Source organism: Podarcis bocagei (assembly GCF_964188305.1).
Source record: "Podarcis bocagei genome assembly, chromosome: 8".
NCBI classification, from domain to species: Eukaryota; Metazoa; Chordata; class Lepidosauria; order Squamata; family Lacertidae; genus Podarcis; species Podarcis bocagei.
In genome coordinates, this window is record NC_138133.1 from 56,111,695 (window position 1) to 56,183,783 (window position 72,089).

The 72,089-nt window shown below is 40.5% G+C and overlaps 1 protein-coding gene across 5 annotated transcripts; it reads right to left on the reverse strand.

Moving 5' to 3' along the window:
- Positions 1-650: 650 nt before the first annotated feature.
- Positions 651-32,868, reverse strand: ASPH (aspartate beta-hydroxylase). 5 transcript variants are annotated; one of them, XM_081205200.1, is made up of 6 exons: positions 32,693-32,850; positions 16,898-17,047; positions 16,386-16,430; positions 14,031-14,099; positions 5,478-5,522; positions 651-1,969 (listed from the first exon to the last, which is right to left on the reverse strand). In XM_081205200.1, exons 1-6 carry the CDS (start codon positions 32,745-32,747, stop codon positions 1,623-1,625), a joined length of 711 nt encoding a protein of 236 aa, XP_081061326.1. In that variant the 5' UTR covers positions 32,748-32,850; the 3' UTR covers positions 651-1,622. The 5 variants fall into 5 exon arrangements, with proteins under 5 accessions (XP_081061326.1, XP_081061327.1, XP_081061329.1 ...); XM_081205203.1 differs by lacking the exon at positions 651-1,969 and adding an exon at positions 10,373-10,546 and having other exon boundaries at positions 5,478-7,909; positions 32,693-32,859; XM_081205201.1 differs by lacking the exon at positions 16,386-16,430.
- Between the last annotated feature and the right edge of the window lie 39,221 nt (positions 32,869-72,089).

A 72,089-nucleotide genomic window follows, 5' to 3' on the forward strand; every position in this document is an offset into this window, starting at 1 on the left:
TCATAAACATCATTCAAAGCTTGGAAACATCTAAAAGCTCCCCAATCACCAGCTCATTTGCCAGTCTCTTCTCTTTCCTAAAAGCTTTCCCAAAATGTAAGCTGGAGGTGGAAGGGAAAACAGCAGCACCTGAAATTTGCAAAACCCAAGGGCTCTACCTAAATTTGATTACTCATGCAGAGCATTATAAGCTAAGGGGTGAGAAGCGACAGAATAGGGTTGGGTTGGCTCACAACAAAAGGATAGAAGCCATTTACATTGGGAGATTAATTTCCAACTTCCACCACCCTTTAAAAAAAAAATCTAGCTATAAACTGATCAACCCAAATATATAACCCTTGGTATTAGGGAAGTGCTGGTATTTTATTATTGTATTCTACGCTTTGTTCCCCACTCATCTCTCTGCCATTCAAGTATGTTACTATAGCGTGTATCCACTATTTCATGCAATAGTTCACACAAAAGTGAAAATTTGACAATGGGATGCAAATACATAATCCAATGTACATTTCAGAAAACATGGAAGAGATGGTCCCAGAAAGACCCACACAGATGTTTAAAATTTAAATTGCATAGGTTTTTTCACATGATCAAGTAAAGCATTATATCTCATGAGAATTCTAAATGTGTTGATTACTGAAAAACAAGGCTAAAATATGTTGCTTTTATTTTTGTGTCAAAATTGTACTTTGTCACCCATATATGAGTACTTCTTGTGGTAAGGCCAGAGACACAAAGAGCTACACAACCATATATTTTCAAACCTTGCACTGATCATAGCACATATACCAATGTCTGTTGAGACCTAGATTTCCTAGATTTCCCCCTCGCCCCAAATACTTTTTGACACAGTATTCTCCATGTCAAGATTAAAACAGCAAATGGACTTATTCCAAATATCATTTTGGAAAAGATTATATTCAAGGTTTATTTAAAAACATATATAATAGTATGTTCTACTTTCTACCCAACAGGAAACAAAACCAGTGCCGTCTGTAAAATGCAAACAGAGGGGGTAGCAATGAAGATATAATTTGTAGGAAATGTTCTTACTTATTTTACACCTGTTCTTCACTTTTTTTCATTGCTCCATTTGAGCTTTCATTCTTCCATGTATTTATTTTCTGAATAGTTGAAAAAGATGTGTTTTGTTGCACTTTCTAGAGTGATATGCATATTGATAAGATTTTCCATCGTTCCAAGTGTATAAATTGGATCATGTTCATTGAACAGACAAAAAATTGAAAACTTGTCTACCTTATTTCCCCTAATACTTCTACTTCCCAGTGTAAAACAACACTTACAAATATTTCAGTGTTTTATTTTTGTATTAGCCTTATGTGTGACATACTGAGTACCAAAAACATTCCATTATATAAATGATCTCAGTACAATAAGAATGTACAAGACATTATCAGACATACTATGTACAAATTGGAATTTCATAGCAGTCTATCTTATTTCATGCTTACAATTTCATACATATTCTAAGGCTGTTTGTGCAAATGATTCTGTCATCTTGTTTACTCTAACAAGCTAAAGACAAATTGCCTTAGTGGTGCTATATTACATTCTCGTGCTATCAGTTCTAACTGAAGCAACATTCCGATATGAAAATAGTATCATTTTACTTTTTTCCTCTTCTCTTCATCCTTTGCTGAGCTATCAGATGCTTTAGAAAGGGCTTTAGCTATTTTTTTAATTTCTTTCTCTTTGCCACTAGCTGATTCTTTTATCTCTTTATTTTTAAGATTCTTGTCTAACCCTGATCTCTCCTTTTCACCTCTCCTGTCTCGCTTAACCTTTTCAGATTCTTTTTTGGATTTATCATCAGCAACTTTCTTATCCTTTCTCTCCAAGTCATCAACTTTCTTCTTGGTTTTCTTCCTCTCTTCATCTTTGGTTTCCTTCTTTCCTTCTTGCTTCTCTTTCAATTTCTTGGCTGGTTCTTTGATCTCTTTTATTTTTTCTATTTTCCCATTTAAAAAAGGGGAAATGTTCATTAAGGAACACACATCAAGACACTGGATATTAGTAAACCAAACTCACATTCCAACTTCACATCACAAATTCATAGTTGCAATTCAAAAGAACTTGATCACACAGTATTAGTACTGTCAAAAGAATTGCAGGTAGCAAGCCTTACTTGGGATGTGCCAAGGGAAATAACTTCCTATTTTATAGGGCTTCCCCAAACTTATTCTTCAGCATCAGATGAAAACTGTTCTATTTCCCCAACTTTAACAGTATCTAAACTAGTTCTCCTATTTCAAGGGGTTTATGTATTGTAAGTGGCCTTAGAGAAACTGACGTATACATTTCTTAATTAAATATGTTAAAAGAATTTTCAATTGCCTGAAAAATGATTCGGCTGCCAGCTTTTTAAAAAACATCATGCTACCTGATGAGCTACTAAATAAAATTAGAAAAGAGACACACTGTTAAATAGAAATCAATGACTATAAAATGTATTCGCCTATTTTACAAGAGGTCTATAACTGGCATAACCTCCTTATAATGTATCTAAAATTTGCATATCCAACACTGCCATCTTGCTCACGCTACAGACTTTGGCTTGTACAGTGAAACTTCCCCTTCCTCTCCTGTAGCTCCCATAAAATCTGTTTGAGAGGATTGGGGGACCCTCCAAAGCACATTTTGGGCGTGCACAGGGAAAGGAGAGGCAAGTAAAAGTCCCACTGTGCAAGCAGAACTGTGTTCACTCAGCTTTTATACAGTCCATGGATTTTGAGGGGTTGGGGATATCGTAAAAGAGAGGAAGCAGTTCAAACATACGCTGAATTAAATTTGCATACTTTAAAGTCAGGGTTGGGGAAGCTGTGGCTGGAATGATGGAAGCTGTAGTTCAACAATTTCTGGAGGGCCACAGATTCCCCATCCCTACTTCAATCATTCTGCTACTGTACTTTTTACATCTGCTTGGTCTTTTCTCTTAAGATCTCCTTGACCTCTGCCCTTATGCAAAGGGCAGTGCTATCTGCTATCCTGTACTCATAGGGCTGGATCATTGAACTAACAGAAAACATGACTAATCTCAATTCACAAATGCTAAAACCAGTGCTTTTTTTCCTTTAAAAAAATGTTTAGGGGTATTCTCATTTTCCTACTCATATTGAAATACTGCCCCTCAATGAGGCCAAACTTAGATTCACAAAATGTTTAGGGGTATGCATACCCCTGCGTCCCCCCAGAAAAAAAACACTGGCTAAAACTATGCATGATGTTACATATATTTGAAAAAGATAAGTGAAAAACAAAGTTAGGCACCCTTAGGTGAGTACTGCAACTCATTTGAAGTTAAATGGCTGTGACCCCATAAAACAGGAATGAGGAATTTGTGCATGCCCACAACTCCCATCATCCCTGACCTTTGGGGCATGCTGGTTGGAGCTGATTGGAACTAAAATCCATCAACATTCGGAGGATGACAGCTTCCCCCACCCGTTTTATAGGCTAATTTTACAAATGTTAAACTGACTCCAGAGGTCATGATTTGTAAAGAAGACACTGCATGGAGTATTTCCATTGTGCTGTAAACACAAGATAAAAATAAGATCCTACTGAAAACACCTGATTTTAATGATAACCATCATGTAGACGATTTTTTATTAGAGGCCAAAAATACTATATCGTTATAAAATGGTTTTAAAATAGTTAGAAAGTTATATATGCAGACTTATGAAAATGATTGAGTCACACAAATGTGCATTCAGTTTGTGATTAAAACTGACAATATTATTTCAATAGATTAATACTGAAATAGATCTGAAGTATTGTAGCTGCCTTTAATTTTTTAAAAAATGCTGATACCATAATTAGTGTTTTAATTACATGACAAAAATGCCACTTCAGGTAAAACTCAAATCCAATCAAGTACTAGCTAATATGGAAAAGAAAACCACCAACACACATGCAGGCATTTCTGAATTAAATATTCAGGAAATTATGAGGAAACATGGGGAAGAGAGGATCTGCAGACTGGGGCAAGAATTAAGAACCTGCCAAAAATTTCCCCATTAGGTAATTACCTCTCCTCTTGCAGCCAAACTCTAATGTCAGAAGTAATTTCGGGGAAAGGGAGGATTCAGGAGGTTCAGGTGGGGTAAAAGCACCCTTCTAGCTGGCCTTTCCTTCCAATATGTTCTCCAGCTCACATTCTCCAGCAAGTGTGAGATAGAGAACAAACATTTGCTAAACGTTATTTAGTCCACTCTTCCCAACAAGGCCTTTTCTTCTACACCTTTTTTTTAAAAAAAAAAAAACTGCGAAAGGTGATTACAATAAAATATCAAGTGATCTGCAATCCCTCTACCGTGAATGGAAATAGGAGCAATGCATTTGGAATAAAAATCTTTTAAGATTAGCATTACTAACTTGTTGGGTTCAGAGCATGGTTAATGCTTCGTTGCATGAGGAAATGGTTTCTCCTGCCTTGAAAGAGGCAGTGGTACAACCGCTCCTAAAGAAACTGGCTCTGGGCCCCTTAGACTGGAACAACTACTGACCAATTGCAAATACCTCCTTTTTGAAGGAAGGTGGTGGAGAGGACTTTGGTGGATGTTTTTAGTTTATTGCTGATTTTGCTTTTTAAAAAAGTTCTCCTTAATAGTTGTTGTTAACTGGTTTAACCAATAATTTTATTCTTTTATTCTTTTTGTACACTGCTTTAAGATATTTCACAGTGTATAAAATTTAGAAATAAATAAATAAATAAATAAAGCCCTGAGAATAAAAAGACTATGATATTACAATGAAACATAAAAAGGGAACATTTCTCCTTCAACAGGAAGACACGAACTCTAATTAAGAAAGGCCCAGCATATTTTGAGCAGAATGCTTGGGGTAACAATATGTAAACCATATAGTATTTCATATGCCATGCACATTGTAGAAGCCTTATCTATCCAAATGATTGAATTCTTTGCCCAAAGGCCTTGATCCAAAGGTGTGCACTCAGTGATCAGAAATTCTCATGCATCACTGGTAAAATTCAGCTAGAATTCTGCTAGTTAGATATTTGATAAGAAAGACTGAATGTAGCATCCTATTTTTCCTTCCCAGACAGTTGACTAGTAGGAATCCAATCTTTATATTTGCCCCTGGTTGCACATGCCTTGTCCCAAATCCTACAGAATCGCATGCACTGCATCAATTTGCACACAGGATTCCTCATCCAGCAGGAGAAATATGCAGATCCACACACACACATAGCCTGCAGCTGGATTAGAAATTAAGTTTTTAAAGTACTGTAGATCTAATTATGTAGGATGCTGAAGAGCACCCAAAACTAATGCTTTTTTTTTGTTTTGTTCAGTACATTTTGAATGTGAAATCACACTGGTACGAACTGCATCCAGAATTAGTAGACACATTTAACAAGATGGTAAAACACATGCATTTCAGGCATTCATAATCAGTGTGCACAAGAGGTCACTAATGCTCCAGTAGCAAAGTACCTTTGACTTTAGCCTTTCTCTTGGCAACCCCTCCTGGTGGCTCCCCTGATTATCATAAGATGAAAACAAGTTACAAACATTGTTTTAAGTCTTTAAGATGCTATACACATGGGGGGGGGGGGGAGAGAGAGAGATGACCCAGTATAAAACAGCGCCAAAATTACATCAGACCTTAAAAAATACTTATACCTGACTGTTCTGTTTTCTGGAAGTGTTCCATTAAACAAAGCTTTCAAAATAAGCCATACACAGGTATAATAGGCCCAGTCTCTCTCATTTCATCAAATATGAAAGCTGTAATTGGTAAGGTCACAGGAAAGGACCTTTTCTATAGCAGTACCCCAGTAACGAAATTCCATTCTGATGAGAGGGTGGTAAATACATTTTATTCCATTAGACTTTTAGTGTATTGCAATCTTGTTATCTATGGTCTTATTTTATTTGCTTTTATTCTGGCTTTTAAAGCTCTCCAGTTTGGGGAGCTCTATTAGTCATCACCATCTCAATTGATCCGAGAACAGCATCTCTCTCTTTCTCTTTCTCTCTCTCTCTCTCTCTCTCTCTCTCTGTGTGTGTGTGTGTGTCTAATGGAAAAAAAATCAGTAATACTGTTATATGGGTTTTCTAACTGGTGGTTCTCAAAGAGAAAGTGAAAGATGTATCGCAAAAACAAAGAGAATTCCAAATAGGATTTTTTCATTGGTAATTGGCTCATAAGCTAAACTATCAATTATGAAAAAGTGCTGTTTGGATTATGTAACAAGTATGGGAAAGCATAAACTAAAAGGATGCTATCTTATGCTTTAATATTTTATCTGTTTCCAAACATATGGATTCATGTGAAAGAATCTTCCATACCTAAGAATGGCATACATTAGTTCAGTGGAACATTTTGTGGCCATGTTACTATAAGATTTAAATTAAGGAACACTTGAGTCACAAAACTTTTTAAATGACTTCACTTTGCAGAAAAAGAAACATGATGTTTAAAAAATTGATACATCACAAAAATGAAAGCTTGTTTTCCCCCAGTATGAATATCCTTTTCTCTTACTTATTTTATGAATGATATTCGTATTCAGCATATATTACTAGACTAAAGCGACCACAATTGATGCATTTGGAATATCATACCTCAGCTTAATAATCCAAAGTTGAACAAGGTTCACACACTTGCACAGAGCCACTTCACTCTTTCCTTTGTGCAAGTGGGGAAGCAAGCTAGGAAGATTTCTGTTATGTCCAAACTAAGAAACAACGGTTAATGGCTCCAAATGAAGACCTCATATTGAGCAAACTTTAAAACATGTATTTAAACTTTAAAACATGTATTTATATCCTGGCTTGGTAGGAAACTAAAGCTAGTTAAAACTTTCTAAACTCAGATGCAACAGAAAGCTATGTGTAACTGCTGCTGAGGTAGACAAAGTTCAAAATGCTATAGTGAAGTGGGTCATGAACAAATGCAGGTACTGACCATATAAAAGGAGATTTGGGTTGGGACTGGTTTTCCAAATGAACAAGAACTATTACTTCTGAATACTAACGTCTACTCCTAAACACGCCACCTGGCTGTCTTAGTTGCTAAAGTGAGGCAGCTTGGCTCCCTGCCTTAGCTGACTGGGAACTACCATTTGGCTCCTTCCTTCCCCAAAGTGCCTACTGCAATGACCATTCTACCTTGTCACCGCATAACTTCATTATTCAACCAGTTCTCAAATTACAGAGCGCAAGAGTGTGAATGGGTTGATATTTGAGTTTGCCTGTTTTCTTCTTCCTTTCTTTTGAAACATGCACCTGAGACTGAAGACATTATTTTAAACTGAAAACCATCTTGAGTGCTTTGGTAGGAAGGTGGAGCATAAAGATAAAATAAAATAATAAGCATGGTGATTGAAAGAAGATTTCAAAATACTGTACTAGATATAAACTGTAGATCTAAACTGAAAAGATCCAGTGATATGCTATTAAGTTACTGATTTCTTTTGACTATCATGCTCTCAAAGACCTTAGCAAGCTGTGAAGATAAGCCCATAAAAGTTAATAGCCTACAAAAATAATTACTAAGTCTGTTTTTTATTCATAGGAGTAGCACTCTGGTCCCACCTCTTCTAGTCCTCTTTTATGAATAAGAAGCAGGCAAGCAATAAATGTAGGCTAGTAATATAGCAGGCTAACATAGCCTCCTCTGCCCGCCTGCTTATTTTTATGCTGGGCGCAAAGGAAAAATAGCCTCACAGAAGATGCCTCCTCCCAATTTTCAGTAATCCCCCTCTTCCACTTAATCTGGCGTGTCACAGCCTACTCCATTCAGCAATGTACACCTCAGGAAAAACTTTTGTAGGGACAAAGAGAGAGAGAAGTCACCTTTCACCCATCCTCTTCCACCAGCATTTCTCTGGATTCAAACCTATATGATTTCCCTTTATTTCCTTTTTATACAAAAAGCAAAAAACAAATGAACTTTAGATCAGATCATAAACAAGGTTACCTCAAACATGATTGAAGTTTTACCATTTCATCACCAAAGGAATGTGGAAGTGGTATTAAAGGTCCAGAAGTTTTAAAAAACATTGGGCAATAAAAAAACAAACTTGTTAACAAAACATTCAGACAAGCAAATCTTACGAATACATTTTTTTAAAAGACAATCACTAGTCCCTGAAATAAACTCCACAGCTGAACCATTATTGCTGTTATTACATAATAGAATACAAATTTTGTCTAACATTTATTTATATGGTCCTGCTCAGATGTTTATAACTGTGAAACCCATTTCCAATAAGAATTAAATTTTAGCCACCAATAATAAAGGGTCTGAAATCTGTTATATTATAGCCTTGGGTCAGCTATAGCAATCTATTATTTTAGAAGAGCCTGAAGTTTAGCAAAATAAATAAAACCAATGAAATCTCCACTTCCTCACCTTTGCTTCAAAACTGAAACAATTGTTCAAATTATGTACCCCACCCCACCGCAAAGAACAGAAAAGGCAACTGAAAAGAAAATGAAATTTCTTGCTGAACATCTGGTGACAAAAGGACAAAGGCTATGTTTTGCCCCACAAAGCCCTGAATTATTGGTTGCCATTTTATGAGTAACTGCCCTTTTCATCAGTCTCAACTAAATAACTTCTAACTCAAACTCTCAGGTATACAAAACTATTTTTAGCGAAGATAACTCCAAACAAACGAAGGTACATTCCTTGCAAGCTCTTCAAGATTTTCAAGTTCTTTTCTTACAATACTGTGGTATCCAAAAGTTATCATTAATTTATTCCACTGTGACTAAACATACAAAGTATATATCATTTATAAATAAAAAACCACTGTTTTAATATATTTCTACAACAGTTATGCCCAACCATTTTACAAGATATGGACTTGCTTTGCATCAGATACAGTTGAGGATGGTCACAGAAATCCAGGGTTCAGCTCAGGTATTTTTATTTGGAACAAATAAAATGCAAAGTGCATCTTCTGCAAATTATTTACACATTGCTGCCATAGCAAAGAAAGCAGAAGTTTGTGCAAAATGTAAAGTAGCTTTTTCACATTATGTGCTCAATATTATGTCAGGCAAGCTTTGAAAATCCATAGAATTCTTCCTCAGGCTGTAGACTTTACTTGAACACTTTACTTAAACACTCACATTTATGAGTCATGAAAGTTTCTATCAAATGTGCTAATTCTGAGACAAACAGTGCAATTCTATACATATTTATTCAGATGTAAGCTCCATTGAGTTTAATGGTTGCTACTTATAGAAAAGTGTGTAAAGGACTGCAGTCTAAGGTTTGATCAGCAATATCAGATCAAACAAGCCTAAGTATTATTCAGCAGTGTGCATGAAATACAGGCACTAGATTTTATCATACACACACACACACACACACACCACAAAATTTTGCACACATATCTGTTCCAGAAGGTTAATTTGCTCCACACAAAGCTGGGCATGGAAACTTGCTGAACTCAGGCATTTGTATAATCAGTCCCTTCACTATGAGATGGGGGGAGGGTGCGGCGGAGCAGAAAAATCAAAAAGCAAATCTGAGTCAGCCATTCAGTTTAGCAAGACATAAAAGACAGTTTGCATTTATCAGCTTTAATTAGTTGAATATTACAGGAGAAATACATATTTACAGGTTCTCGCTTTCAAAAAATGTCCACTAAATTTTTACAAACAAATCTGCCTTTAAGAGATAAAATAGTATATAAAGAAAATAAGAATGAAAGCTTCATTTCAAAATATACAACAATTGCATGCTATTTCTTTCAGATAGTAAATGGATTTACTAACATAACAAATTTGAGTAACCTCAGTATTCTGCTGTATAAGTCTGTAAAAGCATGTAATAAATTATAAAATTAAGGAATACTCATCGGTAGCAAATTCAAATAATTTCAGTAATAGTTTTCTTATTTAATGCAATAGTAGGCAGAATCTTAAAATATAAAATATAAATATATACATAATTTGTCAATCATGCCAGAATAGTCTATAGTAATTTAACACTTTATTAGAAAGGTGAATCATTTAAGGGTTAATAGTGTAGGTTACTACCATAGAGCTTGTGCAGGTTAGTGCTAAGAATACACAGCACAAGTTAGTGTAAGAAAGCACAAACTGACACAAAGCCATACAGAAACCAATCATACTACTGAAGACACTTTTGTCTTACCCCAGTCTCTCTCTCAAAAAGGCTTTTTGACAAGTGAATTACATCACATGGCTGATATGTCCATTGAGGGTAAGGGGTTACATCAGGTTTTACCCCAGTAGCCTGTTGCATTTTGATAATTGAACTTGATCCCTGAACTAAAGTCATTGGTTCTGTAAATCCACAATAACACATGTCTTTTTTCCCTGAACCCCTTCATTCTGTGACGTACCATCAACATCATCTGCAGCATCGCTCTCTTCTTCTTCTATGATTTCAAAAGGAGTCATTACATCATAGAGAAATGAGAGGAAACCATAAAACCAATCAGAACTTTCCTCTGCTAAAATATTAAGGACTTCCTCAAGTGAATCAATATTTTCATTATTGCCATCTTTGGTCAAGCCTACACAAGAATAAAAGGAAAGAGAGAGAGAGAGAGAAGGTAGCAGTTAGGTGGAAAAAAAGAAAGTGAAGTAGAAGGATTTAAGAGAGCCTGTTTCATGATCAGCAATCTAAAACAGTATGGTTAAGAAAATTAGTAAAAAAGAAATCTGAAAGATTTAATAAGCACCCAAGAAACAAACCATTTGAAGAAATTTAAAAAATACTGACAAAGACATATTCCTGCTACTGACCTTGCCAAGATGGTTGATTATTAGAGGCCACTAATGGGGGAGAGGATTAAACACATGCTTATGCAAAAAGAAACAAAAGCTGTAGCCTTTCCTCACAGAAAAGGTGCCTCAACAACTTGTATCATTTTGGGTCTAACCGTTTCCTCACCTTTTCAAGCATTATATTCTATTGATACTGAGTATCTAGAACTGTACATAGTAGTTCATAAATTGCCACAGAATTATATAAAGAGATTGTGATCTCTTGATATAGCAGCTCTCTAAGGTAAGAGTTATCCCAAACTGAATGCGCTCCAGCCTGACCAATTCCCCTAAGAAATTTGGGGAAATTCTACAATCTTTATGAGCACTACTTCAAACACTAGCAGCCTGGTTTCAATGTAATTCAAGTATAGCCCCTCTCTTTTGCATGCATGGCTTCTCCGAAAGTTTCCCCCAATAATTCTTCCTGACATTACTGTGTCATACAAACCCCTCCCATCTTTCCATGTTGCTGGCCTTCTGCATGAAACAGGTAGCATTTCTGAAAATGCCATGTTCCTGCACTTCAACATTCTGCCTAGCAAGCTAGGCTTTATTAGAGAATCTCATAACCACTTTTAACAGTTTGTTATTGGTGTAGAAAACTGCCATCTTCTACCCATTATTTATATGGCAAACCATTCATATCAGGCAGGTGCAAACCCATCACAAACTCCTCTCCCTATACCCTTAATTTGCAAGTCTAGCACTGCCAAAGATCCCCCATTTCTGGAAACATATCCTAAGCGCAAAAGCATATTGGTTCAGTAACCAAGAAATGAGTCCTTTCTAAAGGATGATTTTGTTGTTGTTTTTTTCCTTGCAGAATTATATAAAGCAGTGATTGAGAATTAGAAAAACCTTGATCCCCATTATAGCTGCTTGTTCCCTTTGCTGGGAAAACACTGCTGTCAGATTGCATTTATCTTGGAACTACAGACTGAAGAAGAAAGAAAAGGAGAAAGCAAATGGGTGTCTGTAACCCAAAGCTTGATGTTTTATTATGTTTCGATATATGCTGTAAGCCACCCAGAGTGGCTGGGGAAACCGAGCCAGGTGGACAGGGTATAAATAATAAAATTATTATTACTACTACTACAAAAATGAGCAATTAATAAAGTAAGGGTAACACCCCTAAAATCACACCAGCAAGGCTGTTTTAGGAGATGAAGAGATAGACGTACCTTGTGAGGGAGGCAAAGCTTTCATTATCCTGCTCATATGAACCAGTCATGGTCATGGACTGGGGAGTATCTGATTTCTAATTACATGTACATCTATGAAACAGTAGCATGATCTTGTCTTTACAACTGTGCAGTTCTTTTTTATGTCAGTTTCAAAATAATGTTACCACTAAAGACTAGGCTCCTGAACCAGTAAATTACTGACACCTGCCCAAACAAATCAATATGCATTCTCTCCCTCCTTCTCTCTCTCTCTCTCTCTCTCTCTCTCTCTCTCTCTCTCTCACACACACACACACACACACACACAGCTCATCTTATTGTCCAAAGGTCTGCTACTCAAAGTTTATGTATTTTTTTTAACATAAAGCCAAAGTTTGGCATGTAAAGGTATTGGGTAAGCATCTTGGTGAACGACTAAATCAGTATTGTTCATATTATTCATATTTAATAGACAAAGTTCTGCAATGTAAACCTTAAAACTGGGGAAAGAATTAATCACAAATAACAATGATAGCACCTGCCTATTATCACTCCATCACCCCTCAGGGGTTTTTTTTTGGGGGGGGTTGTTTATGCTGTATAGGTAATTAGTCGACTCATGAACGGAGGAGATTCGGGGTGTGCCTGAATATATACCGTATTTTTCGCTCTATAAGACACACCAGACCACAAGACGAACCTAGTTTTTGGAGGAGGAAAACAAGAAAAAAAAATATTCTGAATCTCAGAAGCCAGAACAGCAAGAGGGATCGCTGTGCAGTGAAAGCAAAGCAGCAATCCCTCTTGCTGCTCTGGTTTCTGGGATAGCTGTGCAGCCTGCATTCGCTCCATAACACACACACACATTTCCCCTTACTTTTTAGGAGGGAAAAAATGAGTCTTATAGAGCAAAAAATACAGTAGATTTCTATGATATCTGTACATTGTTAAATCACAAGTAGTCAGAATACACAAAAGCAATTTGGGTTAAAGGTTGTACATGACCAAATGAATTAGGTATCTGAAGACACAGGAATATATTTGCTTAGTGCAGCGACACAAACTAAATTAAGTTTCCCAGACAAGCTGAAGATCTTAGAGAACATCTGAATGTTAAATCAATATCCCTGTACATAAGGAAGCAACACAGAGCCTTTAAACAGCATGTCAATATAGCATAAAAATGCCAAGATATAGATAATTATTTTTATTTGAGAAAGGTCCCAGGACTTGTTCTCTTCTTCTTTTAGTCTTTTCTCCACTTCTAGACTTAACAGCCCATTCCACTTCCAACCTATGTAATTCCTCTTACTAATCTAGTATTATACTATTCACCTTTACAACCTAGCTATTCAAATCAGGTGCACTGTCCTAAGTGCCCTTTTCCCTCACGTCTCACTCTGTAGACTGGCCTTTGCAAAGTCTTGTCAATCCTTTTCTGTCTTGTCAATCTTCTGGCTTTTTAGGTACGTCTTGCTACTTTTTCCTCTTGATTTGCCTTATATAGGTCTTCTTTCCACTTTTACTTCAATTGTATCTTAGGTTATGTGCTTCAGTATGTTTGACAATCAAACTTCACACTTTACATCAGTTCTCATCCCTCTTAAATCTTATGCTTTTCTCTTCTGTTTTCGTTTTCATTGTATAATATGACTGTTTCTCTATATAAAATGGTTCCAGTGCTCTTTTACACCTTTTTCCCTGATGGAACTCAAGGCGGCTTAATAGGCTTAAGGACTTTAGGATTTCTGACCAATGTTTCTCAGGAATCTTTTATACAGGTACCTTAAAAAGTTTAAAATATATTATCACTTTAAACATTTATCGTATTAAATGTTTCATACTGTATAAGAAAACAACAGGACTACAGGAATACACTGTGCTGTGCAATGTAATTTCACCAATATTAAGCAATTACTGTGATTATTTTAACACTTTGGGTTACTTTTTGTTTAAATATATATATAATAAATAATGATATTGTGAAGTTTTGGAAACCAGATTCATTATTTTAATGCTGCAACAGAAGGTAACGTTTAAGACAGTTTTAGAAGTGTCTACTTGCCTAGCAAAGCCTTGGCATCTTCCACATCAAAATCTCCATCTCCATCAGCATCATAGATCCCAAGTTTTCCTAGAGCAGGGACAGAAAGAAACTAATTTAGTAATCTATTTCTATATTAATCTGTTGAATGTGTGATGGAATGTAGCAAGAAATCATGAGCCTCAACATTTTATAAAAGATGTCATTCCAAAACACAAATGCAAGCTTACTAACTGTTTTGAGATGGTATACATTTTTTCCAGATAAACAAACCAAACTCCTTAAAAGATAGCATACCTTTCTGCAAATCTGAAATCCTTTTGGATTGCTAAATCAGCACTTCATTACTTGTTAGTGTTTAAGGAACTGTAACAATTTTGTATCTGAAATGACTATGCAAGTCAAGTGACACAATGGCTGTAATCCTGCTCCATTCACATTAATGGAAGTTATGGTATTGGCTTTTAATAGGAACAGAATTGCACCTACCAGTTCACTAAATAGTATTTATCTAGATTACTGGAATAGTATTTTTAGAAAAAGAAAGAAAGAACTCAAAAATCTACTGCTAAGTGCTACATGATGATTGCTTATTAATAAAATTGCCTATTTAATGTCAAAGGTACAATACTTCATAAGCAGCATATCAAACACAACGTTCAATGCATCTGTTTCAGACAGTAAATTGGTGTACTCAGGAATAATGCAGATGCATGCAACATAGAAATATTCCTGCTGCTATGGAAATTTGCAATTGCTGCATTTGGGAGACTGGCAGAGCCATAGCCCTAAACACTCAAAAGAAATTTAGGCAGAAGCAATTTCAATCAGAGAAATGCATGCCAAGCTGGCTAATACAGCAGATTAATTGCTAGAAAATCCTAAAAACTGGAGAGCATAGTTTGAGCTCATTTTTTGCCATGGCTTATTGAACAAGGCAGAAGCAACAGTCATGCGGAGAAGAAGCTAAAACAGAGTCCTGCCAAGGTGGTTGCTCAAAGGGCATATTTGTTTTATCCCAAACAACAAAAATCAAAATATCCCAGAATGAAACTGAAAATTCTAGCAACACATTCAATTGTTATACTGAAAACAATATAATAAACCAGCACTATAAGAAAGGAAATCTAGCTATGGTTTGGCTTGATGTCTGAGTTGACAAGCCATAATTAAGGAGATTGTTCTGCTTCCAAAGGCCAATATAGCCAGAGACAGGAAAGCAGAGCAGACAGGTGACAAAAGCAGGCAAACAGCTCTAAACCAGTTTGATTGATTCTTTGAGTTCAGCTATGCTATGCTCTCAGCTATGCGAACCATAAGATTTGGAATCTTGCCTAAACAGAACAGATAGTGATTGTGGGTTGCAGCCAGTGTTAATCCTACTCAGCATAGACCCACTGTAATTACTGGACCTATCTAACTTGGGCCCATAAATTTCAAAGAGTATACTGAAAGTATAACTTGGTTAAACACAACCCTGCATAATTTATTTTAATGAATTTATTATGGAATCTATAATTATTTAACCTTCCCAGATACTAATATTTTCATGGCTACATTTCAGTTGGAAACAATTACTCATTTCCACATGATGTCAAAACACTGTAATAAATCAGCTAAAATCTGCAATTCTGAGCTTTGAAAAGTCACATTTTGTTCTTAAGGCTCACCGCTTTAAAAATATTTGTAGTCTGGATATTGGATGGATTACACTTTTACACATAGCCAAATCCTCTACCTTCCATTTCACAACTACATGTGGACTTTAACCAAATTAATGGTAGTTGTGGGAAAGGCAGGCAATTGAAATGTCTTCTCACCCACCTGCATCCCTCCGACTTCAATCCTATAGATAATTTTGGCATGAAGTGCAAATGGTTACACCATTTCTATTTGCTCTGAGCTCCAACAGTCTCTAGAATCAAATCAAATGAAGCAAAATGCCCCAAAGCAGCTTCATATAGAGATAAGCAGAGAACAGGCTGCATGCCAGGTGATACCTATATCAGCTTTCCACTCTCATAGGAAAATGGGAAAGTCAACTTAGCCCATACACTTCCCCCAAAGAACATGGAGTTCACGCGATCCAACTCCTACTCCTGAGTTTTTTATTATTTGTACACTTGGAGAATTTGTTTATCTATCAAGTGGTTCATAAATTTGCTTAATAAAGAAGTACCAACACTCAACCCTAAAAGAAAGAGTAGCAGCTGAATAAGGTTAAAAATCTGAAAACCACTTAAAGAAAGCAAAGATTGAAGGGTGTAGCAGAAGATAAAATAATGAAGCATATTTTGTTTACTCCAGCAGTATGCCCACAGTCAGGTATTTCAATCCCAAGAAGTATAAGCATAGTTTATTTCTCTATAATCCTACCTTGGAGTACCTCTGACAAGTTATAACGGAAGTCCTTTGCTTTGGCTGCATGCGTGGTAAAAATATAGAAACCATTATTCACATTGTCAAAACCTGAACAGATGAACTACATGATTTACTCTTTAAATCAACACTTTTATGAATATCTGGTGCTTGATAGTGAACAATGAATAAGCACCCGTAATTGTTGAAAGGTTAAATCCAATGTTGCACTAGTGAGGTTTCACTTAGGAAATGAGACTTGGGTTTCCTCTCCTCCCCCTGTGCCCCCTTAAAATTTGCTCTTGAGGGTCCCTCAACTCTTTGCAGCTGATTTTGTGAAGGGGGTGCTAGAGGAGACAGGAGAGGTAGAGGAAGTTCAAGTGTATTACAAAAGTCCCTTGTGCCAGTGGAGCCACAGAGCTGGATATGATCCAAGGTTCTTAATCAAAATCCTTAAGTTGCAAAAGAATGACATTTGGAAATGTGAAATATTAAAATTACTTCATTTCAAATGCTGTTGGAATGCTTACCTAGCACTTCCTCGTAATCAACAAGTTCAAACCAAACCACAGCGACTGATGTCCACACTCCCAGCAGTGCAATTACCATAAACCAAGTAAAAAATGAACTTCCAGAAATTCCTTCTTTCTTCCCATTCTTGTTCCCTCCATGTCTTGCTTCTGTAAAATAAAGCAAGTGAAATTACTACTAGAAGGCAAGGCTTACAATTATACATTCCTGCAAATATATTATTTGATTACACAAAATTCAGAATGAAGGGTTTCATGCAATTATTTAAAAGGCTGGTGGGTTAATTTAAATCAAAGTCATTTAAAATTATCAAACATAAAAAGATAAAACTTATCCTTTATTTAAATCCCGTTTCCCATTTTGTAATTCATTATTTGAACTGTTTTCCATTATGCTCATGCCTCTTCCATCCCTCTGCAGCTCTGTGTCACCCCTAAATCTTTTTTTTTTTTTAAGGTATTGGGCAAAAGACTACCATATTAACTTGAATGTAATACACACCTTTTGGGGATCCAACCCAACCCAGAATAGTAAATACTATATTATTATTTTGTTTAGAACAGATCTCATAATTCTTTATTATGTGCAAGATTATTGATTTTCATGGTGTTTAAACTGGATATTATAAGTATGATCACAGAGATGTCAAGATACTCAACTAAGAACGTTAGTAAATTTATGGACTATGGGGGGGGATGTTTAAAAATGAAGAACTGGTGACCCCTAGGTTTGGCTACTTAGCAAAGAAACGTACGGTAATCATTACTTTATCAGCTCCCATTTTTCATAGGTCCATTAGTTTCAGAAGAGAGTTAGTTATTAACTCACTTGTGGAAATAAAGCTAAAATTTCGGTACAGTTATTTGCTGCCCTGGGCTCCTTTGTGAGGAATGGTGAGATATAAATCAAATGAATAAACAAATAAATAAATAATCAGACTCATTAACACATTGAGACTTACTTCTGTGTAAACATGTATAGCAGAAGTAGCCAAGCCTTCAAGCTATTTGTGGATGCCAACTTCAGCCCCAGCCAGTCTGGCCAATGGCCAGGGATGACTGAGGTTGAGGTCCAACATCTGGAGGGCCACAGGTTGGCTGTCACTAATGTATAGGATTGCACTCTACTCTAGAGTCTTGGGTCCAGAAGAAAAACTACCAAAAAAAAAATCCTCAGTCTTTAAAGCACACTAAGAAATTTAGCACTGAATCAAGGAAGTAGCTTCTCCACATTCAGCCTGGCCTTAAACAGTCATTAGGGGCAGCATCAAGTATTATATACAGTAGTTGCTCATGTTACAGATGAATATATTTAAATATTTCTGTAGCACAAGTCATGGGAATATAATATAGCACACTACTGGATCCAGCAGCTTCATGGCTAGTGAAGCCACTTACAATGTAGAGTCCAAAGCAGAGATAAATATAGTATTTAGCAACTGATATTTCATAGTCTATATAAGTAAAAATGATCTCAGCAGCAGATAGTTCCCCCTAAGATTTAGCAAAAACTTAAACTCAGTTTCATGGAAAATGCCACATTATAAACATTTATTTTTGAAATTGTGAAGCACTGTTGACTGCTATGCAAACACATACCACTCAAGAACCAATGTGAAACAATTTATGATGTGAAGCTTTTACTGCAAGCAGCAGCTAGACTCCTCTGAGCTATGCTAATCAGAACCTTATCTTTTTTCCCTTTAAGTTTTATCATATGACATTTTATAATTAAGAGCCAATTGAGAGCTAAAAGCATATTTTATATACCAATTTAAACTCATTCCAGAAAACGAAATCAAGGATGCAGCCCTGCACGCAAAAACTGCCAGCCATGTAGAAAGTAGGTCAATTTCCAAATCTGGTAAGCCTTTACTTTCACCTACCATATGTCTATACAGATCCCATAGTCATGTAAAATACAGTGCTGCACTTTCAAAGCTCATAAAATAATGTGAAGAACTAGGTCTTCGTGAATATTCATTCACCTCAGGTTTAATATGCCCCATTTTCTATAAAGGGATCTCTGTTCATTCTCTAGATTCAAGTAGAAAAAATGGCACCCACTGTCAAAATCTGAAGACAAAATGTAATCCATTTATTACATGAGATTAAGCCCTACTGAACAAAATTGAGATATGCTTCTAATTAGACATGAAGTCATAAATACTGTATATATCTAGTCAAAAATAAATCTCATTGTTTGCATTGTATCTATTTCATAAAGCTATACAGCTAGGAAGAGGAAATCCCAAATATTAATAATTTTTAAACTATTTAATGTTCAGATTAAAGTTATACCACAATACATTTACAGTTTTGCTGCTCACCCCCAGAGTCACAAATATAGTAGGTATTCCAAGCTGCTAGAAGTATACCTGAATCTTCAGCCATGGCATCAGTGTCCTTTATCCATCAATTAAGTAAATCTTAATATAAAAAACAAGTGTCCAGATAGAATCAGCAAAAAATGTCCCTCATGTAAGCCTTCCTACAGCCACAAAGAAAGTTTCTTACAGCCAACTCAGCTAAGGCACGAAATCGGACCCTGCTGCAAACTGCTCAAAAGCTATTTTTAGTGCAATCATCCTCAAGCCAAATGCTTTTAAGTACCCATATGGAAACCCAGTGCTGACGACAATCAAATTTGCCCCCTCCTACTAACAAAGCATCCTGGATCTTTTCTGTCTCATTTAATCTCTAAACACCAACATACCAGAGACGCAAAACAGAACAGATTTTTAAAAATGATTGCAGGAAAGCATGCCTCACTGACTAAATTCTAAGAGCATTAAACCTTCTGTACAAACTCAAACAAAAGTCAGGACACAAAGCTTGTCTGTGCAATTTGGGCAACAGCCACACACATTTACATGATGCTGACAGTCAGCCATCGGATGACTTTTGGGTGCATTTCTAGCTATAAACTTGACACAATTGTAGTCCACAATTACAGAATGGCACTAACACATGTATTATGCACTACTAAGGATTGTGTGTCCTTAGTAGGCACATGCAGCTAGGCTGCCTTCTGATTCAACATTTGCAAACCAAGCTTTGAACTGGAAGGTAATGGCGTTTGGTGAAAGACTAATATTTATAAACATGCTTTAGTTTGTAGCTCTCCTCAAGCAGGAAATATTGTCAATAGCCCCTTTTCAATTTTTCAAAAACTTCCTTCTGATAGCTTTTTAGAAAGCATTGTGTAAACATTAGATTACACACACACACACACACACACACACACACACAACACCCCCCCCCCCCAGCTAACTTGTTGAATTCTAGCCCAAATAATAAAGACTGTTGGCATTTTTGGAAGATTTGCAGGCTTGAATTCCGACGTGCTTTAGGAGAAGAGTGTTTCACAACTAAGGAGTGAATAATTTGCCTACATGCTAATGGTAAAGAGCAGCCAAAGAATGCCTATAAAAATAAACCTTTCATTCTCAAAGAAACTACATTCCAGTACACAGCTGAGTAGTTCAAAAGTGACAGCACCATGGGACCAACCCAGCTTCCTGTAGGGCAGGGTGCAATAGCTCTGAGGCAAAACCTGCCTGCTAATGCCTCAACAATTCTCTCCTCAGGAAGCTATGGCATTTGTTTTCTAACAGCCAAATCTAAATATGTTAGGAAAAAAGGTACAAAAATCCCATTTAGCAAATCTACCTAAACAATAAAACTATAATCCATACATGCATATATTTATTGACTGTAGATAAATTGGACCCGTCATCAATGTGAAGTTCAGAACAATTTTATAGGGAGGAACAGCAAGAAAATCAGTTGAAGCAACTGCACTATACGGCTGCAGCATGTTTTTTTGGTACGAACTGAGTAAAACGTTAGACCTTAACTAGTGTGATTTGGCTATGCATACACAAGGAAACAGGCAATAAATCAATTTATTGTGAATAAGTTAATAAATGGCTCAGTTAATTTAATTGAATCATTAAGTACAAAAGAGTAGTTAACGAAAATATAGGTCACAGAGTGAGCCAAATACAGTAACTTCATTTATTAAATGCCACTCCTTGTAAAGAAAAAAATATTGAGATAGCTAGCTGGCAGCTATACAGTTTTCACAAGGTCCTTTATAACAGGTTAGTATTTGTGCTCCCAATGCAGAACCAAGCAGCAAACATCCAAGGATATCAGGGACTCCAGTTTTCAATGGTTCGTTCCTAAACTCAGGCCTAGGGATGGATGAATCTGTCAATTTTTAAATCTTAAGTTCAGCTCACCACATTACAGTAACAGTTTGCAATTTTTTATGTTAAAGTCATGAAAATGCAAATCAACATTTTAATGTGCATTTCTCCTAAAATGCACTTTGCAAAGCAATTTTCCTATTACTAACAGAATTATTATTATGCACATGTTCCCACAATATGTACATTTTTACACACTTTTCTTTTTTGCTGCAGAATCCAGAGAAGTGTAAATTTCAAAAGAAAGCTGCATTTAGGTTCACGTATTGTTTCAGAAAATGGAAATTAGGTAGAGTCACATTAAATGTGAACAAAACTGAATTTCTCTCCCATACCTTATTCAGGCCTCAAAGCCCTCTTCAGGCAGAGAAGGAAAAATTCAAGACCAACACTGGCCCCTGAAACTCAAAGACAGCATAAACTCTCTTGACTGGTCAACACCTTTGTTTTGCATTTGGGGAACCAGCTTCCAACTTGTCTGACTTTAGCTCCAGCTGATGGCTTTTGATTCCCCTCCCCCCAGCAGAAGGGCACAACCTGCAAGTCTAGATTCAGATATGGCCCTAGTCTAGTCATTACACAGGAGAATATCCAGACAAACTACTGCTTTAAAAATATCATGTGAATCTCACTGGTTTCTGTACGTGAAGCTGGTGTAAGTTTTATAACCACCCTGTGTAAGCTGCAGGAAACTTTCAACATGGTGCTGTTCTACATGATATCCAAAACATCTGAAAACTCTTTACTACATCTGTCAGCTCACATTGTGCAGCACTTCATCACTTAGGAATGTGCAATGCTAATACAAAAATGCCTCATACAACTGGGCAACCACAATTAGTACAGTATTTTCAAAAATTACACCTGCTACACAGAGAACAACCATAAAGGTTTTCCATGGCTCTAACACTTTCTACAAAAACTTAACTAGGGGCATGCAACTACAGTGGTACCTCGGGTTACAGACGCTTCAGGTTACAGACTCCGCTAACCCAGAAATAGTACCTTGGGTTAAGAACTTTGCTTCAGGATGAGAACAGAAATCGGGCTCCAGCGGCGCGGCAGCAGTGGGAGGCCTCATTAGCTAAAGTGGTGCTTCAGGTTAAGAACAATTTCAGGTTAAGTACGGACCTCCAGAATGAATTAAGTACTTAACCTGAGGTACCACTGTATATTTTATGGGTTCTACCTTTACAATTCATAATCAATATAGAATTACATTTTGACCTTGGGAGTTATCTTGGGGATAGTTCAAGTACAGTGGTACCCCTCATTTGAAGCACCTGTAACTTCTACTGCAACATTGAGGATCCTAAATGCTGGCTTTCTACAGGAATGAAACATTTAAGCTGAGGATGGTTACAAAGACATGATCTCTTAATAATAATAATAATAATAATAATAATAATAATAATAATTGTTATTGCCGGAGGGGCACAGAGTGTTTTTAAAATGTTTTTACAAATTTTCTTTGGATTTTTTGTATGTGGGGGGTGGGATGGATGTTTGGTTGGGCTTGGGGAATTATTATATTTTTTTTGATGTTTTTGTAATTTTTACATTTTTTTTGTTTGTATTGTTTTATTGGTTTTGTTTGTTTGTTTAAGGTGTTATTTTGTTCTTAGGGGGAGGGGTCAGGGCTGCCGGGGAGTGGGCCCCAGCCCACAAAATGGCTGGGGCATGTTCCACAGGGGGAACATGCCCCAGCCATCTCAGTGATCCCGGGTAGGAGGAGGAGTTACACTAAGACTAGACCATGTCATTACAGTGGGGGCAGGTTTAGTCGTTGTCTGAGGACTATTCCTGCCTCCGGGTCTGGTCCTGACCGGATGGATACTAGAATCAGCAAGGAATACCCACATGACCTGAAGGTGCTGCTGTGCAATGCCAGGTCAATGATTCATAAGACCACTGCCATCCATGACGTGATCATGGATGGAGGACTTGACCTGGCATGTGTAACAGAGACTTGGTTGGATGAAGCAGATGGGCCTGTCCTTGCCGCTGCTTGTCCACCAGGTTTCTCTTATGCACAGCAACCCAGGTCATGTGGGCGGGGAGGGGGGGGTTGCAGTGATTTTTAGGAAGTCATTAATTTGCACCAGGCGTCCTATTGGGAAGACCCAGTTTTCTGAGTGCATGTTCTGGAAGTTGGGCAATAGGGGCAGTACAGGATTCCTTTTGGTGTACCGACCTCCCTGCTGCACCAAGGATTCCCTGCCCGAGCTGCTTCAGGTCCTGGCGGATGTTCTCCTTGAGACACCTAGCTTGGTCGTCCTAGGGGATTTTAACATCCATGCCGACACGACCTTACAAGGGGCCGCTCGGGACTTCGTGGAAAGCATGGCCTCCATGGGGCTGTCCCTGAATAAGTCTGGCCCAACCCATAGCCGTGGACATGCCTTGGACCTGGTGTTTACCTCTATGGATGTTGGTGATCTGACACTAAGTAAAAGCGAAACGAAAGAAGTGCCATGGTCAGATCACTTCCTGGTGCAACTGGACTTCTCTGCGACCCATCCCCTCTGCAGGGAGGTGGGACCAATTTGGATGGTCCGCCCCCGCCACTTAATGGATCCAAATGGTTTCCAGAGAGTGGTAGGGGATGCTTTATCCCATGTTGATGGCCTTTCAGCTGATTCCCTGGTGGCCCGCTGGAATGTGGAGTTAACCAGGGCTATTGACTGTTTGGCTCCGAAGCGCCCTCTCCGATTGCATGGAGCCCGGATAGCCCCGTGGTTTTCCACGGATCTGAGGGCAATGAAACAATCGTTGAGACGGCTAGAGCGCCGGTGGCGGATAACTCATTCCGAATCTGACCGGACACAGGTTAGAGCTCAACGTCGAGCCTACCAAGTGGCGATAGCGACGGCAAAGAAGAATTTCTTCACCGCCCCTATTGCATCTGCAGAAAACAGCAGCAGGAGACTTTTTCAGGTGGTTCACAATTTAGCGGAACCACCTGCAACATCGGGGGCCAGTACGGGCCACATGTTCTCCTGCAATGATTTTGCAAAGTTTTTTCCAGATAAAATCGCTCAGATTCGGGAAGAAGTAGACTCCACCGTGGGAGCAGGACCGGGACGAGAGAGTGCTAGAGTTCTGTCTAGTCAAGTTGAGTGGGATCAATTCCAATCTGTTACCTCCGAGGATGTGGACAGGCTGCTTGGACGAGTGAAACCAACCACCTGTCTCCTGGATCCTTGCCCATCCTGGCTTATAAAAGCTAGCCCTTCCAGCAGATGTCAAAGCGATAAACAACTACCTGACATTCAGAAGACATCTTAAGGCAGCCCTGTTCAGGGAAGTTTTTAACGTGTGATATTTTACTGTATTTTTGGTTTCTATGGAAGCCGCCCAGAGTGGCTGGGGAGGCCCAGCCAGATGGGCGGGGTATAAATAATAAATTATTATTATTATTATTATTATTATTATTATTATTATTATTATTATTATTATTATTATTATTATTATTATTTAATAGTATAGAATGGAGAAAGACTGACAAAGAACTCAAGGTCACCCAATGAAATGAAATTTCCTGACATTTTCCAGAACAGGTTTGCATCCATAGAATGCATTGCATTAGTGAAATGACTCTTCCTCATGCAATTAAACTTCCCATCCTCCACTGAAATCTGCCCATCAAAGAATAAAAGCAGGGGACCTACAGAAATTGTCAGGTTCTTTTTATTGGTATTTTTAGGGAGGGGTCCTTGGCAGTAACAAAAACTCTTGGGGGCAGGGTACGGTCCACAGATTATCCACCCTCGTTGCGTCATCTTAAAAAGTACTTTAAAAGTGTTTATAGATGTTGTCATAAAGACTACTTGCATTTCATGGGACAAAGCATCACTGTCAATGGAACATAGTGATTACAAATTAGTTGTATAAAAGCAGCTCTTTGAAGAGAATAAATGACACAATAACCCCTAATCACATAACTGTTCACCTCTTGTGGTATTTGTTCATCAATTAATCCAGAGAAGTAACTCAGGCAAAAGGCTGGAAAATTAATTAGTAACAACACTCTAAAAATCATTTTATCTCAATTTTATCACTCGTTCCAGTTCATAAAATACATACATTTGTTTGAAAAATTGTACTTAGTCAATAGATTACAAGGGAGAAAAATCAGATGAGAGCCAATGTGGCGTTTGTAGTATTCAGAGTCCTGGAACAGGGCCAGGGAATCCAGGGTTCAAATTACCACTCAAACATAAGGCTCGCTACATTACCTTGAGCCAATTGCTGTCTCTTAATCTAATACACCTTGCAGGATTGTTGTAAGAGTAAAATGGGGAGCTCTTTGGAGGAAAGCTGTGATATAAATATAATAACACATTTCATTTCATTTTTTTAAGGAGATGGTATAGTGATAATTTAAACAAGTCTCAAGCAGGATAGAAGTACTACTGTCACTACCAAACATTGATTCAAGGCCAAGTATAATCTGTACCAACCAAAGTCACACAATTCATTTTAAGAAAATTAACAGAGTAAACTATATGGATGGAATACAGGTGATTACAGATGCAAGACTATGTTTGTAGATGTGAGATAGTGGGTATTGAAGAATAGATTGAGGGTGCAACAGGTGCTATATTCAAGTAGTTTTTCTGCTCCTGCTGCTATTTCCATTCTTATGAAGCCATGTTTCCTATTCTATCTATAAATGGAACTGAAACAGCAACACAAACTCCACATACTCTACAAAGATGCCAGGACAAAACTGGCACCACAGACTATGAAGAAGCTGAAGAATAATTTGCACTTAACACTGAAACCCAAGTACTCCTAGTACTGTATAGCGTGCTTTAAAAGTGGAGAGCAATGTAGGCCTCAAAAAATACCCAGCACATGCTTTACAGAATTCTTGTTTTAGTTAAAATCTCTAGGTAGTAACTAGATGAGTTTTATTGAGACATCAGATCTCAGTCGTCCAGTTTTAGTACATATTCATGTTATTAGAGCAGTTTAGGTTCACAATGGGCCTCATCCTCCAATTGAATGCAAAAGCACATATATTACAGATGAAGAGTGGTATATAAATATATTTTTTAAAGGTAGACAGAATATAAGAGCAGTTCACCAAAATACAAAATATAATAAAACAACACTTTAAAACAATAAACTACTGTAAACTTTCACTCACTGTAGCCAGCAATATATATTATTCCAAGCTAGGAATTAATCACATGCAAAGGCCTGAGTAAATAGGAAGGTCTGGAGCAGATACTGGAAGCTCCTTTCAGATGGGATGGAGCTCTATAGAGTAAGCACCAGCACATAAAAGGCCTTCCCACTGCATGTTGCATACTGTGCCTCAACTAATGGCAACACCACCAAGGAAGAATACATAAGATATTTTTGTATCCAATATTTCAAGAACGTCCAACTCCCAAGAGACTGTAACATACTCCCAGTATTAAAAAACTGGCAGTGATCTACCCATTGTCACTGGAGGGAGGAGGAGTGTGCATGGGGTGAGTGGATTGCCATAATCTACCAGGATCAGCCAGGAATCTACGGGTAGATCGTGATCTAATGGTTGGACATCCCTGCAATATTTCATTCTACTGTACAGTGTGTGTGTGTGGGGGGGTGATATATTCATCATTATCACACTATGAATACCAAGAAAGCCTGTTCAGGCAGCCTGCATAAAAGAAGGCCAAGCGGGAAAGACAGGGACACACATAAAACTTAAAAGGGCATTTTAACACTGCCATTATTTTCTTTCTATGCTCTTTTGCATTCACTATCTGTTTCCCATTGTTGCAACATGAGTAAAAGCTGCAATCCTAAATAGCTCTATGAGAAGAGTCCTGTCTGATCACATAATTAAATAATATTTCCAAATCCTTGCTTAAGGGAGAAAAGGGGTAAATTGCATAAACAGCCTATAGGTTTGACTTTTGTCAGACATAAAAGTTTGCTCAATCCGGTCAAGCTTTTAATGCCTTATTTCTAACATATCACCATGATTGCGTGGCATGCAAGGAGACTGCAGATATGTTCAGACCTATTCATTTCACAAGAACAAAATGTGTGCACTCTGCAATTTTCAGTTGCGAAGGTGTGCTTATACAACCTGAAACAGGAGCTTTGAACTCCTGCTCAAGCAAGAGCATGGGAGGAGTTTCAGGAGGGGGGGAGAGAGAGACCTGCCTCTTTTCAACCCCCTTCCCCAGGCCTTCCTTGCTATGATAAAAGGATCAGGTAGCAGGTGATAGGAATGGGGATGAGACTCTGGCAAGCCAAAGCCATGGCCTATCAGAGTAGACAATTATGGGTGAGATGAACGAATTGTCTGACCTAGTAAAATGCAGTCTATGCTGCATTTCAGTGATTATCTCCAGTTACTTGGGACTGCAGAGCAGACAGGAAGCACTCTGACCTTTGTCACTGGTCAGGGAGCCAAGGGCCACTAGGAGGCAGTACACCCTCCCAGCCCCACCAGTAGAATACCATGGCAAGAAGACACAGTTTGAGCCCAACTGTCAAATAGAGGAGGAGCAGCTGCAGTCGTGAGTTTGCTTCCCCACTCTACCACAAAAGAACACTCTGCTTCAACAGCTAGTTGTACTGAGACTGCAGAACTGAAGGCAGCTATGTGCTGGGCGGTGTGTATATTTGTGACTTTTTGGTGATGGTGATTGTTTATTGTAATAAGTGCCTTGAAAATCATTTGATTAAAAGGCAGAGTATAAATCTTCAAAATAAGTTAAAAGTAGAATTCTATTGTTGATTATTTTCTTGTTCATTCCGAAACCACACCACTCATTAGTAGTTTTCTTTCAATGCAAGCATTTAACAATTTAACAAATATTTAACACTGCAAGTAATATTTTCAGGAAAACTAATACAACTACTTCAACATAGGTTTTCTCCAGGGCTGGAAAATCAGATAAAGCAATCATCATGTGCCTAAAGTTGTTTGAAAAAATGTGTTGGTGATTAGAAATTTGAATCTTTTTCATGGCTAGAGCCTCTGGAGGTAGCATTTATGAATTTGAATGATTTCCCAGCCCTAGATCTCTCATTTCACAGCATTTTAAAGCACACAAACAAAAACTTCTCATGCAGCAAATCAATCCATGAGTGTGGTTACAAAATAAACAGTGTTATCAGTCACAGCAATCGTCACACTTTACCAGTATATGATGTTCATCAGGGAACAATCACCTTGGTGCAAGGAAAACATTGCACAAATGGCCTATAATGAAGAATCCAATAAACCATTAGCATGAGATATACTTCATTGTTCAGAAATAATAAATAATAATAATGTATATTCTATAGTATTTCTTCAGAAGTGAAAAATCAGAGAAATATCAAAGTGTACATTGTTTCAGAAGGGGTGTAAGAAATTGCCAAGAAAAGATACAATGTTTTGTCTAAACTCCAAGCGGCCCTTCGTCCTTGCATAGCATGTTTGTTCTAAAGGTAAAGGCAAAACTGAGCACAATAAAGCTGTATGCCACCATTATATTTAACGAATGTTGGTCTTAGTCTTGCTTTAACAAAGTAAACTGTGAGAATGCCACATTATATTGCAGAGAAACTTGATATACTTTACTAGCTAACTACATGATGGGACCGGATGAGGAGAAGCCTTGCAAGGAGTTAAGTGGTGGGTGGGTGTGGAGACCAGAGAGAGTAGAGGAGAATGGAAAGCGCAAAGAATTAAGAAGTGCAGGCATTTCTGCTTCTTATGTCCCTCCATTGTACAAACTGTCAATTTATCCCTACTCTGTGCATAAAGACCTGTCCTCTTATCCCATGACTGCTAAACTTACTCAGGCTACCTAGGTGTTTGAAACTCTAAATACAGATTGTATCTAAGTTCTACTCAGAGGACTCATTAAAATTAACATACAGCATTGAAGTTTCCTTTATCATACACTTCAATGGGTCTACTCTGGATAGGGTTTACTCTGAGTAGGACTAACACTGAATAAAACCCAATGTCTACTTAGTCATCCTTATTCATGTTGACTTGTTGACATACTCAAAAAAACACTAAAAAGTTAGTGGGACAGGACTTATCTTTGTGGAAGCCATGGCCGTTTTTCAGTTAGACCCGTAAGCTCACAGAGACTGTGAACAGTTGTGTGTGTGTGTGTGTGTGTCTATATAACAGAATGATAATATGACATAAAGCAGTTTACTCAATTATATTCTAAAATCTTCAATATAGCTTGTTACCAACACATACAGGCACACAAAGGTATCATCAATGTTGGAAAACTGAGGAAGGCAGGTATAGGATGGGTGGGTGAAATATGCCTGAATGCCACCAAATCTTGGCCATGTTAGGCTAACTATACATTAATGCTACAGGTTGGATTTATTTCTAAGTAAATATATGTACAACTGATCTAAAGCAGGCTTCTTCAACCTCGGCCCTCCAGATGTTTTGAGACTACAATTCCCATCATCCCTGACCACTGGTCCTGCTAGCTAAGGATCATGGGAGTTGTAGGCCAAAACATCTGGAGAGCCGAGGTTGAGGAAGCCTGATCTAAACAGAACCAACTCTGAAACATGCATATGAGGTAGCCAGCATTCTAACTACACTTACTTGCATGGAAGTAAGTGCCACTGAACCCTTTAGGACCTGCTTCTGAAGGAACACATTTAGGGTTGGGCTTTAGGTAAGGATATTCCCCCTTGTCAGAGAAGGAAAGAGATAATAACCTTATGAATTCTGAGCTACTTAACAAAAATCTGTGGAGGAAAGCACACTTTCCATGTTGAGAAAATGAAATGAAATCAATGAAAATGAAAGAAAAGAAAAACCTGCCAGCTAACACTCCACTTTACTAGCTAAGTAAAAAAAATAAAAAATCCTAATTTTCACAAAATCTGTATACCAATCTAGAGTATATTTAGTTGGAAGAAAGTAATATTTTGAGAACTGATATTTTCTACTTGGAACATTTAAAAAGCAGGGTATTTTAAGCTTGGCAAAAAAAGAAAAATAAACCCTAAAGACATTCATACCAACACCAGCCACACATTCATCTGACCTCTTATCACTAACTAGGTTTTATTATATGAAGTTTTCCATTCACTTATGCATGTGTTCTTCTGCAAGTTAAGACATTTCTCTGTCACTAAAAATGCCAGTAGAGAAGGAAAAGGAGGGGACATTGATTTAAATACAAGAGCAAATGTAAACAATCTGGTCATACCTCACCCTTTTTTAATGGGCAGTTGACACGTAAACACTTTGGAGGAGATGAGGGAGTAACCAAACAGAAGGAGTGAAAATACCTTACTGGCAAGGGATACAAGTCTTGCCACACAATCAAGAGAAAGCATTTTATACTCACACATGAAACTTGATGCCAGATTACAGGCAACAAACTACAATGGTGATTTAATGAGATAGATTGTGGGTTAGGCTGCCATGTGTCAAGTCCTAGAAAATGCACTTAGCCAGCTAATTTAATGATGTAGAAAAATCTATGTTTCCCACCATTGCAGCCTCACAAAGCTGTACTAAACTGAATTACACAGAGTTTTGGACAAATCACAGCAAAATTCATCTGTGTAATTCAGTTTAGTGTCCAGCAGAACAGAGGTGTTGAACAAACAAAAAAACCTCTGACCAACAATCAGATTATCCACTACAGATTCCCAAAGATAACTGTGCTAGAAAAGTGCCTCAGCACTTTGTATAAAACCAGCACTTTTATTTGCATGTAAGTCTAACTAAAATCAATGGGACTTCCAGATAAATATCTTAAGGATTCCATTCTGATACAGTAGTTTTGCTTTATTGTGGGTTTATGCAACACCACCAGTTAACAACAAGGTTAACAACATCCACTTCAAGAGAAAGATGTGCCACCATACCACTTTGAAATAGATTCTTCCAAGTTAGTGTACGATAGAGCACAAAACCATCGTACAGCAAGGCAGCAATCATCAGAAGCACCTGATAGCCACCTTTCTGTGTAAAGAAAGACACTCAAAATAACTGTATGAAATACTTTGCAGTGTTTCAATACAGAATGGAACAGAATTTTATTCTGCTTACACACAGTAACTTGCACTTTATGGACAATGCAGATACCCTTGCAGGATGATAATCCCCCAAGAAAAGGCCACATTAGCTAGCCTCTCCTCATGTGTCCTGAAGATGGTCCCCAAATGGGCTGTGAATGGAACAAAATTCTGGAATTACAGAAAGCAATGGCAATTGAACAACAAAAAGCTGGCGTGAGAAAAGGAAAGGGATAGAAAGAATTCAGAGTTAGGGATATTTCACAGGGGCCTGCACATCAACCTAGTCAGTCAACACTTGATCTGTGCCAGTTTGTGCATGAAGTAGCTATTTCACCCCCAAGTGTTTATCATCAAGAATTGGTGCATGTTTACTCAGAAGCAAGCCTCATTGAATGCCATGGCATTTCACTCCAGAATACATTGGTTTGCAACCCTGCAACACAATCCTATGTCTCTCTATATGGAATTGAGGCCCACTGTCTTCCACAAGAGTCGGCCTGGATCACTTAGTTGGTTAGAACTTGATGCTGATAATGCCAAGGTTGCAGGTTCAATCCCCATATGGGACAGTTGCATATGCCTGCCTTGCAAGGGGGGTTAATCCTCGGGGGTTCCTTCCAACTCTACAATTCTATATTCCCATGCCTTCAAAAACCACACATTTTCAAGAGAGCAAGAAAGACCACCAGCTCCGAAGGTGCGCGCAGGATGGCAGCCTCTTTAAATCGGATCTACCCAGCTGAGAGGTGTGACCTGTGTACACAAGTGGAAGGGGAAATAAACGAAGCCAGGCTCCTCGCCTCCTCGCCTCGGAGTCTGTGTGCTCAAGGAGGAGCTCAGAAGCGAAGGGATTTCGAGAGCGCTTTCACAACCTGCAGCCGAGCAGCGCAAGGAGAGCCCGGGGCTGGATCGGGACCAACGGCCCACTGAGTCCCCGCCTCTTGCTCTCGCGGACACAAGAGCCCTCTCGCCTCCCGCGGTTTAGCCAGCGACTGGTACAGTGGTACCTCGGGTTAAGTACTTAATTCGTTCCGGAGGTCCGTTCTTAACCTGAAACTGTTCTTAACCTGAGGTTCCACTTTAGCTAATGGGGCCTCCCACTGCTGCCACGCTGCTGGAACACAATTTCTGTTCTCATCCTGAAGCAAAGTTCTTAACCCGAGGTAATATTTCTGGGTTAGCAGAGTCTGTAACCTGAGGCGAATGTAACCCGAGGTACCACAGTATTCAGAAGGAGGACCGCCTGAGGAAATCCCGGGCTCCATTTTATTCCCCTCGCCGCCCCTGGTCCCAGCAGCACCGTCCAGGCCCCTCATTCCCTTCCCCAACGGGAGGGAGCCGCCTCCTCCTCATTCCTGAGGGGCCGCCTCGGGACCGGCAGCGAGGCGGCTGCAAGAGGACTTCAGGGCGCCAGTTTCGAAAAGCGCGGCGCTGACAGGAGAGGAGAGGCCCCGCTCCCACCCCCACCCTCCCCGCCCGGCAACACCGCCTCCGGGAACGGAGACCCAGGAAGGCACCTCTTCGCCCGCGCGCCCTCCATAACAGGGCGGCCACTACTGACCTCTCCTGGCTCCGGGGCCGGGGCTGCCGCTCTTGGGGCTCTTGCGCGGGGCCATGTCGCCTCCTGTCAGGTAACGCCACCGAGGAGAGTGAGAGAGGCGGGAGCGCGCGACGGGGGGGAGGAAGCTCGTTCGCGATGGGGGGCGGGGCTAGGCGGACGCCCGCGGCTCCTCTCTTCGCTCCGAACGCCGAGCTGACCCTTGGGCGGGAGCCCCTATTGCCCGACTGGCAGCTGCTCCTAGCAAATCGCGAGGGGGAGGGGGAGGAGCCGCTCGAACGTGATTGGCAGGTACGGGCCGCGGGGAACGCCTCCCCGACGTTCTCGCGCGCGCGCGCCCGTTGCGTCGGCGGCGGGGACCGTGCTTGGGAACGCATCGATTGGAACGTGGCAACGCAGGAGGAGAGGGAAGGGAGAGCGAGGGGGCACGTGGAGGGCGGGAGAGAGTCTGCCTGGGAGCGACTGCTTCTGGTTCTGTGTCTCGTCAATGCAGCCCCGGAACCATTTGTTCAGCTTGCAGGAGCTCCCATTGCCCTGCGCACATTCCAGATGGAATTAATTCCCACCCTATTCCATTCAGCGGGATTTGCTGCCGAGGTCCCCCCCCCCCCACCGCTGGGTCAATTTATCAGTTGCACGGTGGAGATTCAGGTCAGATTGCATCCGTTCGCCTCCCATACTGTGGTTCCCATCAGAATCACTCCCCGCCCCACAGGTGTCTTTGTTTTAGTGAGCAGCAACTCAAATCACATGCCTAGCATCTCATTTACTTAGGCCTGTAGAACTACATTTCTGTTCAGTGAGCTTAACTGTAGGGCAAAGTGCACCGTAATGCATCCTGGGTCCCTTTGCAATCATTGCTGAAGTGCATTGCATAGCATATTACAGTATATCTGCTCCTCTGAAATATCTTTGGTGTAATGCAGTCAAGTCTGATCCTGCAAGTTTCATGTTACAAAATAGCACTGTAATCCTAATGATACTTTGATACCATCAAAGTCGTATTTGTTTCATTTGATTTGTACACATGTATATTTTGTATTGACTATGACATACATGCTTATGTACCTTCAGCTAAAAATCAGTCAGCTTTTCTTGAGAAATGCAGAGAAGACTGCATATTATCCCCAATCAGTTCATTGCTGATTTTAAAAAGATGTAGCTGGGTTAAAAGTTTCTAACTATTCCTGTATATAATCCAGAGACATTCATTGAATATGTTTTAATGAATGACCAAGGTCATTGCAAACCTGGGAACCTTTAGGAGGATACTGTATAAATTTAATAAATAAACAAATAAAAACTCAGTAATGTTGCATAAACATTTCAAAGTTATTGAAATCAGGCAGGAAATATCTTTGCAACATTTCTTTCCACCAGGATACAGTAAACGCTTTGAAAATCTAAGAGGAATAAATGTATTTTTTGCACACTCATTTGAGAATTTCTCTCCCTTAACAAGAAGGTTTGATAAGTAACAGGGTAGAGTGAAATCTCAACAAGAAAAAAAAAATGTTAATAATTTACTAAGAAGCAAACTTGGGTGTGCATTCTTGTACAAAAAAATTGTGCAAGTGTCTAGCTCATACACTCGTCAATGGCTTCTTAGGCTTCTTAACTTTCAGAAGCTGAACAGCAAATATTTCAGTTAAATCCTGAATATTTTGAATTTTTTAAAGTTTAAAATGTTATGAGAAACTGTTCAATATTGGTTTAAATGAGAACGTGAATTTTCTGGAAACTTGAAGTATGCTGATCTTGTTCTTGGAGATTAAATCAGTTTGTGAGAGTGTATATTGTGGGACTTCTCAAAATAAATTGTGACTTTTAGAATTCTGGAATGTTTACAGCATATAAAGCTGGGAAATTTACCACTATCTAGAATACTGAGGGAAAAACAGTAAAAATGAAATAATTTTGAATGGGGGTGGGGCTATGGCTGACCCACATTAATAGAAACCCCATTGAAATCAGTCAAATTAGTCATGACTTAATTTATTCCATTAGTGTTAGTTGGTCTACTCTGAGTCACCCAAAAGAAAGAGGTGGGAGACAGCTGTGGCTATAGGCCATTAGACATATTAGTGGTTTTCAATTAAGTTTTACTCAGAGTAAACCCATTTAAATTAATGGACCAACTTAGCTGTGTTCATTAAATTCAGTGAGTCTACTCTGAGTAGAACTTAGTTGTACACCAGCCTTTGAAAGCTGTTTTACTTGTAACTGCAGTACAGTAAAGCAGTATGTAGGTTTACAAGACTTTATCTCAGTCTTTCCCAGCCTTGAACTGATGGGAGTTGTCAAAACATCTGGAGAGCCCAAGTAGGGGGAGGCTGTTGTTTAGCATTCCAGTACACCCACTGAAGACCACTGCAACTCAATCAACTTATTTAATACTGGTTGCATTTTAGCATAATGAGAAGCCACAAAGTACAGTTTGTTTCACCCTTAATATGCCTGAGCTACATGCTAGTGCACACATCTCTAGTGCTTCCGCTTTGCTCCTGCCTTAGCCCAGTATGGAAACAAACCATGGAGCAGCTGGCTTAGAGTTAATGTCCAAACGAGCAAATCAGCTACCTTGATTCTGAAGTCCCATTGTTTCTGTTTATTTTTGTTCAGCCTGTTTTGCAAAGTTGGCTTCCTACCATTAGAAGACAATAGTTTTCTTTCATTTTGATAATGACATTCCTCAGTTATCAGTGAGCTTAATAGGCTCTTCACTGCTGTAAAATGTTCTACAGTGTACAAGAAAAACAATGTCCTTAAGTTAATTTTCTGAGGATAAACTGCCATATATGTTGGAAACAATGCATATAAATCACTGTTAACCTTGATAAATCGACACATATACATCACTATTAACTTTGATGAATGGGAATAATGTATTTTGTTCTCCAATGACACCCTTCTTATTAATATTTAAAATGTAAAGCATAATGAGGAATTATAGCAAACTCAATAAGAAGCCTCATCTGTCTTCAGTGTGAAGGAATAGATTTGCCTCACCCACACTTAATTATAAAGTGTTGTGACCTTCTAGCGCAAGCTACTGAAACTGTTGCTGATAACTAAACAAAAGGTTGATCTCAAAACCCCTGTAAGAATGAATTATCTAGTGATATGTGAAGATTGCTGGAAAGTACAGTTGGAATTCAATCAAGTACCCTTTGCGGAACTTTTAAGTTTTATCTTCAGCATTATTGACTGAAGAGTCAAACCCTGAGTATTTGAATTTTAACCAGTGCAACTGCATTGACAGCAGAAGTGAATTTTAATCAGTGCTTCTTTTCAGCCACAGCATGCTGGAGCACAGGTCCAGCACCTCTCAAGTGGGTGTCATTGCAGGCTGGCACTCTTTGCATGTATGTACTTCTGAGAAGCCCAAAACAAACATTTCAAGTCAAAGCGAAAGCTGGCCAGCGTGTGTGTGCCCACACACACACACACATATATGTATGATTGCACCTAGCCACTCCTAGCTGCAACTGGTCAATCTCCAGGGCCAGGCCTCTACAGTTGCATGTTTTCACAAAGGCCCTTCCAAGCTACCCTAGACATCTTCCTGAATCTAAGAGAATTAAGGAAAGTGAGGGTATATTTATTTGACCTGCACCAGAACCAGTGGCGACCCCCAAACCAACTAGGAAAACAGCTTGTCAGAGTTTTTAGCACCTCTGCAAGTGGTGAATGCAGCTGTTGTTAAACCAGCATCCGTTTAGAGCTGTCCCAAGTTGCCCAGTGACTTACTGGACCAACTTCATGGTGAGTTTCAGCAGCAATTTTTCTTGGAAAAAAAAGCACAGATTTTAGTGAGAGTAACATAAATCATAACCCACCATTTTAACAGCTGGAGTTGGTGGATCAAGTTGATGATGTGTAAAAAGATCTTTTAAAAGCATGACATCTGGTATACTGAGATTGGATGATTATGGGGAAAACATTTTGGAATACAAACGTGGGTCATAGTTCCTTGAAATCCAGCATCTTGGGTGCAGAAATATCCAGTAGTTCCTAAATTAAGCTTTGTAGCACAAGCCAGCAAAGCCATTATAGTCAGAATAATTTGTTCCTGGAAAAATGCTGTGAGGATTTTGCTCTTAAGAGTTATTGAAACCAAAAAGAAAACTATAATGTATTCCGACATCTCCGTAACTTTAAGGAAATTTCCATCCTGATCTCAGTAGGTAATCAGCTTCTGCCCTCGAGCTTATAATCTTGTGCAAGTTAGCTGTTCTCATGTTCAAACCTTGCTTTGCTGTAGGTGCATTTAAATAATCACAAAATCTTTCAGCCCTTTAAAAGATAGATCAATCATTTATTTGAATTTCATGGAAGTGTATAGTTGAGCAGTTTTTACTGTTAACTATTATGGTACATGTGACTCCCCCCCCCCATTATGTGAGCAAGTATTAAATTTTGCAGGAACCAGTTTAATTTACATTTGGGTCATAAGGAGAGATATGGTAAAAACAAAAAAACAAACAAACCTGCTTTGTTACTAAAGTATTCAAAGTCAGAAATCCTCTTTACTGGTTAAGTAACAGCAATATTTTATAAGATTCTTTCCTTTTTGGCAACCTTCGTAACTTGTCAACATGTTTGCTTAACTCTGCTTAAACAGGATGGGCAATAGCACTTGCCTTGCCCCAAGCTTCATTTGACAGCATCATGCTGCAATACTTTGACTTATCAGGCACTGACATTTGATCTGAACAGTCCAGATTTGGGTTGTTTGGCCAGTTGTAAAGTCTAACTCAGTATATCATAACCACCTGTCAAAGGTTACATCAAACTATCAGTTAGGCCTAGTCTCACTCTCAGAAGGAAGAGATTGTATCTTATGCAAATATTTTGTTAGAACCTTTACAGTACCTTGAATAGGTAGTGATATGGACTACTTTGCTTCCTACTTTGTGACGTACGAACTTTTCCTTTTTGGTGAAGAGGATTTTGTGCAAAGCAAACATTTGCCACCATCAGAAGTACTGTAGATGCCACAAGAATATTATTACAGATAGGTAGCCGTGTTGGTCTGCCATAGTCAAAATAAAAAAATTCCTTCCAGTAGCACCTTAAAGACCAACTAAGTTAGTTCTTGGTATGAGCTTTCGTGTGCATGCACACTTCTTCAGATACTTCTTCTGAAGAAGTGTGCATGCACACGAAAGCTCATACCAAGAACTAACTTAGTTGGTCTTTAAGGTGCTACTGGAAGGAATTTTTTTATTAAGAATATTATTGTACATGTCTGGAAGAGTTTACAGTCCTGTTAATCCTAGCAAATAACTGTTTATATCAAACAACACATATGAGAAAGTATGATGGGTAAAAAGTTTTTCATCGACCAAAGAGTAGAACTGTAACTCATGAATTTCATTTGCAAATTTTATTGATTTTCATTATTTTAAGTGACATATTTTAATAGACGCTTTCAGACTGATAGTCAAATATTGAAACTAAACACACAGTGTTGACCGATCTACATGTGATGCTGAATGGGTTGCAGTTTTCCTCGCAGAACTGTAGGGGGGGACTTTCAGTTTGCAAACAAGCCACTGATACTGAAGTGAAAGATCCACTTAGAGTGGGAAGCTTCTTAACCTTTTTTGTCCCAGTCATTTAAAAAAAATTAATTGTTCCCCACCAAGCTGTTTTTTCATCATCCATGGTGGAAAAGATATGGGTAGTACTCTGCCTAGCTCTCATGTTCAGGTCTTGCAACCTCTGCAACTGTATTTACAAAAAACCCAAACCCAAAAGTATGGATTACACATTCAGACAGGTAGGGCAGGGAGGCCAATAGTAGGTAGAACCAGAGCCAATGATAGGCAGAGTTAACTCTTTCTGGTGTTGAACCCATCTTCCCCCTTGCTGATTTTCACAAGGAGGAAGCTGATGGCCAGTGCTACCTGCTGGACTAGCTGTAAGAAAGGCAGACAGATGGGGACTGACTGAGGGCAGGGTTTAGTATCACAGGTAGTTTGGCCCATAGATGTGCAGGTTTGTTACTTCCACACTGAACTTGTATTATTAATAATAATTTATTATTTATACCCCACCCAGCCACTCTGGGCAGCTTCCAGCAGAAAATAATAATAAATAAATAAAGTGATAAAACGTCAAACATTAAATCTTCCCTAAACAGGGCTGCCTTCAGATGTCTTCTAAAAGTCAGATAGTTGTTTATTTCCTTGACATCTGATGGGAGGGTGTTCCACAGGGTGGGCGCCACCACCAAGAAGGCCCTCTGCCTGGTTCCTTGTAGCTTCACTTCTCGCAGCCTCAACCAAATTGAAGCATCTGTTGTGGTGGTCTATTAATCTGGGAACTATCAAATATGAAGCTGGTGAGCTTTGTCCTGAAGTGGGGGGTAATGACATTTCCCCCCCATCACAATAATATAGTAGCAATTTTTGTAATTCTGTGAAATATATGGTCTGCTGGAGGTTAGCCAGCACAAGCAGAATACAACTTTATAGGCAGGTGGCGGTGAAGAATACTTGATGTGCCGGGCTGTGTGGAAGTCTGCCTTTATATGGAAATGTTGCATATGGGAAGTGGTCTGGAGTCCAGAATTATGCTGCCTTTATCAACATTTTGATTGCTACTGATACCAGCTCCCTGTGTATAGCTTCTCATTTACTGGGAATCTGATGCTCACTGAATTGAAATTTTTGTAAGAGTTTGTCATTGTAATCCTGCTGTGATTTTCCATTTTGGAAAGGTTGGATTGCAGTTGGAATCTGCAGTATATTGAAGCTGCTCACCAGAGGTCAGTGTTGCAGCAGAAAACTAGCTTTCATACTGTATTTAGGAAGCGAGAGAGAACAAAGTACCCTGAATCCAACATGGGTTGTCTCTAAGTAAACATACATAGGATTTCATATTAGAGACTGAAGTAACACAATCTCAAGTCTTCTGTTGCCATCAGTCATCTTTAGTTGAAGCTGTTTACAGTCACCCTCTCTGAGATTACCATTCTTTATCAAACCCCACTTTCAGAACTTGTATTTTAGCTTGAAGTTGATGTTCACAGTTGATGTTAATTGCTTATCAGTTTCACTGCAGAAGACACAGGGCAAGTACAAAACCAAGTGACAAGCTCATGAGATCATACCAAATATGACTCTGTTAGCAAGAGTCTCTCCATAAATTTCTGACTGGGAAAATTAATTCAAGACATGCGTAGGACTGCACACAGGGCCACCTGATAAGTATTATCTATGAAAATAACTATATGAAATTCCTGTAAAGCATACAAAATAAAAGTAATTGGGGCAGTACTGATTATAATTTCTGCATTATCAAATTATTCTTTAAGACAAGGTATGCTTAAAAAACGAAGATCATGGCCACTGGGCCCATCACCTCCTGGCAAATAGAAGGGGAAGAAATGGAGGCAGTGAGAGATTTTACCTTCTTGGGCTCCATGATCAGTGCAGATGGTGACAGCAGTCACGAAATTAAAAGACGCCTGCTCCTTGGGAGAAAGGCGATGGCAAACCTAGACAACATCTTAAAAAGCAGAGACATCACCTTGCCAACAAAGGTCCGTATAGTTAAAGCTATGGTTTTCCCAGTAGTGATGTATGGAAGTGAGAGCTGGACCATAAAGAAGGCTGATCGCCGAAGAATTGATGCTTTTGAATTATGGTGCTGGAGGAGACTCTTGAGAGTCCCATGGACTGCAAGAAGATCAAACCTATCCATTCTGAAGGAAATCAGCCCTGAGCGCTCACTGGAAGGACAGATCGTGAAGCTGAGACTCCAATACTTTGGCCACCTCATGAGAAGAGAAGACTCCCTGGAAAAGACCCTGATGTTGGGAAAGATGGAGGGCACAAGGAGAAGGGGACGGCAGAGGACGAGATGGTTGGATGGTGTTCTTGAAGCTACCAGCATGAGTTTGATCAAACTGCGGGAGGCAGTGGAGGACAGAAGTGCCTGGCGTGCTCTGGTCCATGGGGTCACGAAGAGTCGGACACGACTAAACGACTAAACAACAACAACATGCTTGTAGTTCTACTCGAGATATTATTTTTGATTGACATAAATTTTAGACCACTGCTGTCCGTTTCTGTATCAATGCCACTTTTGAATGACCCATCTGCTGATGGGTCCTGCTGCTCTGGCTCCTGTGCACTGACCCCCATCCCCTCCTGGTCCTCTGTCACCCTGGGAGTGCCTCCTACACCAACCCCTCCTTCCCCATCCCCAGCTTGCCCCAGTGTATCCCAGTCCTGGCTACACCCTTCTCTGGGATTCTCTTACTCCTCTCTGTTGTCCTGCCAGTTAATGACAGGCTATGAATAGAACGAGCACCTCTTCCTGCTTGCATGGCATAGAAAGTAAGCAGTGGTGCTTTTTTGACACATAAGAAAATCTATAAGCACCTTAACTCTTCCCTTAAAACCAAGTCTTTTTTTTTTTTTGATCCCTGGATATTTACAATATGAATGCCAATACGGCATTCTACTTCTGCTGTAATAATTCTCACTAGTACTACTGCTTTGAAAATGTCTCTGAGAACAGACACATCCCACCCAGTCCGATGCATCATTTGGGTTCTTGGAGCCCTCTGACCTGCCAAATCTCCTGGGTTAAAAATATCTTCAGGGTTTGATTGGTAATTTTTTCCAGTCTTCTGGCTCAAAGTGTGCTACAGTGGTACCTCGGGTTGAGAACTTAATTTGTTCCGGAGGTCTGTTCTTAACCTGAAACTGTTCTTAACCTGAAGCACCACTTTAGCTAATGGGGCCTCCCGCTGCCACCGTGCCGCCGTCGTGCGATTTCTGTTCTCATTCTGGAGCAGAGTTCTTAACCCGAGGTACTATTTCTGGGTTAGTGGAGTCTGTAACTTGAAGCGTCTGTAACCTGAAGCATCTGTAACCTGAGGTATCACAGCATATTGTACATTACATGATAGTCACCCAAGGGCCTAAAGGACTTGTTTGTGCACCTGATTTGTGAGCACACAGCTGGGACCCAACTAACTGCACAACTTGTACTATGCAGCTAAGGAGGCTTTGGAGTTCTTGTTCACAAAAGCAGCCTATTGAATGGCTTTTTTTTTAAAGGACTTTCAAAGGCCAGTTGTGACATGGCATGAAGGTCTGTCGTTCCAAGAAATAAAGTCACCAATAGCTTCCTGGATCCCAACCTACTGTATATTATTTCATCAATGAATTATTTGCAGAGCATTCTTGTGGGCAAATATTGTAACTTGGAAACCAAATCATTTCTCTTACTTAAAGATCTTACAGTTTTAGGTGACCTGTTTAAAGGCTTGCACTAGTATAAATAAAAAAAAAATGTCCACATTGTTACAGAGCGTAACAATGTCAGCTTTCACTTTTGAGAAATGGTAATTTTCTTTTCTTTTTTAAATGAATGCTTCAGGGACTGCCTTGTGCCCAAAAGGCTACTGTGCAGATCCCCAAACATCTTTCTTTTCAGATCAAGCTCATTTTTCTGAAGACTTTGTGTGTCAGGTTGATAAACTTGACCTTACAGTTTGATGCCAATGCCCCAAGCTCTTACAGAGTTGTGTGGGTGTTTTATTCATAACCTCAGTGGCAGATTCTGCTGATCATTAATTCCTAAGCAAAAGAGACTTCTTGATGTTTTACTCTGTATTTTCTCACAGAAATAGCTCTATACAAGAATAACTCCCAACAATGATGGTGGGAGAGAATAATCTCTCCTATGTTCTCATACTGAGATGAAATAGATCTGGTAACTCAAAGCAATCAAGTTGTTGAACTGTTATATTAATTGTACGTTTACAGCCACCTTGTTGCTACATAGCCGATGTTCATAGTACTGTCATTGAATTTAGGTGGTTCTTGTGATTTAGAAAGCAGTGAACCAAATATATGGTACCTATTTCTGCCTTTATAAGAAGACCACCCTAAAAAATATTTAATACCTTTTCCCAAAAACCCCTAAGCTACATAGATTAAAATTGGATCCCATTCCCACTTAACTAGGACCAAGCATTGCTGAACATAGATTTACTTCTGAGGGCTTAGCCACACCTCCATTTGCTCTGCCTCTTTTCCCTGGAAAAACCCACAATTTAGAGCTCACAATTTAGCGATGCCTCTGAGAGAGAAGCAGTTCAGCTCCGCTCTCCACAGCCAGGGAGCGAGGCACCCTTTTCATGGGGGCCCTCCTAGTGGAAAAGGGTGCCTCGCTGGCTGCAGAGAGGAGGAGGAAGAGGAGCTGCTGCCACTGCCAGCCATTGCAATGGAGACATGTGGTATCACATTTGTATGCTTGCATGTGGTTAGTGGCACTGTGGGTTAAACCACAGAGCCTAGGACTTGCCAATCAGAAGGTTGGCGGTTCGAATCCCCATGACGGGGTGAGCTCCCATTGCTTGGTCCCTGCTCCTGCCCACCTAGCAGTTCAAAAGCACGTCAAAGTGCATGTAGATAAATAGGTACCGCTCCAGCAGGAAGGTAAACGGCGTTTCCATGCGCTGCTCTTGTTCTCCAGAAGCAGCTTAGTCATGCTGGCCACATGACCCGGAAGCTGTACGCTGGCTCCCTCGGCCAATAAAGCGAGATGAGTGCTGCAACCCCAGAGTTGGTCATGATGGACCTAATGGTCAGGGGTCCCTTTAACTTTACCTATGTGGTTAGTGCTTAATTGGAACAAACAACAACTGAGTTTTCCAAAGATTGCTGTTTGTTCCAAGTTGGCACTAAAGATCAGGTTTTCTGTGAGGGCGTCGGGGAGTGGCGAAGCAAAGGCAAAACCACTCAGAATTGTGCCCACAAAGCATGGGACAAGCAGAAAAGTGCTCAGACCTGTATTTTCTGGGAATGAGACAAGCAGGAGTGCGGATGAGTCCTAAGTAAATGTGCACAGGATTAAGATGTATTGCTTTAAGATTGTGATCCTAAGCAAAAAAAAAAATAGTGTATGTCCCACTTGAATGCAAGGGGAATGGCTTCCAAGCAATGTCCAACCACTGGTCTATCTAGTACAATACTGTCCGCACTTACTGGCAGCCGCTTTCCAGCATTTCAGTTGTGACTGGGATGTGTGTCTGTAACATATTTTTTATTCATTTTCTTCTTTATACTGTTTAACATGGTTGCATTGAAATATATCTTGGTTTATATGAGAGCATGTGACATGCAACACTCACATGAAAATGAAAAGAAAACAACAACGAAAGCTCAAATGTTTTTGAATATATTAACAAAGTTGTGTCAAAGTGTATATTCCAAAATAATTACAGTCATCACATTTATGAAATGATGCATTATAGTGTGTGTTGCTTAGATTGGTGACCATAAATGAAAGGCATTTTGTATCAATAACAATTAGAATTTATTGGGGGGGGAGGGAAAAATTAAAATATATTACTATATTACTATAACTGGCACTATGGTGTCTTAAAAAAACCTTCTGCATGCAAGGTAGATGGTCTACCACTGAGTTGTGGCCCATCCCTGGGAGTAGACCAGGCATAGGCAAACTCTATGTTTTGGGACTACAATTCCCATCATCCCTGACCACTGGTCCTGTTAGCTAGGGATAATGGGAGTTGTAGTCCCAAAACATCTGGAGGGCCGAGTTTGCCTATGCCTGGAGTAGACATTATAGGGTGCTCCTGGAGTAACTGCTATCCAATACCCTCTAGAATACAAGCACATTTATAACGGCTGTGTGTAAGGAATTGGCAGGGCTCGGAAGAATGTGTGGTGGAGGCAGGGGCCAGGACAGTGACCCAGGAGAATGGGTCAGTGGTTTATTTTATGGGGTTTGATGCTGCCTGCAAGGCATGAGCCGGAGGAGGAAGAGGAAGAGAGGGCAGGACAGTCTGAGATGGAAGGAGGCGTGCAGGATGTGTCAGAGGAGAAAGAGACTGTTCAGGCAAGGGATGAGCCAGTAGACTCCCTGCCACTCCCTACTCCACCGTCTCCTAGAAATAGGAGGGGCTTGAAGAGGAAAAAGCAGTGACAGTTTCCATGTAGGAGGAGCCTCAGGTTACCCACAAACCCCTCCATCAGTTGAGGGTACTTAAGCTGGTGGGGGGCATGGTCCTCCAGTTGCTGCAACTGCTCCACAGAGCTGAGCCCAAATCTGAGGACAGCTGCCTAGAATCTATAATGTGTGTGTGTGTGTCCAGAGCACCATGGGAACTGCTGTAAGTGCTTCTTTGTCAGTGAAGACTTAACTATCAGACATTTGCCTCCCCTGTTGAGCAGGGAGCGGGGGGCTCAGAACACTGAAATATCCGCAAGGCCAACTTAGCTCAAATATTTGTCATTTATACAAATATCACTTTCTAAAACACCAGGAAGCACCTGACGGACTAATACCAAGCTGAAGCAGCTAGAGCCTTTTGAACAAATAATTCATCAGAGGGGGCCCATTGCCATTAGTCACACTAATGACCAATTGCACCATTAACTTAAGCAAACCTCATGAGCAACATATGCTCTATTTTCCTTTCATCAGTGATTATTGCAGCCAAGGGTATTTGGGAAATGAGAGAATGAAATGGTGGTTATCCTTGTTTGAGAAGAACAGATTGACAGGTTGGGTGTGCTTTGGGTGCCAGTGTTTTCCTCCTACAAAAGTCCTTCCCCAAAAATTTAGGTTAGCCATTAAATATAAATGCCCTGGCCAACGTTAAATGTTATTGGACTTGTGAAATTTGTAATTAAAAGAAGAAGAAGCTTGATGGGGGGTCTTGTAGCCATGATACTTATAAATGTACTTTTATTCTACTTACCATTCAAATCAGATCTGTGTAGAGACCTACACAGGGCAAGGATCACACTACCAAAACTGTGAAATGAAATTGTTTACCTGCATGTCACCAGATGTCCTGCTTTATATTGTTATTGTTATTATATACTTCTTCCCTATGGATTGATGGTAGAACTGAATGGAGCAATGGCATGTGGCCAGTTATATCACACAACTATTGAACTGCATCTTTAGACGGAACAAGTTTTGAAGTCCACATTAATTTCTCTTTCATCATCTGCCCACAAAAGATCTGGGCAAAATAATACACAAATCCATTTTCAGACTTGCTTCTCTGTTCAGTGGTTTCATTGCCAACAATAAACAGTTTCACATTTTGAAAGGCAAAGGCTGACTTATCACTCAATGATGCTACAAAATAAATCTGCCTCGGCCATAATTAAAAGCGAGCTGCTTCCATGCAGCCACTGTAATGAGCACTGAATACAGGAAACAAACAAATCATTGGTTTCTTACTGACCTCTAATGTGCAGTGCCTCCTCCAGGATTCTGGAGGTCTTGGGCAGGATGCCTTCACAAGGCTCCTTTAAGCATGAAAAGGTGGGACATGCAAACAGAACTGGCTCACACTGGCTCAGAGAATGGAACTACATGCTACATGTGATTCGAGAGGTCTATGCCAGGGATGGAAATCCACATCACATTCCAGGTGACGTAGGACAACAACTTCCACCACCTCTGACTATTGCCCTTGTTAGCTGGAGCTTATGGGAGCTGGAGCCCAACATCATCCAGAGGGCCACAGGTTCACCAGCTTTGGTGTATTGTTGGATATTCTCTCTGTGTGAGAAAGAATCATTTGTTCCAGAAACAGAGAAGATGTTTCAAGCAACAGCAGCAGGCTGAGATTGTTTTGTCTATGCAATGACATTTTCTGTGGGAACTGTTCTTCGGACATGTGTGGTGTGACAGGAAGTACTGATAATGGTTCTGTGTAACTTGTAACTTGTGAGTCTCTTGCTTGCGTGTTGCAGTGAGAGAAGCAGAGAGAGAGTGTGTCTTGGGCTCTTATTGGACTCTAAGCATGCCTTGACCATGGCAGTGCTGAATGTCTGTATATATTTGCTACCAATATGCTTTTATGCCTGTCAAGTAAACTTCTACACTTGACTGAATCTTTATGGTGTCCATGAGTGTTTATTGGCTACTGTGTTACCCTGAATACACTTCCAAGGAAGGAGCTGTGATGAAATGTAACTCTGCTAGGTATGAATACTGGCACACACACAGAGCGAGAGTGATGCTGGACCCAATCCTTCTCAATCATCCATCAGAGGTTAATGGATTGAGCCAACATATATACCCATAGGGTTCCTTTTTATCAGGTAAAACAACTCCATATGACATCACACTGAGGACAGGACCAATGTAGGGAGATGGAGAGCCTGTTCAGCCCTATCCTTATCAGCCATTTCTCTACTCAAATTTAAACCCAGTTGCTTTTTTTTCCTAATGGAAAAAGATACTTCAATTCTTAGGGAGACAAGCAGCTTGTGGGGGATGCAATAGGGAATTCAAGAACCTAGGAATCTCTCTTATGCAAAGTCATACCAATGGTCCATCTAGCTCAGTATTGTCTATAGCAGGCATGTCCAACAGGTAGATCATGATCTACTGGTAGATCACTGGATGTCTGTGTTGGATCACTGGTAGATCACTGGCTCCCCCCTTCCTCCCTAAAAAAAGCTCAACAACTTTGACCTGAATCCCCCCAGAAAGGGAGTAGATCACTGCCAGTTTTTAACTCTGTGAGTAAATCGCAGTCTCTTGGGAGTTGGCCACCTCTGATCTATAGGCTGTGCCTCTTTAGGGTTTCAGGCAGGTTTCTCTCCCAGCCCTACTGGGAGATATCAAGGATTGAACTTGGGACCTTTTGTATGCAAAGTAGATGCTCTTCCTGTGATTTTGAGCAAATAAATACCTAAGAAGGAAATATTCATCCTACATCAGCTCCTTCAGAGCAGAGTTTCTTGCAGATATATTTTACAACGTGCCATTGATGCAATACTAGTACATTAGTGGTGGATTTATACTGGGCCGTCCACATTCTGCTTTATTAGTTGTTCTGAGACATTTCCCCAATGTTATTGCATTACTGCCATCTTAAGGGGGACACTTGTGTTAACAAGAGGAGGGTGAAAAACAGCAAGAGCAGAATGCTTGTGGCATTCTGTGTCAGGGTTTCAGCAATAAAAATGAAGTCTGGAGGATGTCCATGTCAGAGAAGAGAGCTTGAACAGGATGTGATTAAAAAAACAAAACAAAACACCACCACTCTGATCTCTTATGTACATCCCAGAAGCATTACAGTCAGAGGCATATACCACATGCATGCTTGTACATTTGAATTAGCTCTTCAGCTTCGAAGGTTGTTGAATCTGCCTCTTCTCCTAGCACTTCATGCCTTATAAGACTTGCAGCAGGCAGACACAAACTGACTGTTCTTTCGCTTTTCCCCATGACCCTCTGATTCTGATTCCTTTTGCTTCTTGTCTGCAAGCACAGACTCCCTCATGCTGAAGCTCCTACAAAACCTGAACGTACATATGGGAGAAGCTGTGAAGTCAAAAAGACCTGCTCCTTCGGAAAAGTTTTACCATTGGCAACCCTGTCAGGAAGGCTGCTTTGAGAAAGGCTCTTTTATATTTAAGATGAGGCATCACGGAAGTGAATGGGGGGGGTTAAGGTCTGAGCTGGCAGCACTGATGGTGTAAGCATAAAATTGTAAAAAATGTGAGGCCTCAAGTAAGTAGCATCGATTAGGCAGCCCTCTGAAATAATTGATTACAAACAGATTGGTTTTTAAAACTGTGAAACAGGATAAATGGTTCAGAGACGCTCCCCCCCCCAATCCTCAAGTTGCTTTGGGAAGGCAAGTGTTTACAAAAGCCTTTGCAGCACCAGTTGTTTTCCCCTCATCTTTGAACTCCTACTTCTGATATTCCAGTTTAGATGAGCTAACTAGTTCCATTCACAAAGAGCCAGTGTGGTGTAGTGGTTAAGAGCGGTAGACTTGTAATCTGGGGAACCGGGTTCGATTCCCCACTCCTCCACATGCAGCTGCTGGGTGACCTTGGGCCAGTCACACTTCTCTGAAGTCTCTCAGCCCCACTCACCTCACAGAGTGTTTGTTGTGGGGGAGGAAGGGGAAGGAGAATGTTAGCCGCTTTGAGACTCCTTCGGGAAGTGATAAAGCGGGATATCAAATCCAAACACTTCTTCTTCTGAACAAAGCTTTGGCCATACAAAAGTAGAACAGAAAATGGTCATGGAATCATAGAGTTGGAAGGGACCACAAGAGTCACCCTGTCTACCTCCCTGCAATGCAGGAATCTGTGGGCGTATTGGGGCTCAAACTCACAATCCTGAGATTAAGAGTCTCGTGCTCTTAGCAACTGAGCTATCCAAAGGGCTGGTCATGTAGTAATCACTTACTTATTAACTAAGGGTAATTGTTCATATCCTGAGCAGAAGATTTATATCAGCATAAGCAAAAGTACTGAACCCTCACGGCAAAACTAAGGAACACAAATAATATAGAGATTGTTGTGGAAAAACAGAAAATAATGTTAAATCACACAACAAAATTGTGTTCCCCCACCAGTATGCCCATGACATACTGTCCTCCTCACCACTTTGGTTCTCCTCCTCTTGGGTAAGTGACAGCAACACCGCTGCCAGGAAGCTACCATTGTAACCACCTCACCAGACAAGCAGCTTCTAGCATTACCCACATAATGTAAGCAGAAAGACCTAGGGCAGTTTTAACTGAGGGTGGAGACAACAGAGGAGATGGAGGGGATGAAGGACAGAGGCAAATATAACAAAGGAACACCACAGAGAAAGCTATAGTTCAGTGGTAGAGCATCTGTATTGCATGTATTGCATTCTGTGAACTGCCCTGAGACCTCGGGGTTGTATATAAATTCAATAACTAAATAAAAATGTAGAAGGTCTCAGGTTTAATCCCTGCATCTCCAGGTAGGGCTGGAAACACTTCTCTGTCTGAAATCCTGGAGAGCTGCTGTCATTCAGTGTTACTAATCTGTAACACTGAATTAAGTGAAGGAAAGGGGGGGCCCTGAAAACTAAAAATTTGATCTGAATTTTGTGTTGTGTATCAGAGCTAAATGGAATGTATGGTAGATGGATAATTAGGCAAAACATGCACTTCTCAATCTTTCTCCGTTACAAGGTGTTGTGTTTGTATGCCTATATGTAAGTACAGAATTACATGGGTGGGTGGGGGGCTGATTCTCAGTTTTAAGAAGTTTGGGAAGCTTTTCAGTAAAGATAAAAACTGCAACATTTTCTGTTTCTGTTTGATGACTTAGGAGAGAGGTTTAAACCCAAGCCACTTGTAATTCACCAGCAATATACAATAGACTCTAGTTGAAGGCACTATAAAACTTGTTTATGAGCACTCAGAGGGTAAAAAAAATTGAGTTTTATTTTAAATTGTGCGGAAGAAGTGGCAGCTTATAAGCTCAAGGTCTGGTGTTGTGTTGCCTTGCAGCCTGTGTCTCACTGAAATATACAAAGAGTCTCTGGAACAACAATGTGTTTTCACCCAATTTGAGTGGATGCATATCAGTTTCTCAGGTGAAAGGCCATCCATGCAAGTACATCATAGTCTTTTCCCCACTGACTGCCCGGTCCTACGGGCCAAACTACAAGTGATGATTTCTGCAATAAATTGCCAGCACAGAGATCCAACCCTGATCAAGACCTTACTGTGTAGTCTTGGTAGGCTTTAACCTTTGCCCACCATGAACTGTTGTCCAATACAATGGAAGTGGATGGAAATGTTTGTCCCATGCAAATTGCAGGCATGGGAGCTCTGATACTGAATGGGAATATAGCAATCCATTCCCCAGCATGCCTGACCATTGACCATGTGGGCTACCATTGATGGGAATTGTAAACTAGAAACATCTGGATTACACCATGTTGGCTACCCCTGGTTGTAGGCTGTTTTAACTTGTCAGGCCACTTTGTCTTAATCAAAAGTAGAACTATTGAACTTTTTGGATGTTCAAGTCTGTTGTGGGCCAAGTATTTTCCTTTAATGCAAGGGTGACTGATTTCTCACCCTCCGGATGTTGTTGGACTCCAGATCCCATAATCCCTGACCATTGGTTATGTTGACTGAGGCTGATGGGATTCGGAGTCCAACAATAACAACTGGAATGCCCAGGTTGTTCATCCCTACTTCAGTGTGTGCAATTAATCTATTGGACGACTGAGGGGTTACTTTCTAATGTAACTCTACCAATTTATTCTGTATTAGGCTTCATTCTACACTTGTCATTAGGTACCGGTAACTGCATTATCAGAATACATGGAACTGTTAGAATTTTTAAATAATCGGATATGATCCTCTTCTGCATCTTGCCCTAATGTTCATGTCCAATAACAAAACAATAACCTAATCGGTAGTTTCCCCTTCTGCTAATTTCCCCTTTCTAGAGCAGCAAAAGATTATGTGAAAGGCAGGGAATCTAATTTTAAGAAGCTAGCATTCAGGAGCAGGAGCCCAAGACAGAACTGCTAAAAGCAGTCAAACAGTGCTCATGATTGATCTGTCTTTTTTTTTTCTCTTTTAGAGAGTGCTCTCCTTCCTAGGAGAGAAGTAATACAATTAAAGGCAATCACAGCAGTAATGTCCTGTAATATTTCTGAGCACTCAGAAACAACATTCTGCTAAACAGTGATGTGGGGTCAATTCAGGGAGTGGAGCTGAGTTTTGACCACTTGGGGGTTCTTCTCTGACCAAACTGGGGTTCTAGCTTCTTTTTGAAATCTACAAGCTCTGTGCCAGTGTGACTTCTTTGGCTGGCATTAGCAACAGCTGCCATTTCTGAATGTTCAGCGCTAGCTTTCCTTTGCAGTTCTCAGCCTCTAAATAGCACTGCAGAGCCATTAGGAAGACTCATGAATCAGACCATCACCACAGAATCCTAAAGGGGAATGCAGACAGTTTGTGGCACATTATTCAGCTCACGGGAAAAGCCTTGCTAAATTCATTATTCTTTCCTGTTTTCAAAGCACATCCTTTGGAGCTTTTAAGTAATCCCATTTCTTGATATTTACTTGATGAGATGAATGGGTCATGCCTATAAATCTTATCATACGCTATTTTGATTCTTCAGTTTAAATGGTGCTGTGATTTTCTAAGATCTCAGGCATAGGTGTTTGTTTGGTTATCTGCTGCCAAGAATGTACACACCATTAAGTACTATCATGCTTCAGTTCTATCAATGTTTAATTGTCTTTTAATGATTTTTTTTTTTAGTTCTTATATTTATCTGTAAATTGCCTTGAGTCCTGCCAGGGAAAAAGATGGGTTGTTGTTGTTGTTGTTGTGAAGAAGAACAAGAAGAAGCATTTGAGTGTGTACATGGGACCATATTATCTCAATGACAAGTTATGGTGCTAGTCATAAAGCAAGACCAGCCAAGCCAGGCGGGCCCATTAGTCCCACTGAGGCAGTCAGTTCAGGGAGCAGGCTGGGGACACAATGGAGGTGGGGCAGATCTAAGGAGCCTCAACAGCTGCCTGCCCGCCCAGACTCTCCTCCTCCCCCTCTGCTTCTCTGTGCAGCTCTGAAACCCCCTGCGGATCATGCCACTCACTGCCTCCTCTGAAAAGCAGTGCCTGCTACTCTCCAGCCTCTGTTTCCCACCCCTGCTACCTTCAGTGCACCATGGCTTCCGTGGGTCACTGCCATTTGCCTTAGGAGGTGGTGGTGTGGGGGCATTTTCTGTTTTCCCTCAAGCAGCAAAATGTCTTTGGCTGACCCTGGACCCACACTTGAACTAAAGGCCAGACTAGATACAGACAAAAGACAGAATTGCCTCAGAGAGGAAATGGGTGTGGAAGTATGCATAAGAGAGGAATGCAGAACTCTTCCTTGCCAGTCCATAGCTTACCTTGCTATAGTTTATTGGAGAAATTCAACATAGTGCTAAGCAGATTGCTCCAACAGCATAAGCTTGCCTGATGGGATGATCTGTGCTCTCCTCCCCTTGTTTGCTGTCCCAGGGGTTGCCTTGGACACCCCAAGCCAATTGAGGGGGCAAGGGTCACACAGTGTGGGGGAGCAAGCTGGAGAACTGCATCACAAAATTCAGAGAAGTGTGGGTTTCAAAAGAAGCCGAGCTTCAGTTCACCTATTGTTTCAGAAAGAGCAACTTGGGGGGTTAAAATGTGCCCCAAATCAAGTTGCATTTTATTTATTATATGTATATGCCACCATTCCTACGTTTCTCTCTCCTGCTCTTCATCCCGAAGTACAAAAAGTGGGGGGGGGGGAGTCATTAGACTGAAATGAAGTGGGGACATGAACCTGCTGCCACCGCACAGGAAGCTGCCTTACACTGAGTCAGACCAATGGTCCTCCTGGCTCAGAACTGTCTACAGTGACTGGCAGAGGCTCTCCAGGGTTTCCAACAGGGGCCATTCTCAGCCCTACCTGGAGATGCTAGGGATTGAACCCAGGACCTTGTGCATGCTAGGCAGATGCTCTCCCACTGAGCTATGGCTCTTCCCCATATCTAGCTTAGCTTCAAATGCATGTCTTGTCATTTGGATAATATGTTTCTGTTTGTTTTCATCCCAAAGGACGATTTGAAGGATATTCCCATGCCTTCATTTTGAAATGTAGTCAACACTACAAAACTGGGAAAGGGGGGAAAATGTTGGGTTGGATCCAGGGCTTTTTTTCAGCCAGAACTCAGTTCTGGCAATGGGCGCCATTGTCATTATAAGAGAGCAAAGGAGGCACTCATGGTGAGTTCCAGCACCTCTTTTTCTAGAAAAATAGCACTGGTTGGATCCAGACATCTCCCTCCATGAGCAGAAGGACTCTTTCTATTCATGGATGGAGCTCCCATCCAGCAATGGCTTTAAATCCGTCAACTGGATGCTTCCTGTTTGGTCGGCTCCATGATCCTTTTTAATTAGGCAGCTAAGTGCCCATAAAATTTGAAAACCCTACAGAATACCAAAACCTAATCACAGAACAAGACATTTATATATCCTGCCTAGTACATGGCAAGCAGCCACTGCCCTTCTTCAGTGTCACCTCTGCTGCTGGGCCCTTTCTTTGTAACACTACATTGCCTGAATTCATTGTGAATTACTCCACACCATCCATCGGCCATTGCTCCTTCGGTGTGCTCCTTTGAGCAAGGACTGGCATCCATCTCCAGGTAGGACTGCGAGAGCCCACTTTCTGAAATCCTAGAGCACCACTATCCATTAGCATAGACAATACTGAGCTAGACCAACTTGGTATAAAACAACTTCTCACATTCCAAACTGGTGCTCACTGCTACACATTCTAGTCAGCATCTGAATTGTCACATCAGTGTTTGGTTCCTTTGGCTGATTGGTTGGCATAATGCTGCTCACTTTCTGCACTAACAATTCAGAAACTCTGTGGCTTTTCTGTATCTCTGACCTTGAAGCTCAGATGCTCACTTATGCTGCCTCCCTCTGTGATAAATAGACAACTTGGGCTTTCTCGAAACTGTTTCCATTTCCATTCTGCAAAGGCATCATTTATGAAAATGGACTCCTCTGCCCAGCTCTGGAAACCACATAGGATTGTCCATAAAAGCCATGATTCTTTAAGTCTGAAGCTGCACACAGGTTTTGTGTGAAAAGTAATAAAAATCTCCCCAATCTGGAACTTTTATTTGAAAGCCAATACTTGGAATATATTGCTGCTTTGTATTGCACTGAAGTAGGCATCATAAACAACCATTTCCATTCTACATTCAGTTTGAAAGCTGTGCCTGATCCCCCAAGGTTTGCTATTGTTCTGAGTGCAGCAGTCTGATCCTAAAAATGCATAATTAAAATGTAAATTCCAGGGAGATAAAAAGGTGTTTAGGATTGCTGAGACTGGATCATTGTAATCTGCCATATTTACTCGAATGTAATGCACATCTTTATTTCCAAATTAGGGTGCACATTCAATTTGATGGTGCATTACATTCAAGTATATACAGTAATCTCTGTTGTTTTCTTCCCTAGTTCACTTCATCAGCATCCCACAAGTACTGGGGAGTGGCGCTGTGCTCCTGCCCCTGGAATCAGACACACTGCCTGTCCCAATGTCAGGTGCAGGCAGGAGTTGAGAGGGTGAACAGAAGAGGCAGGACGATGATCCAGGGAAGGGGCCAGAGATTTGTGGTGTTCTGTGCCACCTGTTATGTGGGGGAAGAGGAAGAGGCTGGGCAGTCAGAGATGGGAGAAGGGGAGGCAGGGAAAAAGCCGCAGAGAGGTGCAGAGGTGAAAGAGAAGCTCCCAGAGAGTTGGCCCGTTAGGATCTCCTCTGTCCCATCCCCCATTGTATCCAATGATGAAAAGGGGCTTAAAGTACAGGAGCAGCTAGAGATGCCTTGCAGGAGAAGCTGTCAGTTGCTTGCAAAACTAGCCATTTAGCAGCAATGATGCATGCAATTCTTTCCCCTTAGGAGATGACACAATTGAGTGCTTTGCCAATAAAAAAACTAGACTTCCAATTGTGTGTCCTCATTGGGGGGCTGGGAGTGCTCAGGACACCCTGCCTCCACATGTCCATGTGCTAGTGTGGTCATCTGCAAAGAAAAAGCCTGCATGACTATGCAGTCCACAGTTAAACTATGGTGCTCACTCCCACAGGAGGCAGTGATAGTCACCCACCTAGATGACTTTCAAAGAGGATTAGACAAATTCATGGAAGAGAGGGCTATCGATGGCTATGCTCTGACTACACAGCTGGAGGCTGCAATGCTTCTGAATATCATTTGCTGGAAACCACAGGAAGAGAGAGGGCTCTTGTTCTTGGGTCCTGCTTGCCAGTTTCCCACAATCACCTGGTTGGCCACTGTGAGAACAGGATGCTGGAATGAATGGGCCACTGCCCAATCTAGCAAGCTCTTATGTTCTTATGCATGCACAGCTGGCCACACATCAGAGGCAGGCTGAGGACTGTGGCCCTTTCCCCCAGTGTACTAGGAATTGTAGATCTGGATGGGGAATGTAGTTTCCAGGATTTGAGGGGGGTGGGGTTCATGTTTTTAACTGTATGAGGTGGACCAGTCCTTAGTTGAGCTCTTTTCTATCATCAATGTTAAAGTAAGATCCAGTTGGCCTCAATATATGAAATGACAGAGGGAGGTGCCATTGTATCCTTCACCTCAGGCAGCAAAATATCTTGGGCTGACCCTGAATGAATCTGCCAATATTTATTTAGAATTCCACTGGAAGAATCATAGAGCTGATCCCAGAAAAGGGTGGTGACTTCTTCAGCCGTAGACTTTAGTAAAAAACACACCGTATTTAGACAATTTCACCAGACTGTATTCTATCCATGTACTGTCAATTAGCTTTCTTCACATTGCTTCTGGTGTGTTTGTTCAAAATGTTTGGGGAATTTCAATGGAAAGCTAAAGGTTTTGGATAACTGGTGAAATTTCTTAGATATATGAGGAAGGAAGCTTCTTGCATGCTTAAATTTTATGTCAGCATGTATTATTATATATTTATTGTTCTGATTTTGCTATTACTTTGTATTATTGTTTGTATTTTATGGTTTTGTTAAGCTGTTTGATTTTGTTTGTCTATAGAGTGACTCATGCACACAATAAATAAATATAATCCTTTCTTTCCCTCACACTGAATTGTGGGATTTGCTTGCCTTGGGTGGTGACTGAATAAGGCAGGGGCTCAGGAACACATTTGGAAATCTAGTAAACTGCTGTGGGCACTACAAAATATCAATTTCACAGAAGAAAATCTGGGAATGCTCAGAAACCCACCTCCCTCCAACCCCCAAACAATCTACCTAAATACACAAATCAGAGTGGCTGGGGTATAAATGATTTTTAAAAATCATCAAAAATAACAGAGAAAAAGGAGACAACATCCCCTCCAAGAAAAAGGCAGTCACCCTCCCCACCAACCAGAACAGGAAGCTGTCTTACACTGAGTTGGGTCAGTGGTCTGTTTAGGCTAGATATGTTGACAGTGATTGTCAGCAGCTCTCCCAGATTTCAAGAAGGGGTCTTTCCCAGCCTACCCAGAGAGGCAGAAGCAGATAATGGAACAGTGGAGGATTATTTGGTTGGGCAAATAAGGGACTGCCATTCCAACCTCAGTCTGCCCTCTGCCCAACCCTGCCTGCCTGCCTTTTTATTCACAAGCCTTCTAGGAGGTGGAGCTGTCTGACAGCTTCCTCCTCCCCCTCCCCTTCTACAATTCAGCAGGGAGAAGGACTGGGACAAAACTAGAAGGAGTTGGCTGTGCCTATCATTGGCCCTGACCAATGATGCAGTTGGTCCCTATGCCTTCCACCATACCAGTCCCTATGAGCACCAGCTGCCACTGGAGTCCCCAAAGATGTAAGCAGCTGAGTTCCAGCTGCCACTGGTTTTGCTGCTGTTGCCAAAGACTCAGGTTTCCAAATATAGATCATCAAACAGGCAGCAGCAGAGGTGATAGTAATATAAATATAAATATAAGCACAATGAAAAATGATGTTGTCATTTGTCTGAAAAAACTATTGTCTGTCTCTAGCTAATAGAGGGTTTAGTCCTGTGAGTCTCTTTCACTAGCGCCAAAACACTGGAGCTATTTTGCAAATGCAACAGGGTATCTTTTCCAACAGGGTATCTGTATTCTGTCCCCCCGGTTCTGTCTTCTAATATTCTGCAGATGGGTTCCTATATAAAATACAAGCAAAATAACTTTAGGGCTATAGTTTTCTGGAAGAATCTCAGAAGTATTTCAGACTTTATGATTAGGGAAGAGAAGGGGAAATGGGGGTGACCTTGATTTGAATTGGTTGTTCCTTAGCATAGTTCTCTTACAGCTTCACACTAACAGCACAATATTTGCGTTTGCATTTTCGTATCAATCCATGATGATATCATAAACATGGAACTATAAATAGATTGCAGCATATGGTAGCATAAGGAAACTGGCTGTTAAGAAGACAACGCTTATTCATACCAGCATAAATCATTGTTCAGCCAATGCACTCACATATATATATATCATCTTTCGATAACTTCCAGCAGTCCTTTTATTCAGAGTTTGTCTCAGGAGGAATATCTCCTTCAGCGCTTCCTAAAGTCCAAGCTACACCTTATGAAGACACACACTGGCACTTCATCCTCACCTCCATCTCCCCAGTAACATGGAAGTAGAAGGACATTTTCAGCTACATAGTGCCAGGGGTCAGGTAGGCACAGATGCAGGTCAGCAGCACTCACGCCTCTCCCTATAGCATGTAATTTGGGACCTGGTTTTCATAAGCATATTTTCAAAGAGGAACATTACTGTTCAATAGGTGTGTGGGAAGAGTACCATGGTGATGCCAGTTAACACAGAGTGCAATGGAAGAATAGAATGAAGGGTAATTATATTGAATACAAGTGAAAGGTGAGAACACAGCCTTTATTTCCATGCTCGGGATGGCACCTGTGTTCCACACAGCAATCTTTTTAGCACCTTTGCTGAGAAAAGGAAAGGAGCAGCATTAAATCATATGCCTTTAGAGTTGCACTGCTTTTTCTCTATTACTGCCCCCTTTGCTTTGCTTTATTTAGTTGCCAGGGAAATACCAAGCAAAACTTTTTCTAGCATTGAGCTAAATAGTGCAAAAGAGATGCAATCCAATTTTCCTCATATTACTTTTATAGCCTTGCATTATTGGAAAAACACGGTAAGGAGTCCTTTCTTCGGGAAGGGCTGTAGCTCAGTGGTAGAGCTCATGTTTTGGATCTCCAAGGAAGACTCAGAAGGACTCCTGAGAGCTGCTGTCAGTCGATGTAGACAATGTAGAGCTAGATGGACCAATGGCTTGATGCCATAAAAGGCAGTTCCCTATGTTTCATAGGGGACTAGCAAGGCTGTCAGCATTTCTAGAGTTTTGCAACCAGAGGAGCCACACTGCCACAGATCAACTGATTAATCCCTTCTTTGTCTGTTTCTCACTCATGGCCCATATCTATGCCACCATTTACTCTACCCTTCCCCAGATTTGGATCCTCAGATGTTGAAGGATCACATATCCCATCACCTCTGGCAGACCCTCCAAGTGTCCCTATTTTCCAAGGACATCCCTGATTTAGAGAAGCCATCCCAGTTTCTTATTTGATCCTGGAAGGTCCCACTTTTCCTTAGGATGTCCCAATTTTCATTGGAGAAATGTTGGAGGGTATGGAATTATCCAAACCCCGAGCTGTCTGAAGGCAATCCTGTATAGAGAAGTTTTTTAAAAAATGTTTAATGTTTTATTATGTTTTTATATATTTTGGAAACTTCCCAGAGTGGCTGGGGCAACCCAGTAAGATGTGTGGGGTATAAATAATAAAATTATCATTATGGAATGGGACATTCCTATTTTCATCGGAGAAATGTTGGAGGGTATACTATGGCTATCCTTACTGGGAAAGATGGGAGTTGGAGTTCAACAGCAGTTGGTAACCCAAGACTGGGGGAAACTGATTTAATTAATCATCATATAATAAACTACTCAGTGAACTTTCTGTGAAGGAACAGCCTGAAAATGCCACTAATCCAAACAATAAACAAACAAATAAACAAAGCCATGGCCACCCTTGAGGACGGCTTTTTAGATATCATTTGTACAGCAATAAAATGTCAAAAAAAACCTGAATTGTGTGACTTTCATCACCAGAAAAATTAAGCCCATTGAAATCCTGTGCATATGCTACTCCTTTTTTCATCCAGCAGAAGTGTATAATAATCTCATTTCCTGATGTGCCAGGCAGAGCAGAATTCTTATTGATGGTCTGCTCTATTATTTAAGTAGCAGCCTATTTCTATCAAACCCATTTTTTCCCCTAAATGGAAGAATTTTCAGCTTTCATATTAGTTCCAAATCATCATGTACTGTGTGTGACTGTCTCATCAGCCATGGGGGGGGGGGATAACCTTCTTCCCATTGTTCTTCAGGTTTCTTCAGATTGTCATTGACTGCAGAAGGATTTTGCTTCCAGGCAAGGAGTAACGGTTGGATAGAATTCAAGTCTAGAGGAAAATTGGAGGGAATTGGAAGTGAATGAGTGAATGAATTAATGAATTAAAGGGGGTGTCTTTAAGTGCAAACCAGAAAAGGGGGATTGTTTTATTTTAGGGTGTGTCAAGGAAAGAATCCTTGCTTCGCTTTCTATTAATTGTATATGGAGAATAAAGTTTCACATAAAAGCAGTATTTTGGAATCATCTAGAAAAGACTTCAGTGTAATTGAAGCTGATCATGTTAGAAATTCAAGGTGCCTTCCAGCAACCATTGTTGTTGCACAGTCTTGCATTCATTTCAGTGGTGTTTGCAGGAGATTCCTACACAATCCTTAAAATGAATGGTGGCTTTGAAGCAACTATCTCAGGTGGCTTTGTGTCCTTTAAATATATAGCTCTGGGATTTGTTTAATCATCTGGTTTGACAGTGTCAGTTAACAAAAGCACTAAGTGGTTCAGTGATTCCCCCCTCCCCCGTTTCTGTTCTTGAGCATTTTATCCCACACAACAGTGGTCATTTGATATGGCTGCTGTCAGGGCTGTGTTTATTTGGGAGATTCTGTGTAAATGTGAAGGTAAAGCCACATCTGAATTTGATACTGGCTACAAAATCAAGAAACTGGAGAATCTCAGAGCTAAACTGCATGTAGGTTGGGCTTTCAGACTTCATTTTTGTTAAGGGTTCTAATAGGATTACCATATTCTGAAGAGCAAAAGGGGGAACACATTTGCTGACTTCCATGGAAGCCACTTTCTATGACTAACAAAAAGAGAATTAATCATGCAAAATCAGCAACTAAATGTGCACTTGCTACTGGGATAGGCCAGTCTGACACATTTGGTTTCTCATTTTTATATTCTTCAGTTCTCCTCATTTCCATGTCAGTTTGTATTTTTTTTTTTAAAGTCCTCATGAAAATTCACCAGCATCTATCCTAAAGTTCACATTTTGATTTCCATTTTGCCTGATTTGCACATTTTTGGAAATCATATATCACCAAAGAGTTGTTTTCCATATCCATTACCCTGGAATATGCATTTCTGTACACATTACTTGGCTGAAGAACTGCGTTGCAAAATTCAGAGAAATGTGAATATCAAAGGATATTGGTAAGGATATTGTTTTGGAAAGTACAAATTTCCCCTGTATCCCTAGTTACTAAAGTTTCATAGTACACACAGGCCACAGAATTTGGCCAGGGTGACCAGTGATAAAAGATCGTGGAAAATATAGTCCAACAATATCTGTTAGGTCACAGGATCACCATCCCTACCTCTAGGAAAAAGTTGATCACATTTCATTGTGCCATATTAAGCCATGAAGGCAAATTTACTGTCTTGAAAAGTTTCCACCTTAATACCATTGTAGACCCATGTATAGTGTACAGTGTGGTCTCTGTTTCCATAAGGCTGTGCCAACAAAAGGGGACTTCTGTTGCAGATTTGTGTTCTGTGTAATAGCTGTTTGGTGATCTGTCAAATAAATCATGAGCGTACCAGGTTTATGTTAAGTTTTATGTTGCTCTGTTGGCATCTGTACCATACAAGAAATACAGCTACATCTGAAAACGTATTTGGCTTGATAAGAAGATCCTTTGGGCTGCTGATCTTCATCCTGAATCATTAAGCATCCAGCTCTGAATTTATAGCCGTGACCCAAGAGCAAATAACTAGCATCACCAAGGGCCTGCAGCGTGCCAGTGGAGGGAGGCAAAATGGGGGCCACAACAGGTGTGACTCTTGCCAGGCAAAAGGCAAAGGTTTATACACGCCTTCCTCCGCAAAGATCACTCCATCCAATCAGGACATTATTACACTTCAAGGACACATTCTAGCCAGGCAAAAGAACGAACTATGACTGACTGCCAATGAAAATGCTGTTAGTACAATATTTCCAGCAGTATTCAAAGGCAGGTATGAATAAATCTAGATATGATCTCAAAGGGAAAGAAGTGGAGTAAGGGGTGTGGGCTGGGTCTGCTCTCTACTCCATCTGTTATACTTTGCCTCAATAAAGTTGTGTAAATATAATAATAAGTGGTCAAGATCCTGTAAATTTTGGTGATGTGTAGGAAATGAACCTTTTCCTCTTCTGTAAGCTGGAAATACTCCCCCTCCCCCACTGCCTGACTTGATTTGGTGTTAGAATGGAATGTTGTTCCCATTCCCATTCCTGGTGGGCATTTATTTGGTTCATTTTTTGCTGTTAAAAGGAGATGGGGCAGGAAGGTCTGGCACAACATTTGACAGATGGGCTAACCTGGACATGGAGAAAGCCCCCAGCTTGAGGAGTTAAGAATCCCGCCCCTTTCCTTCCTGTGTGTCCACTGCACATCAGAAATAGGTGGGGTGGGTGTGCGTCAGGAGAAGCCCCAGAACAGTATGTGGGTGAAGTAGAGGGGGAATCATTCCATCTTGCAAGTGGAATTGCTTGCACATATGGAACGTCTGTAATCGTGCAACATGGAATTCCATCCTCTATTGTCCTCTTCAGAGAATTAAAGGAGATATGGCAGAGCTTTCATTGCCAGTGGTTCTATAACAGTATGGTCTGTTATCAAACAGGTTTTGCAGGTTTTTATATCCTATTTTTTAAAAACCCATCTTAGTGAGAGACGATAATGGGTCAGAAAAATAACAGTGTATCATCTGAATAGCCAGGTATAGAAATGTGTTGTAAAGAAGTAGAAAGAAGACGACCATTTCCCTCCTTAATGTTAGGCAAAAAGCTTGTGTTATTTCCAATTTCAGTGAATGGCTTTTGCTCCAATGTGCTGAGTTGGACCCCACCTAACATATGACTTCCTGTATGGGGAATCTGAGTCATGATCCATATGGGGAAACTCAATGTGGGCCCAATAGCTGTGCAGGAAAGCACTCATATACTTGAACCACTATATTAGTGAACCCAGTTTAAATGGAGTCCTGTGCCACTAGAATGGTTAAGCCAGTCCATTCTAAGACAGAACAAGGATATGGACACAATTATTAATCATAGTTAAAGCTGTGGGAATAGAAACGGGTTGAGAAATATATGCCAGACATCTGATGCATGGCCCAAAGGGAAAGAATGACTTGTTAATAGTGTTCTTGGTCCTAGTGGAGGTATATTTCATTTCTAAATAGAAGATTGGAAAATGTCGGTAATATTACCCTAGTGCTTTTACTGTTGTCATTGAAATATAACAATAATTTAGAGGCCCATATTTTAGGAGCAATTATACTGAAATTTGTTGACATAGGAAGCAAGTGATAGATTCACATATGTCATGGATGCATCTACTTATGCAACTTCCTTTTATGATGTTCAGAATACTCATATAACTAAAGAAAGACATATTTTAACACACGATGTGAACCCATTTGTCAGAAATCCCACAGTGGGCAATCGTTTGTTATAGCAAATACGTACACACAGAGGAGTCTTGTGACACCTTTAAAGTGGAACAGATTGATTGTGATGACATAAGCTTTCATGGATTAAAGCTCACTTCATCAGATGCACATGCAGATCAATCCATTCTTTAATACTGGAAATGTGGCTCCCTTCCTTTGACAAGACAAAGCATTCTACTCAGGCAAGAAAGAGAGGGAGAACACCTTTTGTTACATTTAACTACTATGACTACCTCCCTTGCCACATGGAATACAGTGTTTCACAGCAGGGAGCAGCATCCCCAACACAGACAAAGGAACTTGTGCCCATAGAAAGGGAAGCTCAGTTTTTGGCAGACACAACACTCTTCTGATTCTGTGAACCATATGGTAGTAAAGGAATTGTTCTTTGCTAGCTCAGGTGATTCATCTTTCTATCAATTTATTTATTAGTTTTCTTACCTGCATTTCACCATAAGGTCCCAGGGTGGGTTATAACAATGGAATATACAATTTCAAAAACAAACAAACCCAATTGAAATTAAGAAATGGACCAGAACAACGTACTGTACTTTTCCATGTATAAGACGACCTTTTTTCCGGGGGGGGGGGGATAGTGATAAATTGGGGGTCGTCTTATACATGGTTTAATACAGTAAGTAAGCGAGGGCTGGAGCCAAAGCAGTAGCAGGGAACGTTAGTGAGGAAGCTGCTTGCTCGCTGTTCTCGACTTAGGAAGAGTATGTGGTGAATGCCAGTACGAGGTGAATTATGGCACCAGTTCCATCAGCCAGAGTGGGGGATCGTCGAAAAATAGTTCAGTGAACTTACAAAAGAAGCTCAACAACTGTTTTTGCAAGTTCCCCCCAAAAAAACCTCAACAACTTTCTTAATTTTTAAATTTCTTCATTTTGAGCTCCCCAAAATAGGGTTCATCTAATATATGGGGCCGTGTTGTATACAGAAAAATATGGTATGTTCTGCAAAAGAGGTGCATCCCACAAAACAAAACACACCATCAGTGCAAAGAGGTGTGTCCTCAGCAGGAGGCAACAGCTATGCAATGAAGATGCTAGATGCACCCTCTGTGAGCAGGGAGATCTGCAGGTAGTGGCGCATCACTTGCAAGCATGCTATAGTTGTACACTAGTGCATCTTTATAGGGAGAGCATTCAAGGGTTCCTAAAATTCTTGACGTTTTGATGCTGTACAGAGACATGCGCCTCCCAGACGGGCTTTGAAGTAAAACATTTTTGACAAGAGGGAAACATTCAAACTGAATAAATGATTTCCTTTTCTTTGAAAAATCCAAGTGTCATAGAGTTGTGATTATACAGCTTTTCATTTTGCTATGCTGTTTATGTGCCCCGCCTTCATGATAAAGCTTCCCAAAGACAATAGATCACTGATTATAACTTGTTTTCATTGTGTCACAGCCAGATATTTTAAAGGGGGCTTAAGCGCAAGTTGTTTAGCCATTTCCATCCACTCCGCCGGAGCCCAGATAGAGCACTTATGTTTCCTTTGCGGTGATGCTTGTGCAATTAAGCACTGAGATCTCAACAAGCAGCACTTTTCTAAGGCATGTTCAAAGAAGTAGAAAAGCATGAGTGGCCATTCTGTTCATATATCTATCCTGAGTGTAGTAGTTCGACACTTCTGCCTCATTAGGAAACACTCAGGTTCTTCTTCCTGAAGCAATTGGCGCAATTCCAAGATGAGCTAGCTCCAAGAATGTATCTGTGAGAGCTTCTGCCCTCCTGCTATGGATCCCAAGGGCGTTCAGAGCCCCAGGGGTTCTTGTGCCTTCAGAAAGCATCCAGGGAGCTCTCTTCTCAGATGAGCTTAGAGCCATTCTCATCCCCAGAATCCTTCTTACATCTGATTATTTAAGCTATCTTGCTTCTCCATTCATTCCCATATTACCAGGTATATAAGCAGCCTCTTCCTACCTTTGGTTTTCCCCTTTCCTCCTTGACTCACCATTGGGGCAGCTAGCCCCAGAATTGCTGCCTTTTCCTTTCCTCACACTGTGACCTAAGTTGCTATGGCAAGATGGGCCCATTGCCTAGTCCTTTCCACTCCCACCCTCCTGCTGCTCCTTCTCCATCCTTGCTCCTTCGAGCACCTCCTAAATGTGCCACCCACCACTTTGTCCTCTGGATGGTCTAACACCTCTCCTCCTCTCGTGGGGGGCTGCCCAGTCCAGCCTGTTTGTTTGTTTGCCTCACCACCCACCCACCTACCCACACCTCCCACCTTGGCTGGCATGAGCTGGAAGAGCTTTGGAAATGGTGGTGTAGCTGGCACTTCATAGCCACCTGGCACCCTACCCTTTATTATCAGGCATTACAACAATTGGGTAACTCATCCTCAAGAGTCAAATGCAGCCCTCCAGACATTTTCAAGGCTGCATGCCCTCTGCAGCCACATTCCTCACAGGCCCTGCTTGGCACCCTTCTGGGGTTTTTTGGCTTGGTTGGAAAGTGCCTCTTGTTTCCTTGGATGGGGGATAGAGTGGGGTATGTTTGTATAGGAACTAGCCTATGGTACAAAGGGGAAAAAATAAAGCCATTCTTACCTCTGGTCCCACCCATCACTGACATGTGACCCCAGGAAGGTTGTCCAGAAGAGAATGTGACCTTTGAACTGAAAAAGAATTCATATTATTATCATGCACTATCTTTTCCTCCAATGCTTTTCAGTAAATTATAGCCGCTTTATTAGTTGTGACATAGTTTTTAGAGTTTTAAAGTCGACATCTTTAACATCTTGCCAGCAGTTTTTAAATGTTCGAAGGGTAGTTACATTGGATGGGGAAACTTTTTTCAAATAGCATTTTTACATAATGGAGCAGAGGATTATGGATGAGTGGGGTGGGTTATTGGCATTCCACTGAGGGCAGCATCCTTTCTTATAATTTAGCTAAATTGGTGTGCTTCCTTGATTGGATTCAAGAAGATAAGAAGAAATAAATACATAAAATTATTATTATTATTATTTAATGGGATTTTTTTATTTTTGAATTACCCTGTAGTAAGAGCCCACAGCTAATGGAAATAGAGAATCATTTATGAAAAAATATAACTATATTGATAGTACTTTATGGTTCTTCTGGGACAAATAAACAGGAATAAACTAGCACTTGCTATTTCCTGCTGGCTTTTGTATTTAAAGGGAGAACAGCATTTAGGTAGCTTTGATACATGGGGAAAGCATGACCTGTATCAACATAAAAATATCTTGCTTAATGATGCAGAATTTGAATTGTTTTATAAGCCCACAGAAACAGAAAAACTCATGACTGCATCATTAGGGCGAATATTATTAGTTGTTGAGAGAACATGGCTTAAATAATGCACAAACAAGTGCAAAAAGGGAATATAATATCCCGCAGGTTGGCCTCTATGTTTAGAATGTCTCAATTTAGAATTGGACTGAACTTAAGGGGGAGCTGTTTTTAAATTGACTAAGCAGTCACATTTCACACCTTAGAAAATAGGGAAAATATATAAATTTGAGTACAGGGTTGTCATTATGATAAGAAACTTTATTGAAATGGAGTGCTTTATACATAAGCTAAAACATTTTAGGAAATGTTTACTAAGGCCATATCAGCAATGCCAGCATAGATGGCTCTGAGGAGAAGCCGCCCAAATAAGGAGCTCACCCTTCTGCTTGACCCCATTGTGGGGCTCCTATTATTAATATATACTGTTTTTTCTTCTTTCAGAGATCTTAACATGTGGGACACAACTTGCCCACCCAGAAATATACTTTGATCCTTCTGTGCCTCTTTCGTACGGTGCCACCTCTGAATGCCAGAGATACAACTGCCAGTAGACCCATTGATATGTTTGTCAAACTTTGTAGTTCATCCAACAGAAAATCATCTATTGACTTCAGTGGTATTGATTGTGCAGCTCTTGGAATGCATAGTTAATTCTTTAGATTTAATTAGTTTTGAGACAGTACTAGAGAGAGAATGCCTCCAACAAACAGACAAAGAAGTGATACAGGTAAACCAATATGGGGCCGGAGGGTGGTTTATTACTTCTGACAGTGGTGCGGCAATCTTGGTGTGTCAATAGGCACCTCTGGAATCAAAAGTATATTATGTTGTCAGACTTTGTTGAGTGTACCTGATTCAACCACCCAGACAATTAACAAAAGACCACATACTTTGAGACAGGGAAATGTTGAGACTTCATTGTCAAGTCCTACAGGTGGGAAAAAAATTATCCCATTGCCATTGTGCTGCAATGCGAAATCAAGAAACCAGGAGGTAGCAGCCAGAATGAAGATTGGCTGGGAGAGCAGTGGCAAGGGCAGGGGCCTCAGATTTATACTGTCCTGCTCCTCACAAATCAGCATGTGAGGTCAAGGACAGCAGGTGGCAACTTTTTTGCTGTTCTAGCTGAATCTCAAAGTGGTAGCACTGTGCAGCCAGCTAGACAGAGGCGACTGGAGTTGAACCTCCTCAGCCCAATCCTGACTAAGTCTTCTGCAAGCTGAAAACCTCCCATTTCTTACAATAAATTGCTGTCTTCACTGAGCATAGAGTCTCTCTCTCTCCACACCCCTCCATCCTTATAGATCCCTATTAACAGTCAAGTCATGTCCATTGACCTTCAGAGCACAAAAGATGCTCGTTCCAGTTCTGTGCATCATATGTCATTTGGAAGGAGCAGCACTAAACAAGATCAAAGCAACAGGGATGGGAAGAGGATGTCTTGTCTTCTTGTACCTTAGGATCTATTTCCAATATTCCTTAGGAAAGGAGGACAGGCAGAGTCTAATAAGACTTGTAAAATATACCTTACTGAAATTGTGAAGCAACCTTCTTCCTCTGCTCCTTTCATGATTACAAATAAACAGAATTGGCCCACTTCATTTTTTATAAATTTTCCTTTCTTGCGAAGTCGAAAGGAACCAAATCTCATAGCACACTGGCCAACACAAAATGTGAAACATGCCCAGGGCATTCTGGCATTGACTTTTGATTGGTCCCTGTGTGTAGCTACTTGGGCCAGACCATAGTCTCTCTTCCTTGGGCTAATAAAGTTCTCCACTTGCAAGAAGAACAAGCAACTTGTGGGTCAATCTCATATCCAGAGTCTTATTGTGGTTTCATTATGATATTTCAAACCTCTTTTTTTTTTTTTTTTTGGAAAAGTGACATTTCCTATTAAATACTGACATTTAGAAGTACAAAATGGAACATTTATTTTGAAAAATGTGATAGTTTAGTAAACAAATGACATCATGCCTTTTCCCTTTGTTGCATTTATTTCTGAAAAAATGTTCCAGCCAGCAATATGTGCTAGCGGTGTACCCTTTCCCCTTGTTCTGTAAAGAAATAATGAAAACTTGGCTGTGACTTAATTAAAGCCAGTGATAATGGGCACAACTGACTGAACAGTGTTGCTTTGCCCAGCATCATATAGATAGATAGATAGATAGATAGATAGATAGATAGATAGATAGATAGAGTGAGTGTGTGTCTGTGCTTGAACATCACAAAGACTGACACTCTTCACCACAAGATGAGAAATCCCTGTAATTTCTTCACATAATCACCTGTCCTTATAAACACATTGCTACACACTGAAACAACTAAACCCACATTGAGCCTTTTCACTGAAAACCAACCATACAGTGGACGCTCGGGTTGTGAACGTGATCCGTGCAGGAAGCACGTTCACAACCCGCAGTGTTTGCAACCCGCAGCGGCGCATCTGCGCATGCGCGGGTCACTATTTGCTGCTTCTGCACATGCGCAAGTGCCGAAACCCACAAGTAACCCGTTCCGGTACTACTGGGTTTGGTGTGGTGCCCAACCTGAATGGCGCAACCCGAAGCGTCTGTAACCCAAAGTATGACTGTATTTTTTAATGTGGTTGCAGTCTGTATCAGAGAGGGAGTAAAATTGTTTAGGGGGAATATGCAGAGACACAAGAAGCTAATTTATTACCAAGTCTTGTATACCTGAAGGAGTGTCTTTGCCCCCATTGTTCAGCCCAGACACTGAGATCCAGCTCCAAGGGCCTTCTGGTGGTTCCCTCGCTGCAAGAAGTGAAGCTACAGGAAACCAGGCAGAGGGCCTTCTCGGTGGTCGCGCCCACCCTGTGGAACACCCTCCCATCAGATGTCAAGAAAACTATCTAACTTTTCTAAAAGTCAAATGAAGGCAGCCCTGTATAGGGAAGCTTTTAATGGTTGGTTTTTACTATGCTTAATGAGTTTAACTTGTTGGAAGCCACCCATCATTTTAGTATTGTTGACATTACTGGCAGTGGCTCTCCAAAATTTCAGACTTGGGATGTTTCTCACCCTACCTGGAGACACTGGGGATTGAACTTGGGACTGCTGGTGTACAAAGCAAGTGCTCTTCCAGTGAGCTACAGCCCTTACAGGTAACATCTGTAGTTGGCCATATGTAACAACTCTGGACGGAATTCACCAGTTAGCAGAAGCCCTGTGCAAGGTTGAGGAGAAGACTGAGGTCAGCTGCCAGAGAAGCAATGGCTGAGCTATATTTACTAGATGCTGTGGTGCTCTTGAGGAAGACCACTTGCAGACCATTATGGGACTGTCTTAATGCGCAGGGAGAGGTGACATCTAACTGTAACACATAATCCCTATTAAATTTATTTCTAGTTTGCAGTCAGCTTCTACACATCCCTGGCTTATTTTCCTTATAGGGGAAGCCCAGACTCATCATTACACTGAACAAACTATGTACATGAAAACAAATTTGCTTGACAAATGGCCGCATTTCCGAGAAATATGCTGACATCAAAATGCTTGCATTTTGCATGGAGAATTTTATGTAAATGTATGCTTTCTCATTAAATGCCTAATTCTGGTGTGCTTCTTTCTGGCTGCATGGCTGTGGACCTTGGAGAAATTCCAAGCTGTATGCACTTTATATAATATGCCTTCCAAGGAATTAATATAATTAGTGTAAATACTACTGAAATAAACATAATTTTTCTTCTCTAAGTTCTTGATGGAGAACGAAAAAGGCATACATCTGAATCAATATAGTGATGCTGCATTATTTGAATTGTGACTTCACACTGGCAGTTGCAAGACCCTGTTTGGGTGCATAGGAATCGACTAAGCTTCTGACTGCAGGATCGATACTTGATATCCCTGAGACCTCTCTCAAGTTCTGCCATATTGGGTCAGACTGCCTGAATCTTTTAAGTGCTAACTTCTGCTCACTGCTACTTTGTTTTGCTGAGGTTTCTTGTGAAGTTTTTCTCTCCATATAAATATAAAACAGGTCCGTAGGGAAAAAAATTAAAGAAACACACACAAAAGAGATACATTTGTTTTTGTTGTGCTCAGTTACAGAAACTGAATGCTGAAAATATATTTATTTCAGAGTGACATATAATTTTGTACTTCAAGTTTACTCTGTCTGTTTTAAATTACTTTATGCAAAACTCATTTCAGAGATTGGATAGAGAGTAAAAGTGAAATTATCTTATGTATACATCATTATACTCTACCTTCCACTCCTAATGATAATTTGTAGATGCTTTAGAAAACATTTATTCTAGGGAAAGCGGGGGCGGGGGGAGAGAGAAGTGTATAGCTGGCTATTTCTCATGTTGCAATCTCCCTTGAAGGAAAGAAAAGTAGCAAAATATAAAAATACAATCAAAATAGATACAAAGATGCAGTTGAATTGTACCTGACTTTTGTTTGTAGCTGGATAATGAGGAAAGGCACAAAATCTTCTCTGTGCATGCATGGTTGTAGAAGAGCTAATGGATTTTGAGGTTTTGGAGATGAGGGACTTATAGGTGATTGCTTCTTATGAAGTTGGGAAAGTTTGTAGTTTTCAAATTAAGTAATTAGTGCAGCAAACACAGATGATTTCCTGAGCTGGAAAGTTCCTGATACCTTTTGCATGTCTGCTTATTATGGCTGTCAAACTTTAGATCGGTATCTAAAAGACAGTATTGGGTTTTGAAAGCCTATGGAAAGAACCTATCATAGAATTATTACGGTACACCTCTGCCAGTAATATCTGTATAAGTTGCAGTTTTATATAGCTTTTCTTCATGTCACTTTTATGGGGTAGGCTTCTGTGTCCACATGAAAAGAGTGTGGAAAACAGTGTTATTTAGTCTATTTTATCCTGTGAACCTCCCCGAGACCTGAGGGTATAGGGCAGTATACAAATTTAATAAACAAAACAAAATATAAAATAAAATATTTGCACAGGGTAGGTAGACAGAGAACCATATTTATCAGCTCATTTGACCATTCAGGTTGTAGAAGGGGTCTTCTGTACCTGATCTTCCCCTGCAAAAAAGCAGCCTTTCACCATCGCTATCACAGTGTGGCAGCTTAGCAACATTTAATTTTCCTCCTCCCTTCCATTTTTTATCTTCTCCATCATTCCCTATTCTTCATACCATTTGTCCCTGGTGATGGCCTTAAATGCAATGCATAACATAAGTCAGTGCTTCTCAAACTCTCTGATGTGATGGACTGGCAATTCCTCCCCCTGCCCCAATGTGCCAGGGACTGGTACCGTATTTGGTCCCTGAAGCATCCCACCCAACCTGGATTGGGTGGAGTCAGCAGAGACCAACAGCTGGTGGTCTGTGGATCACCACTTTGTTTTAACGGTGGCGTAAATGAAGGCCAGTGTGCTGGAGGCTCATAATCTTGCAACCAAACTCTCACCCCCAGCATAAAAAAAGCCCTGCTGGATCAGGCCAAAGATGCTCATCTAGCATCCTACGCTCGCAGCGGTCAACCAGAGGCCTATGGGAAGCCCACAAGGAGGACATAAGCACAACAGTATTCTCTCAGCTTGTGGTTCCTAGGAAGTGAGATTCAGAGGCACACAGTCCCCAACTGCAGAGGTAGATCATAGCTATCTCAGTTAGTAGCCACTGATAGCCTTGTCTTCCATGAATTTGTCTAATCCTCTTTGAAAGCCATCCAAGTTGGTGGTCATCATTGCCTCTTGTGGGAGCCAATTTTAGAGTTTAAATATGTGCTGTGTGAAGTAGTTCCTTCTGTCCTTTTGCCTGAATCTTTACTGGAAGGCCCTGAGCTCAAGTACCGTATTTTTCTCTCTATAACACTCACATTTTTTCTCCTAAAAAGTAAGGGGAAATGTCTGTGCGTGTTATTGAGCGAATGTGTGGTCCCTGGAGCCG

What these genes read in the sequence shown, in the direction of transcription:
- ASPH (XM_081205200.1), bottom strand. Translation starts at nt 32,747, where the DNA reads ATGGCCCCGCGCAAGAGCCCCAAGAGCGGCAGCCCCGGCCCCGGAGCC. An exon ending in CGGCCCCGGAGCCAGGAGAG is followed by an intron (nt 17,048 to 32,692) that starts GTCAGTAGTGGC and finishes TTTATTTTACAG; the next exon opens with AAGCAAGACATGGAGGGAAC. An exon ending in CTTGTCAGAGGTACTCCAAG is followed by an intron (nt 14,100 to 16,385) that starts GTAGGATTATAG and finishes TCCCTGCTCTAG; the next exon opens with GAAAACTTGGGATCTATGAT.